Raw genomic sequence first — 63,010 nt, 5'->3', positions numbered from 1 at the left:
TGGAATGTTTCTCACTCTCTAAGACCTATACCTCACTTGTCCCATCATGGATAACAAGATCTGCATGTATAAAACATGGACTGGTCCATCATTGAATCAGTCACGGAGACTCTACCTCATCTATGGAATGTGGTGGGAATTAACATCCCCCAAATTAAATAACCCACCAAATGATATCTGAGAATAGAGGAGGCAAAATCAGTGCTTTAGAGAAGCAAATGTCTGCTCTTTCATCAGTGACCAAGGCTGTGAGTTAGTCAGAGAATGAAACATAGTCATAGGAGTAAGAGAGTTATTGAGAATATTGGGGATATATTATAACAGACTGATGTTTTTTTCTCCTCTTCACTCTCAAATGCTTCCCTCCAAATTAAAGGACAGGCTACTTTTTATTAAAACAAATGACGAATATAGTAAAAAGTGCATTATGCTAAAAATAGGTCTGTGCTTGTTTACAGAGATTTTATCAGACACTAATTCTCCTTACCGACTAGAGTCTACTGCTTCAAGCTGTGGGCACAAGATGGACTGGAAGACCTCTGTCTTAGTTTGGATAACTGGATACTAGTGAGCACACAGCTAACTTTAATTTTGATGAAACACAAGTGTTCAACTGTACAACTTCTTTTCTATTCCTCAGTCCCTAGTGATAAATGAGAAGACACTAAATGGACATGTCCCGGTGCTCTGATTAAGGTCATTGCTGAAAGAGAGAGAATCTAATTCAGAATCAGTGCTCTTACCTGTAAGTTTAGCTACTCAGGAAACCTGTATCTGAGGATCATAGTGCAATGTCAGCTCAGGCACAAACCTCTGTGAGACTCTTACCTACAATTAACCAACACAAGCCAGCAGTGGAACCATGGATTAAGTAGTTCAGTGCTACCTTTGAGCAGAAAGCTCAGGGAGAATATCCAGGTCTTAAATTCAGAGTTCAAGGCAGTATTGAAAAAGAGGGTAGGAATCCCAAAGGAGCAAGTTAGAAGCAGCCATAGAACATTATTGGTTCATGTGATGTCTGTCAATCTCATAAAGCAAAAGCTCAGTGAGATTACTGATTTTTTTTTATGTGCTCAAGACTTCATTGTTGGTATTGTCCATGACACTATTAGTGTATAACAGTAAATATTTCCTTTGTGTTTGCAGTAAGAATAAATGAACATAGCTTGATCTGCTTTTGTTTCACCTATTAACACCAGAGTGAGCTGTGTAACCTTAGATGTGTCAGCAAAAGGCATAGGAAGGACTTGACAAGGGACAGGAGAGAAAGGCTGACCTGAGGAGCAGTGATAGTGACTCCAAGTTCTGCAATGGTGCTTGTGCTGAGGGATTTATCAGAAGTCTGCTCTGATGTCAGGAGCTGATATGTACTGAATAAGAGGAACTTACACATGGTTTAAAACTTGAAAGAGAGGCTAAGACAGAGCCATAAACCCTGCACTCTGTTCTCATCCTGTCCAATGACTTAAATATATTGCAAGAGGTAATACAAGAACTAATACCTTACTTATCTTTGTAACTACTTATTCTGATAACAACCAATTTATGTTTTACCTAGTATCTTGGTTAAAAGAATTTAGTTAATATTTTAAGTCCTTTTTGTTTTTGTCAGTCATGGGGCTTAAACTCTGGGCCTGGGCCTGGGTAGGCTAGCGCTCTACCACTTGAGCCACAGTGCCACTTCTGGTTTTCTGAGTGGTTAATTAGAGATAACAGTGTCACATACTTTCCTGCAATGGCTGGCTTTGAACCACTATCCTCAGATCTCAGCCTCCTGAGTAGCTAGGATTACAGGTGTGAGCCACCAGCACCAGGCAATATTTTAAGTCTTTACTGAAAAATTTGGTGAACATTACTGAGAATCATTCACTTAAAGTTTCCATCTTGACCATTCACAGGTTCACAGATGACAATTCCTGGAAAGATTCCATTGTTGTCTCCCTTTCTAAGATGTACCACATTTGCACTTTTTTTTCACATCATCTGATGATTTGCATAGTACCCTTGGGTCCAAGTCAGGCTGCACAGAGATGTTTACAATTAGCTTGTCGCTCACATTTTCCTGGTCTTCACTTAATGACAATTGCTACAGTGTGAGAATCTCACACCAGTAATTATTTAAACATGGAAACTACCTGATTTTTACCCACTTCTCACTAATGCATTTGAGACTAGAATAATCAGTTTTGGAAAATAGGACGAAACTCAACCCATTTAAGAATAATGCTGGAGCAATTGAAATCATAGATTGATGCTGGGAGGCAGAGATTAGGCTAGTAGCCCTAGCAATCCAGGAGGCTGAGATTTGGAGGATTCTGATTGAAGGCCTTTCTAAGAAAGAAATTGTCTAACATATTTATAAGATGATTTCTTTGTTGCTTTGTATGTCCCTCCTCCACGGTATAACACCTGCTTTCATTGTATTTGATGTTGGTATAATTTGTTGTGGGGAAGGGCAAAAATAAACCATTTAAATAGGGATACAGCAGGACCTATTGCAACAATGAGAAGTACAGGACGTTATGTTGAAAAACGAACTTTACAACTTTGGCTGGGCATGGCGGGGGTGGGGGGGTGAGATGGGAAGGGATGGGAAGGGGAAAAAAAGGAGGAGGCAACAATGCTTGAAAAGAAATGTATTCATAACCTTGCCTATGTAATTGTAACCCCTCTGTAAGGTATTTTCACAATAAAAAATTAAAATAAATAAATAAATAGAAAATAATTCAGAAGAAATGTTAAATTAAAACTACATGTTATTTGGGGAAGGGAAAGGGAATGACAAAATGGTGAAACAAAGGACAAAGAGTGATCCAATGTCACAGTGATACTCACAAAACACTAAGTTGGAAATGCACTTTACAAGTTGGGGGGAGGAGTTGATTCAGGAGCAGGGGAGTATGAGGGAGGGGGTAACCATGTTCAAAAAGAAATGTACTCATGACCTTACATATGTAAATATAACCCCTCTCTGTATGTTACCTGTATAACAAAATTAAACTAAATTAACAAAATAAATAAAAGGGTAAATGTTAGAGGGCCATCATGTATGGTGAAAAGTAAAGGGAGATGGTGATAAATAATAAATCCAATAGAAGAATATTATATGTAACATGCAGTATTATATATTCTCTATGTATAGAGAGACTATTATACAGTATTACATACAGTATATAATATGCAGAAAATGTGTACACAGAATATATACATATGCTATTAAAATACATAGGCCTATATATATATATATGTTAACATCTACATATAGGCAAATATCTGTAAATATTGTTACATGACACAAATGAATAATATATGACACATGTGATGCACATGATATTTGTGGCATGTACATGATACATGACACGTGAGGTGTAAATGTGAGTATGTATGCCAGATGACACATATGTGGCATGTATGTGATACATGTGTGAAGTGTTTGTTGCATGCATGTGGCATGTGTATGACATATTATTAACACATGGTTGACATATATGTATGTTTCACATATATATCTTAATAAAGAATAAGATATTTTATATTTTTGCTCAATGTCAATGATATTCATGTTGTAAATATCCTAATGAAATCCCTTTGTGTAAATCCTCAATGCTAATACTATTTTTTAAAGGAAAATGGAAAAAAATACATGTTTTGGATCTCTAATAAAACTGTACTTAGATTTACTACTAAATTACAAATTCGAATTCTAGGAAAACAAGTAACAATATGAAGTATGTCATGTCCTCACTTACTGGAACTTAATGCTGGAAAATATAATAGATGCAATATATTCTTTAAAGACATTTCTATTGTAAACATATTACCATTTTTGCAAAAATAAATGATTAATCTTTAAAGAGACTATCATTACTTTTGGCTGCCTTTGGTCTTAATATATGAACTTCAATTCCACAGAAATTATAAAAACTTGCCAAAATTCTTCTTGGGCCCAAACAAGCCATTTCAGCCAGCTGCTAGTGGCTCACAAGTCTAATCCTAGTTACTTGCTCAGGAGGCCTTGATCTGAGCGTGACCGTTCACAGCCAAGTAAAAATGTAACAAGTGGAGCTGTTGCTCAAGTGGTAGAGTGCTAGCCTTGAGCCAAAAATGCTCAATATGGCTCCCAGGCTCTGAGTACAAGTATCAGAACCAGCACACAGAAAAAGAAAGGAGCCATTTCAATTTGTGAACACTATCTATAGAACTAAAGGAGAATATGGGCAGGCAACTGTCCTCTGGTGACTGACATAAACTGGCACTGTCCTATGTTACCACATAATGCTGAAGTCACCAGAGATAGTGACCACAAGCTGGTCAAGAAAAAGAGTAAGGTCCTAAGAGGAGTGTCTGTTGTTCCCAGGTGGGATACAGGCTTCTAAACGTCTTTCCTAAAGACCAGAGGCAATTAAAGGAGGAAGGACTTAAAGAGAACACTTTGTATTCAGCCATTCAGGCTCCTTTGCCTAATGTTCTTGGTCTGGGTCCATAGATTGGAACCATGTGTGGTATCTTGATGTCAGGCCAGAAGCTCTTCAAAGTGAATTGTTTGTGTCCATCAAATAGGAGTGAACAATTTGGGCTCAGGAGTTTTGAAATTTTGGGAGGATGGTTAGGTCTGTGGGCTGATCACATAAATCAAAAACAAACAACAAAAAAACCCATATCATTGATCAGGAACAAATGGCAGTTTTATTTTGGGGATGACTGACATTTGCCGGAGGAAGCTCCTCACATCAGGAGACTGTCAAGAGGCTGAGGTGACAGAAAGTATAGAAAGGCTAGTCTGTCTATAAGACTTCACCCAGAGACACACAGGGAGTGTCTGGGTCAGAAAGATACAGAGGGACAAGGTGATTAGGAATTTCCATGAACTGGATTTATCTTTCTTTATTTCTTGGTGCTGTGGATGGATTATGCTCAAGTGCATTCTGTATCCACTTCTTTGGTGGATAAAAATCAGTACTTCTTTATACTGTTTTTGAAATAACTGGATAAGCAAAATAGAAATTGGCACATATAAACCTACCTTTAAGGAAAATAGTAAGTTACCACACTTTTGGACATTTATCCAAATGACCACAAACCAGGACAAAGGGTATGGAGAAAAAAAGAAAGCAGCTACAGAAGGAAATAAACCAAAGAAAAGAAGAAATGAAAGTAAAAAATTGCAAACAGTTCAATAGAAAAGCTCAAAATCTATGTACATATAACCATATAAGATGATTTTAAGTGACATTAACTCCAAGATATGGACAAAAGAGGTTTTTCTTTGTTGTTGGTGTTTTCAATGTACTATGTGATTTTTGTTTGTTTCTTTTTTTATGTTCTTCCTCCTATGGCATATCCCTGTTGTCACTGGTACCTTTCATCTTGTATATACATTTAATCTAATTTGGGGAGGGGAAGGGGAGTAACAAAATGTTGAAACAAGGACACAGGATGAATCATTGCAATCTCAAGATGCTATGTTGTAAATGAACTTTACAACTTTGGGGTGGGGGTGAGTGGGGAAGCTGTGAGAGGGAATGGACAGTCGGGGAGGTAGGGGAGGGAAGGAATAGTGGGGGGAAAATAAACAAAGGAGGGGGTAACAATGCCCAACAAAAATGTATTCATATACTGATATAACCATAGCATCTATGTACAGCATCTTTATAAGAAAATAAAATTTTAAAAAGACCCATAAGCAAAACAAATCAAAGAATGTTTGGATAAATGGAATTGAATTAAACTGCAGAGCTTCTTCATGGCAAAGGACATAGCTAGCAAGATCAATAGAAAGCTCACAGACTGGGAGAAGATCTTCACTAGCCATACAACAGACTAGGACCTCATACCTAAAATACATTTAGAACACAAAAATTAAATCCCCTAAAAACAAATCTTGAAAGAAACAACATACCCATTAATGAGTGGGCTAACAAAGAGAGACTTCTCTGAAGAGGAAATAAGAATGGCCAATAGACACTTGAAGAAATGCTCAACTCCTCTGGCCATAAAAGAAATGCAAATCAAAACAAAATTGAGATTCCACCTAAACCCCATTAAGAATGACTCTATCTTTCTTATCCCAAGATGTTCTTCTTCAGAAGCCAAAGTATTTTCTCTCCTATGAGCTGAAGTTTACTCATATTACACTTCTCTGTAAACATGCATGTTCCTATGTCAGCCATCTCTTCTAGTGTCAAATAGGAGAAAAATGCAGTGAGTGAATTAAAGACTGGGTTTATGATCCAGACAAACAAACCACAGAAACCGACCTGAAAAAACAAAAACCACCACCACCAACAACAACAACAAAAAAAAAAAACAAGAAGTAAAAGTCTGGATGTGTAGCAGAAATGGAAGAGAACTTGTGAAGTCATTAGTTCAAACCTCAGTACCACACATACAACTAGCTTTATCTGATATCCCCTGTTTTCTGTGCTTGCATGATTATTCTCCTGGTTGTTGTAGATTGTATGTTGTCTCATTGACACATACTTTTCGCCTCCACTCAGAGTCACTCTCACACTGACATAGTACCTGAGACAATTTGCTCAGCTGCTCTCCAGACCACCAATGCATGTGCACAGCTGCCCCAGTCAGAAGGGAGGTTTTAGTTCAGGGCTATATCACTGTGGGAGGATAATGTGTACGTTGCAAGCAGTAATAAACTCCAATATCCTCAGCCTCCACCCTGCTGATTTTCAGTATGAAATCTGTGCCTGATCCACTGCCACTGAATCTGACTGGGACCCCAGATGCTCTGTTGGAAGCCTTATAGATCAGGAGTTGTGGAATCTGGCCTGGCTTCTGCAGGAACCAATCGAGGTAGATGTGTCCATCCTCATACATAAGGTTATGACTAGACTTGCAGGAGATGGAGGCCGACTTTCCCAGTGTGACAGACAGGGAACTTGGAGTCTGGGTCATCACAACATCTCCACTGGATCCTGAAATTAGAATAAGACAGAAATGCAAGGTTATTCACAAATATAGAGAGACATGCATGTATCACTTATATTTTGATATATATTGCATTTTATTCACATCATGCCTTGATGCAGGATGTAAAAACAGCAAAAATTAAAAGAACAGACATTTTAAACCATAAATGGAGTCTCTAGGAGTCACCAACAGTCTTCCAACCAGGAGAATATCTAAGCATAAGTTCTAGCACTTTCTGGAACGTTTCTTACTATCTAAGACCTTTACTTCATTTAAAACGTGGATTGGGCACCATGGGTGCTAAGAGCTCACCCTCGCACCCACTCTCATTCCTCATCTCCTTTGCTCTTACCAGGGATCCAGAGCATTAACAGCCCCAGCAGCTGAGACAAGAACTTCATTTTTAGGAGTGAAATGAGGAGTCTTGACAGGTCAAGGCAAGTTCAGCACTCAGTCTTAATTTCAGACTTAGAAAGGAAGGTCCTCCTTAGGGAGCAATATGCAAATAGCCAGGTGGGGGTAACAGTGTGAGGAAAGAAAAATGGAGGATAAAGCCTGCTCTTCTAAGAAAAGTGACAACAGATGTGTTCAGTGTTTGGTAATAACCAAAAAATTACATGGTTTCTGCAGCACTGGAAAGAAGGATCCCACTGTAAAAGTTCTGTTTCTCCAAGAAGTGTAGGGTGCACATGCTCTCACCCCATAGAACAGTATCAGGGACCCAATGATACACAGGCTTAGATATCATGCCTTATCTCTCATGAATCTCCTCAGCTAGTCTAGGGAAAGGCACAGTACCCTCTATCCTCAGTGATCCTCAAGGGAATTGACCACTAAGAGCAGAGAGTTGAGTAGATGAAGAGGCACCTGATATCCATAGTTACCAGATGATCTGTTCAGGGATATTAGCTACAAGTGTTAGAAACTGTTTCCATAAGAACTTCCTATTAAGACTTAGGGCAAAAAAAATTGACAGGGAGTGCAATTTTTCTCTTATAGGTAATGACCAAATTGTCTTAAAATGAAAAATATGACACAAATTTTTATACATGAAAGTGTGAATATATATTCATATATATGTATAGTCAATGTAACCATTTTGATACAACAATATCCTGTCATTGTTCTGTACTATATTTATACAGCAAATTAATCAACGTATTTCTTAAAAATCCTACCTGGAATGTAATGGAAGGTTGAATTCAGTCAAGATGTATTTATCATACTCATACATGGAGATGTTGAGTTGAAATGTGTTGATGTAACTACTTCATGATAATTATGTTAATACATATTTGTATATATTTCTCATTACCTTTAATTAACATAAAATCTTTAAATGTCTGCAGTACCAATCTAGTTAACTAGTCTTTGTTTATTTGTAGCAGAGTGCTCTGTCTCTACTTCTTGTCTCCAAAATCTCTGTGCTTGTGAAGAAGGTGCACATGGAGAAGAGACATGTACTGATGGCTCAATGGACCCCACTTGGCCTTGAGCAGTGATGCCTTATGGGAAGTGAGCAGGCCATCAGGAGGATTAAAGCTGCTCTCATGGATTGAGTCAGTTCTCATAACAGTCATTTGTTATAAAGTGAACACAATCATATGCTTGGCCATCTCATCTGCAGCTTGTTCCCTCTTTACTAACACTTGTGGCATGACAGGACAGGCCTTTCCTGAGCACAGACAGATGAGGATACTACATCTTGGACTTTTATTTCTAACACTGTGTGTTAAGCAACACACTTCTTTATTCAGAACTTAGGCCAATAACTTTGCTTTAGTAAATGATTGACACAGATCTGTGTGTGTGTGTGTGTGTGTGTGTGTGTGTGTGTGTGTGTGTGAGAGAGAGAGAGAGAGAGAGAGAGAGAGAGAGAGAGAGAGAGACTGAGAGAGAAAGGGGGAGGGAGAGAGGGAGGTGAGAGGGGAGGGTATGAGAGATGTGGTTTAAATAGAAATACTCTTAAAATAGACTGGGGTATAAAAAGTGTATCTCTACCTCTAATACTCATCTTCATACAACTTCCTAAACCTTACAGGGATCATTTGTTAACTTGCTGAAGAGCAGATTCACATTCAATATATCTGAGGTCATTTTGTAATTTTGTATTTGTAACATGCTCTAAGTGATGCTAAGACAAAAAAATAATATTGCATCCATGTTCAGTTATGTTGCTTCTTATATGTCAAGAAGTTTTGCTTGAGAAGTGTCCTTTACATATTCATGCAAATATTCATTTTCCATGGACTGAGACTGAGTGACCTCTGGCTATGGTTACAAGCTGCTGATAGGAAGAAGGGCATGCGAATATGGTCTTGGGCAATGCCTTCCTGAGAGCTGGGCCATGACCTCATTGGGTCATTAGTTGTGAGCTCCTGTCATCACAGTCTCTTCAGGAAGTGCATTTCCCAGCAGTCCTCTCCCTCTCTGCTTTACTGTGGATTTTCTGAATCTGATGAGATTCAACCATGTTCTTCCACATTTTGTCTGATAGACAGAGATGAGTGTCATGACAAATGAGAATTTCACACATTTTTGTTTTTAATTATATTTTTATATATAGGTGTTGTATAAAAGAGTGACAATTAAACATAGTTTATACATACAATGTATCTTGATTAATGTCACCTCTTTCATTTTTCTACCCCATCCCTCTCTACTCAACCCCTTTCTTCCATGCATAGTTCCATATATAAATATTAAAGATGAATTCTGGGCTCTTATTACATCTGTATGGTACATGGAAGACCTTTTACTGATTAAACTGGTAAACATTGGTGTATTATATGTTACTATATAATTTCACCTAGTAGATGGTTTCATAAATGTCTTAAATATGTTCTATTTATTCACATATTGCCATATATTTATTTAGCTATATGTGCATTTATTTCAATTGGGCCAGAAATCAAGTGTGCTTTAATAATTTGAGGTCGAACAACAGAAAAATTCTGTCAACCATTTCCAAAGCAGAATTACAAAATTTTTATTATTTTTGTCTTTATATTTCCTCAAGTTTCAAAAAAATCGTTCTATTTTACTGTCATGGGATGAGAGAATCACATAGAGAATAATGATCAATTTAATATTCAGCATCCAAGATAAATTAATATTTGGTAACTAGTTGAAAGCATTGGATGTGTTGTAAAAATGTTACTTGAAATCTGTTATTTAAAGATGTCATGTGCTGAAGAAAAGAAAATCTGCTGATTACAAAAAATTTGATAAGTGTTTTAAGTGATGACTGATTGCTAATTCTATTATTAAAACATTGTGCAATATGTACACATACCCTAACATCATGTTACTTCAAATAAAATTATTCCATGGCAATCAAACTTTTTAATGACTATTTTTCTTTACAAAATTATTTTTCAAAATATTTTTCACAAGCCATATTGTCTTCCTTTCAAAAACCTGCTTTGACATACTTAGAAGGAATTCTTCATTGAGTGACTGCAGAATTTTAGCACAATATGGACCACACATGAGTACAGATGTGTGTTCTTATAAAGTTAGAAGAGGCATTGTCAGGTGTGTGCTGCTTGGGATGAGCAGAAGGACAGAGGGTTAGGGTGTGGAGATGCCTACATAACCTTTCTCCCAATACTTTCCAGTGACCTTCGAATTTGGCTGCATCTGAAAAGCTCTATCAGCAGATGCAGGCACCAGGATAAGCAGATGGGGCCGCCCAACCTCTCACCTTTGCTTCCCTAAAGGCTTATGTTATTGCTTGTATTACTGTGGGAGGATAATTATTACTCTGTTGACAGTAATAAGTGGCAACATCTTCAGGCTGCAGGCTGCTGATGGTGAGAGTGAAATCTGTTCCTCATTGACCTCCACTGAAATTGATGGGACCCCAGATTGCAAACTAGTTGTGTAACTGATCAGGAGTTTTGGAGCTTTCCCTGTTCTCTGCTGGTACCAATGTAAATCATTGCTAATACCCTGACTGGCCCTACAAGTGATGGCAACTCTGTCTCCCTGAGATGATGACAGGGATGAGGACTGGGCCAACTGCTCTCTGTAGCACATGCTAACAGAACTGCTTCAGGAAGATTTTTACAATTTTCTTCTTCCCTCCTTTTATGGCGATTTATAATCCTACCTAAAAGCTATACCCATTCCCTCCACTCCTCTAAAATTTCACTTCTAATCTTATCATCTGTTCTCTTGAATAGCCCCTACTACCTTTTCTGGTACAGATTCACTTCTCTACCATGCACTGAAAGATGAAGCTGGTTCAAATAAAAAGGTGGCAGCTGAATACTGTGTAGGTGTGGAAAACACATGGTAAATTGTAGGGGATATATTGATAGGATGAGGAAGAGAGACACCAAAAGCTGCTACTCAAGCGTGTTGAGAGAAGCCAAGCTCTGAAGATAACATATTAAATTCTCCTGATCTATGCTTCAGGACATGGACTTGTGAATTTCAAGTCCACACAGACTTTAGACACTGGAAAACATGAAGATTTGGAACAATGGCCTCAAACCGCAACTGTGGGCACACATACACTGTCTAGGGTTGGGAGGCAAGAAGCTGACTAGCTGACAGATGAGGTTAAAAATCAGGAGGAAGTGGGGATCAGAAGTCTTTTCCACCTACACTCAGTACAGGAGGTATCCACAGGAAAGGAGAGTGTTTACAGTCTGGGACATGAGCTGGAATGAAATTGGGGACCACGTTGCAAGTCTGAGAGACCCAGACTTAGCAGGGCTGACTGTGGGAAGGATGCTCCAGAGGTATTCTCATTGCTTCTGAGGGGCTGGGATAAAGAGGAGAATCAGCAGGGTCCTCAGGACAGTCTGAAATTCACTGGAGTCTGTGTTAGCACTCAAAGTGAGCACTGTATCACTTTAGCCACAGCACCACCTCCGGTTTTCTGGTGACTAATTGGAGATAAGAGTCTCATGGATGTTCTTACCCAGGTTGGCTTTGAACCGCGATCCTCAGATCTCAGCCTTCTGAGTAGCTAGGATTACAGGTCTGAGCCACTGGCTCCTGGGTCAGTTTAAATTCTTATACTGAGAAAACATACTGCACAACAATGGGCATGTCACCAGGTAAGTAGCCCTTTTCACTCTTAGCATGAGAATCATGAAGCTCAGAATCCAGTCTGTGCCCTAGAGGACCCTGGGGACCTGCTAGGGACAGCACTGACACTGCAGCCCCCTCTCACCTCCCACTACTGGACATGATGTGTGCACATGTTCCCTTCAGGGCTGCATATCTGTGGGATCCACACTCCTTCCCTCACTTTTCTGACTTGTACTTAATGACTTCACCACAAGAATCCTGGTGTGCCACTCTTGTGAGGTGTAATTGTAGTTGACAAAGAAAATATAAAATAGTCAGGAATTTGCACATGAGGAGACATACCCTCCTCTATAAACATGGTCCCAGCTGTCACATGAGCCATCAAAACCTGACAGAGAGCCCTATAGCTTGGAGCTCCTGTTGAGAAAGGGTAGCAATACCCCTTGTTCCCCAGGGTCATAGTTTATTTTTTGCTCTTTGTAAGATCCTTTTGTCATCATGTAGCAGCTTTTTGACAGAGCAGTTGGCAGGATATCCATTTGGAGTTTTGGTTTTGTTTTGATTAGTTTTGTTAAGTTAATTGAATATCTCAAGAGTTGTGCAGAGTCCCAGTAATTTTATATGCATAATTATGCCATTTTATTTACTGTGATTTTGGATAATTTTATTAAAATATTTTATTGTAAAGATGATGTACAGGAGGGTTACAGTTACACAATTCAGGTAATGAGTACAATTCCTTTTGAAATATCACCCATTCTTCGTTCTTATCCATTTATTTGCCTCCTGTCTCTCTTCCCCCTAAGTTTTGTAGTTCATTCCATCTTAGTGTGTAGTGGATTTCAATTGTGAATTGGTTCACCATTTGTCCCACTGTTTCTGGACTTCCCCTTTCTCTCCCCAAATCAGGTAGACTTATATACAAGACAAAGTATGCAGAAATTAAATACAGTGACAAGAGGGAATAAATCAAAGGAAAAAAAGGAAAGCCAAAAAAAAAGAACCACAAACAGGACTATATAAACACTCTGTTTCCATTTCTAGGAATGAATTTCAATAGGTATCATTTTATATAATCACATGCACATATTTATTGATCTCTTGTGGTCCTCTCCTAAAAAGATCCTTTCATCTCTTTGTATGAATGTTTAAGTACTGTTTAATTAATGATGTACAAGTCATGTATTGACAATATGAGGTGATTTCATCATTCCATACCTGAATACAGTGTACTTTGAAGAAAAAAGTCACCAAGCTCTTTGTATTTCCATTCTCTTTTCTCCTCCCTCACCTACCATTTTTCATATAGTATTTATGGCCATCATCAAACACATGTACATGTGTGTATAAATATTTACTATGTATTATAATTAATATTTAAACTTAGAATCCTTTTGTTTCTTTTTGCCATATCTACCTCCCTTTTACATTTATGTCCTGTTATTATTTATATCACCATCAGTGTAGGTTTAGGTTCCACAAATGAGGAGACCATGCAATATTTGGCTTTGTCAGCCTGACTTATGTCATTTAACATAGTGCTGTGCTTACAGGTGAGAGTTTTGTCCATGGATGAGATGGAAATTAATCCCTGTGAAGGCCACTTTTTCGATGTAGCTCCAAGTCTGATGAATAGGATAATGACCTCGAGAAATTTAAAAATGAAGATAAAATGAACATAGCCACCCATAGGAAATAATGTATGGTAAATATCATTGGTAACAATACCACACAAAGAATCTGGGAATTGAAGAGCTAAAGTAACTCCATTTTGAGGTTAACCCCAACATCTTGTTCTGGGATGCCCTCAGAGTAACCCCAAGAGAGAGAAAAAAAAAACCAAAATCGTTTGCCGTCAACCTTGCCCACCCTTAAGAAACAACAATTGTCCATGTGTTCCAGGAATACAACATAACAGTTTTGCAAACATCAAACTGTCAAACGTGGACCAATAGTTCAGAAAAAGGGCAATGCCTTTAGGGTGGACTCAAACCTCGGTACATGGGCCAATAAAAAAATGACTATACAATCTTTATAGATGTTAACCAATCATGTAACTGCTTGTGTGGAAATCCCCTAAACTTGTTTGTTAAATGCTATAAAAGCTGTACTGATTTTGTGCTCGGGGCCTTTTAGCGTCACTGGTTACCGGGTGCGTGGAGGACCAAGCATGAGCTTGCAAATAAACGACTCTTGCTGTTTGCCTTGGTTGTGGTCTCTGGTGGTCTTTCCGAGGTCCCGAGTCTGTACAACAGGAATGTGTGTCTAAATGATTATTTCTCTAAAATACTTAGAATGAGGGGAGGTAAATTGGGGTACAGAAAGAGAGAGAAGGAGGGAGGAGGGATGACAAATTCAACCATGTCATTCAGTGTACACTCTATGGAAAATGGCCTATGTAATTTGTGCGCAAGAATGGGGGGGGGGAAACTGGGGGGAAGTAAAGGAAGGGGTGACATTGTCCAAAAGAAAATATAATCATTATCTGATTTATAAAATGATAACACTCTGTACAACACCTTAATAATAACAAAATCATTTAAATAGTTTAAAGCAGAAAATTCAAAATTCAATGTCATATGATTATCACTTAAACTATATAAGCTTACAGTAGCATATATGTAATTTTCAAGAGCAACAAAACTGATATCAAAAGTTGATGCCACTGTTTATCATTTTAGTCTACTAGAAGTAAAATACAAATATATTATTTTGTGATTCTCAACCTGATGATCACTTATTTTTTAATGTTTTTACTATCTTTAAGTAGTTGTACAAAGTGTTTACCATTCACCTAAACAGTTTATAAATACAGTGCATTTTGATCAGTGTCATTTTGATCAGTGTCACCCTTTCAAAATTCTCACACACCCCTTCCTTACTTAATTTTATGTTATGTATTGATTTTCTGACATTGAACAACACAGTTTATGTGTACAATGCATGGTGATATGTGTCACCAGTTCAATATCTTCACTCCATTCAACACACTCCTTCCCTTATTTTTTCTCCTTTCTCCTTTCTTCCTCCTTTCCGCTTCATTCTTCTACCCTTTTCCTCTTGGCCCAACTCTTCCCCTGTTGCAAGTACCCATTTCCTGATACTTATTTTGTTGAGCTTTGACTTAATCTTTTTAAAAATTATTGAACTCTGCATAGAGTCTATTAAATTTCAGTTAATTCATTTGTAACCACACCTGGCATACTTACAGTAGATTTATATAGGTACTTTCTACCTACAACAAATGAGGGAAAACATACAACCTATGCTTCCCTGGGTCTGACTTACATTGTTTAATTAATTAATTTATTTATTTTTTGTCAGTCATGGGGGTTGAACTCTGGGCTTGGGCGCTGTACCAGAGCTCTTCAGCTCAAGGGGAGAGCTCTACCGCTTGAGTTACAGTGCCACTTCTGCTTTTCTAGTGGTTTATTGGAGATAAGAGTCTCACAGAATTTGCTACCGGGCTGGCTTTGAACCATGATCATCAGATGTCAGCCTTCTGAGTGGCTAGGATTATAGTCTGAGCCACCGGAGCCCAGCTGTTCAATAAATTTTTTCCAAGTCTTTCCTTGTCCTTAAAAATGGTACATTATCATTTTTTCTGATTAACATGTATAATTATATTGTGTATATATACATTTTCTTGATCCATTCATTCACTGAAAGGCTATTTTCATAAGGTAAGCTAGGTAAGCTAGGACCTAAGTTATAAAGATGTGTTACTTAGATTTCCATTGCTGTGTCTAAGACCTCAGTAAAAGCAACTTCAAGGATAGAATTCATTTTTCAGCTCATAGATTAGAAATTTTAGTCTACCAGGTGGGTAGAGTGTGGTGGAGCCCATAACAAGTCAGGCCAGAAGCAGAGTGAATGTTCTACTTTGTGGCTTCCTCCTCCTTCCCCTTTCATTTCACAAGAGATTCCAGACTATTGGAAGGGGCTGTATTATACCTGTAAATTCTCATTTTAGTGCTCTTTTATATATTACTACACATTATTGTGCATTACATTTTCTATATATGTATCTCATGGGTAATGTTAGTGCTAACTGTTCCCTAGATGTTTTCATAAATGAATTAAATTTTATTGGGCTTATTCATGCATTGTGTAGATTTTTAAAAATGTCTCCTGCTTCCCATTGTTTTATAAATATACATAGTTATACATTGGTTTGTAACAAAAATAGCTTGCAATGAGCCACCCTAAAACTTAGTGGTACACACCCTAACCAGTTATATCTGTAAGCTATTCATGCTTTTAATGACTACTGATCCAGGTGGAGCTGTCATACTGCCTCCCTGGTAGCCATGATTATAGGCATAAACCCCAATAATCCCTAGATATCTTTTAAGAAAGTTTCTTAAAGCCAGGTGCCTGTGGCTCACGCCTATAATCCTAGCTACTCAGGAGGCTGAGATCTGAGCATCATAGTTCAATGCCAGATCTGGCAGGAAAGACCATGAGACTCTTATCTCCAAAAAACCACCCAAAAACTGGAAGTGGTGCTGTGGCTTAAGTGGTAGCCTTGAGCTGAAGAGCTGAGAGACAGCTCCCAGGCCCAGAGTTCAAGCCCCCAAACAAAAAAAAAAAAAAAAAGGAAAGCTTCATGATAACAATTTTGCCAATGTAGAATCAAATTTAATTCCCTTATTTCCTTTTGGGAGTTTATTGGGATCATAAGCAATTTCTTTTAGCAAGTTTCATACTTATATATCCTCAAGTTTCTAAAAATCATTATTCTTTTGAGACTGAGATCACTGGATAAATATTTGTGTACCTAAACAATTTTTGCTAAGTTAAGATCTCCTTCGTGACAATAGATTTGTCCTAAATCAGAGTTTCTGGAACCTTCTTTGGAATCCTTGTTACCTGCTTAAAGTATAGATTGCTAGTCAGTAGATATGGGTATGTTCATAAAGTTTGTTGTCTAAAACCAATTAACTGACAGGAACAACTTAAGGGAAGGAAATGTTATTTGAACTCATGGTTTCAGGGCTTTAAGTTTATTGTCCTAAGCTTTCTTGGCTTATAGTGAGGCAGAACATCATAGGATAGGACCATCTAACAGAGGTACTCAACTCAGGGCAGACAAGAAGCCAAGGAAGACAGGAAGTGATCAGGGCAAGATATAGCCCCAAGGTCATGTCTACTGGTGGTGTAGTTCCTCCACCTAAGCCCATACCATGTTTTTTACAACATCCCAGTAATAGTCCTCCATTGCTAACCTTTCAAGTGTTGAATCTATTCATTGTAGCAAAGCCCACATGATTGATCTAGAAACATACTCATGAACACCCCTTCAGAATAAGCTAATTTCTTTGATATTTCTCAGTCTAATCCAGTTGACAATAAAGATTAACTTATCCATTATATTGGTCAGTTTTCCATCACTGTGATAAAATAACTGAGATAATCACCTCAAAAAGAGAAAAGATTTAAACTCATTTTTTAGAAGGTTTCATCTAAGATTTCTTGTCCCTGTGAAGATGGGCTGGTGAAAGGAAGAATTTCCCATTTCCAATAATATTTGATTGTCAAAACCCAGGTCTTTAAAAATTCTCCACAAAGAAATGAGATCTTATGATTGTTGATATATCAATGGCACTAATTTGTTTATTATACAATATAAGCCTTATTGAAGCATAATACCATGTCTGACACTACAAAATATTGCTTAATGTAGTTTAAATTATGATAACCTTTTACTAGGAACAATAATAACTACAGCAACAATGCTGTTCCTAATACCTAGAATGGCTTTTCCTTTGCCCGGTAAATCCAAACTACTGTGATAACCTACACTACTGAGGAATAATGATCTACATCTGCTTTGAATAGGAAGAGGCTTTGTTCTAAAGGCCTTTCTAGGATGAAGACAGGAAAAGGGTGTTTGAATAAAACAGAGGTTCACAGACCTTCTTCTAGCAAAATGACTTACTGAATTTGAGCATCTGACTGTGTCTGAGAATAACAGAAACACAGGGGGCGCAGCTGGGGCAGCCCAGCCTCAGGCATCTGCTTTCCTGGAAGGTTTGATGACTTGTAACACTCTGGAAAGACTTTTACATTCTTCTTGACAGTGATAAGTAGTGTTATCTTTAGATTATAGGCTGCTGATGCTGAGAAAATAATCTGTCCCAGATCCACTGCCACTGAACTTTGATGGGACCCCATAGTACAAATTGGATGAATAAGTGATTAAGAACCTTGGAGGATTCCCTGGTTTCTTCAGATAATATGTAAGTTATAGCTAATATCCTGGCAAGTGATAGTGACTTGTCTCCTTGAGATACAGGCAGGGAGGATGGAGACTGGATGTCATATCTGGTCCCTGACATAGAAACACAGAATCCAATATTCACAAAATTATGCATGTTTCATGTTTCATGACCACATTGAGCTGATGAAATTCCCATTGCTGTCCTTTCTTACCCGGGAGCCAGATTAGTAGGATCCCTTGGAACTGAGCAGGGACCCTCAGGTCCATGATGTGTTGTGACTGAAAATGATTCTTCCACAGAGAAGCAGCTTTTTCAGAAATTCTTAAGACAAAGGACTGTGTTCTGGACCCATAAAAATCAGCAGGAGCTAGATAGGAGTGGGCAAAGAAAGGGCTATCTTATACAGCCCAGAAGAGTTCTGAGTCCTCAGATTATCTGCATTATGCCAGAATTGAACAGAGTTGCCTAAGAGAACCTGTTTTGTCCTGAGAACCACAGGGCAGAATCACTCTAGCATCCTATGGGTAGTGTCTTTTGCTCAATTCATGGGTCCTGGCATCCTTTCTTGGTAACTTTAAAAATCTAAGACATCTTATTATGGAATCATATGAGGAAAATGTTAAGAAATTTAAGTAGTTCTGCTGAATTTTGGAACTGTAACTATTGCTGAGACCAAAGAGATTCCCTTTTCTTTCTCAATGTCTGATGCTCTCTGTGTAATAAATCATTTTCACAAGCAGTAAGTGGCAAATGAGATCTAAGCAGATAGATAAACAAATAGACATGCTTCAGAAAGATGCATAGACAGTCAGATAAACAGATAATTCATAAATAGATATCCACAGACATGTCCCTATAGATAGAAGTGTAAAATAGAGAAAATTATAATTACATGAAACACAGTGTCACGATCTATATATAGGAGCTCAAACATTGTCATCTGTTCTTGTCATCTCCAGATGTGTGGATGTTGCCCTCCACTTCTGAATACTCTTTCCTATCACCTCTTTATAGAATAGACAACATCACAAACCATTTTCTTCCCACCTCTGCAGGTCCTCTAGTTCTTTTTAGCTCTGTCATATGGCATTTTAATATTATTTATCTCTTAAATGCATGGATGACTGACTTCATGAATCCTATTTATCTTTACTTAAAGATTATACATAAGTCAAGGGAATGAAATGTTCTCTACATCATAAATTTAATTGTATCATTTAATCCAATTGTTCCAAGAAAACCTGCATATACTTATATCACTTATATTTTTAAATTTTGTTCCAAACAGAAAGCAATATTTAATGATTTTGTTTAGAGCTTGGGAGGCAACCAGGTTCTGAAAATAATCCAAGGAATAAAACGAAAGGATAAGGTAGAATGTTGCTCACAGTGTTGAGGTCCAAAATATGGAAAGCATATCTAAATTATGCTAAGAGAAAGAAGATCTCAGGCTGTTGAAGTTAGAGTGCAATGTGTTGAGGTTGTCCCCACAGAATTGTACAAAAAGGGGAACAACTTCAGTGCACACACACACACACACACACACACACACACACACACACACACACACACACAGGCATACACACAAAGTTTAGGCTGACAAGGATTAGCCAGAACTAATATTGGTAAAGAACACATTAGTAGGACAAAGGCACAAAGAAAGGGACAAAGATCATTGAGGTTAGGAAAGGGGTATCAGGGCTATCATAGTTGTAGAAGCATGTGAAGTAAATTGCCTTCAAGAGAAGTATAGGTGACACATACAGTAGGAAATTAGGATTAAAAGGAATAATCAGATATTGAAATTCAGCAAATATAATTAGAAACAAAATTTTCACTGTTGCAAAAGTATTACAGAAATAAAAAAGGGAAAATAGTGGAATAAACTCTGATTTGGGGTTGTAAATAAAACCTAGAGTACAATTTCTTTGTTTTATAGAAATACGAATTAAATGTATATTTATAGAATGAAAGTGTAAAAATGCATCATAGATCAGTCGACTGTATAGATAAATACACAGAGGCTAGTGCTTCCTAACATAGAGAGAGTGAAAACTTTTAGTGCCACATCTAGTTTTCTAAATGATCTTTCGGTAGTTGTACAAAGGAGTTGCCATTTAACAAAGCCATATATGAATATTATGTATCTTGGTCAATGTCACCCCTTTCAATGTTTTCCCCTATCCCCTTACCCACTCTGACCCTTTCTTTCTTAATTTTGTGGTCTATAATTTAAATTTCTTGATTGCATTTCCACTCAGAGTCACTCTCACATTGATCTCAACATCTTCCTCCTAGGCAGATTCACACAATCTGCTGGGCTGCTCCCCAGACCAGCCAGCCATGAGGGGGGCTCACCCAGCCAGATGCGAGGTTTTTGTTCAAGGCTGTATCACTGTGGGAGGAAGATGTGTAGCTTGCATGCAGTAATAAACTCCAACATCCCCAGCTTCCACCCTGCTGATTGTCAGTGTGAAATCTGTGCCTGACCCACTGCCACTGAATCTGTCTGGAACCCCAGATGCTCGTTTGGAAACCAAATAGATCAGAGGTTGTGGAGACTGGCCTGGCTTCTGCAGGTACCATTCCAAATAGATGTTTCCATTACTATGCAGGAGACTCTGACTGGACCTGCAGGAGATGGAAGCCAGCTGCCCCAGGGTGACAGGTAGGGAACTCGGGGTCTGGGTCATCACAACATCTCCACTGGAACCTGAAATTAGAATAAGACAGAAGAGAGAGAACCATGTGTTTATTAATATTATTTAGGTAAATATTGCTTCTTATTCATAGTCATGATTTGATTTATAAACTCAAAATACTAAATATTAAAAAGATATATTTTTGAAGCACAAAAGTGTCTGTAGAAGTCAATGACTGTATTCCTTCCTAGCAGTCTTTACCTAAGCACTGGTACTCATTCTGGAATGTTTCTCACTCTCTCAGACCTACACATTATTTGTCCTATCATGAACATTAACACATGGATAAGGCACAACTGGGCCCTGAGAGCTCTCCCTTCTGCCCTCTCTCATTCCTCATCTCCCTTTGTCCTTACCAGGGATCCAGAGCATTAACAACCACAGGAGCTGAGACAAGGACTTCATTTTTGGAGTAAAATGAGGAGTCTTGACAGGCCAAGGCAAGTTCAGAGCTGAGTCTTTATCTCAGATTTAGAAAGGAAGGTCCTCTTTAGAGAGCAATATGCAAATAACCAGGTGGGTGCAGCAGTGTGAGAAAAGAAAAAGGGAAGGTAAAGCCTGCTCTTCTGAGAAAAGTGTCAAGTGTGTTCTGAGTTTGATGATAATCAATAAAAATCCATGATACCTGTGGTACTAGGAGGGACCCCACTTTGAAAGTCTGGAACTGCAGGTTCCAGAGAGTGTACATGTTCCTACCACCATACTATATGTATATTTAAGTCCAGGACAGTCTTTTGGAAAGAATGGACACTGGGCCCGGGTCTGCTGACATCCCTCAGCTAGTCTAGAGAAAGACATAGTGCACACTGTCAGCAGCTCTGATCCTCAGGGAATTGTCCAAAATATGAGCACAGAGTTGAGGGATAAGAAGGAGCAAGGATAATATCTACAATTGTTAGAAATTCTGTTTCCAAAGAACTTCCTATTAAGACTTAGAGTAAAGAAATGTCAAGGAGAACACAATTTTCTCTTATAGATAGTGAACTAATAATACAGATATTGGAATTTATAAGGGAAAAGTAAAATGGTAGAATATTTATATCAGAGAATGGGAATATATATATTAAATGTAACAATTTTTAAAATCCACTAAATATCCTTTCATTGTTCTTCACTATATTTGTACAGCAAATTAATTAAAGGGTTATTGAATGTTCCCTCTAGAAAGTAATGGAAGGGTGAAATTGTTCAAGATGCATTGCACTCAAACACTGACATGCTGAGGTAAAACCCCTTTGTGTAACTTCTGATGCATAATCATACACATATAATTTGTGATTAACTTAAATTAGTATTTAACATCTTAATGTCTCTAGTCTCAATCTAATTTAACCGATATTTGCATAATTATCTCAGAGTTTTCATTGTCTTCTTCTTGTCTCCAATGATGCTGGCCTATCTGAGGCAGCACATCAACTGGGAAGAGGGAGCATCTGAAGAAGGAGGCTTGTACTGATGTCCCACTGGTCCCCACTTGGCCATTGGAAAAGGTGTCTTGTAGGAAGTGATTACATCAGAGGAGTTCCTGAACTCTGGAGGACTAAGGTTACTCTCCTGAAGTGAGATTAGGTTCAACAGTAGTTGTTTGTGATAAAAAGAAGACAATCATATGCTTGACCACTTCAACTTGCAGCGAGTTCTCTTTTTATAGACACACCATATTTTCCCACAGACATGACAGCCATCACCTGATGAGAACACTGATGAGAATATTACATCTAGGGCTTTCTGCATCTAAAACTGTGTGTTAAACAAAACTCTTCTCTATTCAGAGCTTAGCTTTGTTATAGAAAAGGCTGGAAATGTGGCTTAGTATAGAGTGTTTGCCTAGCATGTATGTAGCCCTGGGTTCAATTTCTCAGTACCACATCCACAGGGGAAAAAAGCCACAAGTGGTGCTGCAGCTCAAGTGGTAGAGCACTATCCTTGAGCCAAGAAGTTCAGGGACAGTGCCCAGGTCCTGAATTCAGGCCCAGGACTGGCAAAAAAGGAAAGAAAAGAAAAGAAAAGAAATGAACTGATACTGGTGTGTGTGTGTGTGTGTGTGTGTGTGTGTGTGTGTGTGTGTGTGTGTGTGTGTGTGTGTGTGTGTGTGTGTGTGTAAGAGAGAGGGAGGGAAAGAGAGAGAGAGAGAGTGATGGATCAAATAGAAACAATCTAAAATGGGCTAACTGAGGAGTAAAAACAATCTCTCTACCTGTGATACTAATCTTGTGCAGAATGATACAATTGTGGAGGATAAAATTTGTTAGAAATTTCCGTAAGTTACATGAAGTATTCCATTAGTTCACACACATTGCAGATCGTATTTCTCCTATGAATGTTATGTTAGTGGCATCATAGTATCTCCAACTTCATCCTTTAGTTTCAGAGATGGCTTTGAGAGCATCACGGTAAAACAGTTTACACCACCGGAGGCAGATGCACACTGGACACTGGTGGAGGCCAGACAATCCTCGAGTCCTCGGCTGTGCAATATCATAGTCCAAGCTTCTGAAAGGCTCATTACAAGAAAATGACATTATTTAATGTGATCAAAGTAGATAAAAGACAAACTAATACATTGATGATTCCCTCATGCCATGGTTTTTCAAATAAAATCACAAAGGCTGACCAGGTAGGGCAGTGAATGCTATGTCCATTGAACAAGAGCTCAATCTCAGACTCTCTGGAACCTATGAACACTATTACAAGGTTTCTCCAGACTCTCCCTTTTAAAGTACCAGAGTACCAGGATACAAAAGGCCACGGACCACTGTACAAAGTCTAGTACTGTAGCTGTTCCAGGTTGATACAGCCAAAGGACAGTTATCAAACTCTGCTAATAGTTTGATGGTCAGGAAAGACTTGGGAAACACAGAGAGCAGCTAGAAAATGCATAACTGGGCTTCCAGATTCTGAATAGAAAGTGAAGCATATGCTATAGGTATGGACCAAGATGGTGTGCTTGATGGAATTACTATAATTTTTATTACAAAGGCAACAAACTTACATTGCAGCAGAAATTTGATTCTTTATATTGCTAGCTACCCATAATGCTACTTAAGACACAAGGAATATTTTCAATTAATACCCCATGGTTGATCTGAAGTCTCCTGATTTTGTTCTTCCATGATTATTCTCTTGGTCTGTGTAAGTTGTATGTAGCCACATACTCTTCTACTCTCGGAGTCACTCTCACCTTGACCCTTGTATGAGTCTCCTACACACACTCAATCTGTTCTGCTGTGCCCCTGGACAAGTAACCCATGAAAGAAACTCACCCAGTCAGATTGGAGGTTTTAGTTCAGGGCTGTATCACTGTGGGAAGAAAATGTGTATCTTGAAAGCAGTAATAAACTCCAACATCCCCAGGCTCCACCCTGCTGATTTTCAGTGTGAAATCTGTATCTGACCCATTGCCACTGAATCTGACTGGGATACTAGACACTCAGTTGGAAACTCCATAGATAAGGAGTTGTGGAGACTGGCCAGACTTCTGCAGATACCATGCCAGATAAGCATCATCACTCTCTAGGAGGCCCTGACTAGCCCTGTAGGAGATGGAGGCCTGCTCTCCCAGGGTGACAAGCAGGGAAAGTGGAGTCTGGGTCAGCACAATATCTCTCCTGCATCCTGAAATTAGAATAAGTTAGAAGTGCAAGGTTATGTACAAGTATAGGGGCATATACATTTATTACATCTAATTTGATATATATTTGCCTATTACTCATATTTCATGATTTAAACCAGAATCTAAAATACTAAATATTTGTAAAAATGAGACATTTTTAAAGCATAAATGTGTCTCTAGGTGGCACCAGTGGCATTCCCACCTAGCAGAGTCTTCAGCCAAATAAAGGATCAAGCTCTTTTTGGAAACTTCCTTATTTTCCCAGACCTAAATGTCACTTGCCCATCATGATAACATGATCTGCACATCTAGCACATGGATAGGGCACAAATGGGCCTGAGAGCTCACCCTTCCATCTCACTCTCATTCCTCATCTTCCTTTGCCCTTACCAGGGATCCAGAGCACTAACAGCCACAAGAGCTGAGAAACAGACTTCATTTTTAGGAGTGAAATAAGGAGTCTTGCCAAGGTAAGGCAAGTTTAGACAACCACGCAGGAAAGCAATATAGAGGTTCCTCAAAAGACTAAACATAGAGCTCCTCTATGACCCAGCAATCCCACTCCTGGACATTTATCCACTCTAAAACTACCAGCACAACTATGTTCACTGCAGCATTATTTAGTATAGCTAAGATATAGAACCAAGCCAGATGTTCCTTATTAGATAAATGGATCAAGAAAATGTGATACACACACACACACACACACACACACACACACACACTCACAGACACACACACACACACACACACACACACACACACACACACACACACACACACACACACATACGGAATTCTGTGCTTCCATGAGAAAGAATGAAATTGTCCCATTCATAAGCAAATGGAAAGACTTGGAAAAATTATATTAAGTGAAGTAAGCCAGAACCAAAGAAACATAGGCTCATGGTTTTCCTCATCCGTAATAAGTAGTATATGCCTAGGATAGTCCTAGCAGAGGTTCACAATAGCCCAATATCTCTGTATATATGACCTTATAAAATGATGATAAACAAAATGCTTATTATCTTCCCATGTTATTGTAACTCCTCTGTACAGGATTTTCACAATAAAAAAAAGAAAACAAAAAAACAAATAAAAGTTCTTCACGATTTGGCCACAAGGAGGGTTAATTTTTTTGTTGCTGTTGTTGTTTTCTTTTTCTTTCATTTTTTAAAGTGTACTGTTTGCAGTTATTTCTTTTGTTTTGCTTTTTTTCTTCTCTGATTTATTCTGTATGTTCATGATTTCTGATTTTTGTTGCCCTTTGTCGTGAATACAGTTTATCTGTTTTGGGGAAGGGTAGAGGAATCCCATGAACAGTTGGACAAAGGGTGAACCAATGCTACAGTGATATAGACACTATATTGACAATTAGCGTTACAACTTGGGGGTATGGGATAGTAGGGGAAGGGAAAGCAGGAGAAAATGAGGAAGGAGGTAAAACTGCTCAAAAAGAAATGTACTAATCTTATGACCATATCAAATGATGCTAATCGAAATGAACTCCAACATATGGAAACAAGTGTTTTTAGGTTTTGTTTAGAATTTTCTATTTTATTGTACTGTGTGAAGTTATTTTTTCTTTTCCTTCATTTATCCCTTGGTTTATTACATTTTGTCACTGTTTTTTATTTTGGTACTTTGTGTCTTGTATAAATGTATATCTGATTTGGGGAAGGGAAGGGGAAGAACGAAGTGGTGAGACAAAGGACAAATAATGAGCCAATGTAATAGTAATACTCACAAGACATTTTGGAAACAAGCTTTACAACTTGGGGTGGAGAGGGAAGTAGAGGGAAGGGAAAATGGGAGAAAATGGGGAAGGGGATAACAATGTTCAATAAGAAATGTACTCATTACCTTACATATGTAACTGTAACTCCTCTGTACATCACCCTTACAATAAAAAATAACTTTTATGTGGACTAATATTATTTCTTCAATTTCTAAAGAAAATTTTTGAAGAATCAAAATGACCTTCAAAGTTTTAGAATCAGTAACAAGTTCATCAATACCATGGGCTCTCTTGATTGTAATGTATTTAAATGTAAGTTAACTAATATATATGGATTCAATTTGATTGCCTCTTTCTTCCTTACACACATTTGATAGTTTGTATCTTTGAATCAATCATCTAAAGTTATTTATTACTGCAGTTTTTAATTTAACAACTGTGGGATTGCTGATAAAATACTCATCTTTGTTTTTTAAAAAGAAATGTACTCATTACTTATGTAACTGTAACCCCTCTGTATACCATCTTTACAATAACATACAGTTTTCAAAAAGGAAATCTTTCCCAACATTAGAATTTCAAATAGATCAACCACCAGGCACCTAAGACTAGTTCACTCCCATCAAGTGATAAAGTGATATCTACTCCTCTGCAAGGCCTTAGCACAGAGATAATGGACCAACAGCAGTGATTAGAAGCACTTACATATTATGCATAGCTCTTTCCCTAATCACAGTTCTTTGTCTATTTAAACCTAGATCTACTGTCAGTACCCTGAAGACTACTAAAGATGGGTTAAATTCTGTCTTCCTGTCTTTTGCATGCTATGTAACAAATCTCCTTCTTTTACCCTGTATATCCCTTTATTTAATGCATAGAGGAGTGGCCAGACCTTGCATGTGAAACTCTAGCAGTTTGGGCCTGGAGTATTAGAACTCTGGTTTTGAAACCATAAGGAAGAACTAATCTACCAACCATTTCCATATAGCTATTAATTGTATAGAAGCCCTTCCTAATCCTAATCTTGGGTCACCAGTCCTCTCTTGTGCCTCAGCTGTCTCTCAACAGCATCCTAATAAATCTTTCCATCTTTGATACCGTGTTTGGTTAATGCTTTTGCCAACCCATGAGTAACATCTGCCACCACAAAGACCCTTCTGCAGTTGTTCATAGCAAATGTCATGTTTCCAACCAAAAGCCACTTGGTACATTTTCATGACAAGGACAATTTATAGAAGTTTTTTCTTCAAGCTCTTTATTTCTTTTACACAAAGCTCTACAGAATGTTGTGACTGAACATGTTCTTTATTTGTCACAGTTCTTAGACATGAAACAAGAGTTGGTTTATTAAAGTAAGAACATAACAAAATTTAAAATAAACCTCAACATTTACCCTACATTTTAGAGTTCCTTTCTAAGGGAATATTCACCAAAATTGGAAGTAACTAAATATACTAAGCTTATATATACTAAATATGCTAAGCTTATTCTGCAGTAAATTTTGAGGGTGTGAGTTAGAGTGGAGACAAAGAAAAATAAGTGAGAATTAGAACCATCAGTGATGACAACTGCCCCCGGCTTACAAGGAACATTGAGGTCTAGAAAAGAGGCCATGAAATTGTATGATGAGATTGTCTTTCTATCCTTTTTTTATCTGAGGACATAGCAACATGTACTCAATTCCTTCCTTGTACTGAGGTGATATCAGGATTTGTAATAAATCTAGATTCCTCTATTACAGCCTAAATTCTATCTTGAGATCTTGGGACCTCAACTCATTTTCATACACTAACACTCACTTTCTGTTGTTAAGTCTCTACGTTTCCAAAATTAAATAGCATTGTGGATCCACCCCTACAAAAACAAGCAGAGTAATATCTATCACAGTTCTAGAAAACACCCTATGACCCCCTCCCCAATATATTTCTCACAACTTCCAATTTATGGCAATCCTAGACTTGACTCCTTGAAGTATTCCAATTTTGAGCACTTCATTTAAACAAAGTAAGACAGTGCATAGCCTTTTCACATTCTTTCACTAAGCAATCTATATTTTAAGACCCATCTATGTGCTGTGTGCATTGAAAACTCTTTCCATTCTGTCATTGACTAATATTCCATTGTATGGAAGTTTCTCATGTGGCTTATAAATTTCAAGAAGATTGGTATTGTTCACCTGGGTTTGCAAGCATGAAGAACAACACTGAAAGTTTTCACAAGCAATATTGTATGAGGACATGCTTTCTATTCAAATGAATACGTAAGTAGCAGTGAAAATACTCACACTCATCAGATTTTGTGGGTGTTTGTAGAAAGCTGCCAAAATGCCTTCTGAAGTAATATACAGTTTTATATTATGAATAACTATCAATGATCATGAGCCTCGTCAGAATCCCTTGTCCCTCAGAATCCTAGTCAGCATTTGATACTGACCAACCTTCTGGGTTTTGAAGAATCTATTACATTTATAGTTGCATTTATTTTGTTTTAATGTGCATATCTAAATAACCAATGTTGATGAACATCTTATAGATGATCATTCATCATGTGTTCCCTGTGCATTCTTCTTTAGTGTGGATTAATTGTACAAAGAGATTGTGTTGTGATATTTAACACATGTATATAATGCACTTTGATCAAATTCATTATATTGCCCTATTACTCATTGTATTTTCACAATACAAGTCTTTTAGTAAAAGTGTGTTTTTCAAATAAAAAAAAACTACCCATGGTTCATGCTGAGATGGCTGGTGGTTCATGTCTCTAATCCTGGCAGCTCAGAAGGCTGAGATCTGAGCATTTCAGTTTGAAGCCAGACCAGGAGAAAATTCTATCAGCCTCTTATCTCCAATTAATTTAATGGTTTAAAGAGGTAAAGCACTAGCTTTGAGCCATCTGGATGTCACAACTGGATCTTGACATCGGAAAATAAAAATAAATATCTACACAGTTAATTACATTAAAAGAGGACTTTGCTGAAAACCAGGTTAACACTGAACACAAGAGCTGAGTAAAGCCCCAGCATTGTCCTTCCTTACTTGGGATCCAGAGTAGCAGGAGCCCCAGGAGCTGAGCAGAGGACCTCATTTCCATGCTGTGATCTCACTGGGACTGACTCTTGCACAGCATAAGAGCAGCTTAGTATGAATCCTCAGGCAGTGGACTGTTCTTGGGGCACATGCAAATCAGCAGAGGCTGTAAAAAGCTGGAAACAACTGCAGAATGCATGTTAACTCTCCTCTGTTGTCACAGGCCAGAGGAGGGCAGCAGAGTTTGCCTGCATAGAATGTGTTTCTCCCTGGTGGCTAAAGGAAACAGTTTGTTTTGAAAGTAGAGTAAGCTCTTGCTCATTTCCTGGCTGCCTGTGAAACTTTTCTTGTGCCTCTTAATCATAGTTGTACTTGATTGAACTTGAAGGAGGGAAGAATTAAGGAAAACAGGAAGCATTCATGCTTCAGGATATATAAAGAAAATTGAACACTGGAAGATTTTGTAGACTATGTGATGTGGTGCACTTTTCTCTAGACATTACCACAGCATGCCACAATAGCAGGAAGGACATATAACTTGTTATAGCTTCCAGTCCTCCATGGTTCAGTCTCCCCCAAAGCATATATATAAACACATGGTAATATCTGTTCTACCTTGTAGAGCAAGGCACAGTTGGATCTGAAACTTATCTTACATATTTTCTTCATTAATTATATACTTCTACAATTAAGTTGGAATACTAATTCTCTGGGGAAATGTAAAGCAACCTGTACCTATGAGCTGGGAGGGTGCCTACAGTTCATAAAATAACTCACACAAATTCACTTGAGTGACTATACTAAGACTTCCTTATGGTACCCTCGATGACCAGAGGTATATACACTCTCCAACTTACCAGTCTGTTCAACTCTCAGCCTACTGAACTCTTATTTTATATGTTGTAAGTCAATGATAGGAACCTGGACCTAGTTCTCCACCTAGCATCAAAACAGGAGAAGCAACTACAGGCTTAAATATTATAAAACAGGAAAATCAGACCATGGGAAAGTTACTGATAGAGCTCTGTCCCTGCTTTTACCAGGGATTCTACTGTTGTCAGTAACACTATAATCATGGGAAGGAAGGCCTGTGTGGCTATAATCTGGTATGCAGAACTGCTCCATGACAGCTGACTGCAAGACTGAGTTACTCAGGGCAGAATTCAGGAGAGTCATCTCACTACGCGAGCAGAAGAAACCATCTGGCAGAACTGATTCACATACAGAAGTTGGAAGGCATGGATAGTAGAAGCTTGAAGCAACACTGGGATGTCAGAAAGGACTCAGGTTCCTTCTGTGTTCCTGTCTCCAGGCAGACTATTCCATCTTGGCTTCAATGCCTCTTGATCTTCAACTTGGCTGTCCCTCGCATCAAGTACTTTCAAAACCATTCCAGAAAGAAATTTCTAAGAATTTGTCTTCCCTCTTTTTAGAGGAATCAAAAATTTTATAATAGCTGTCTGCTGCCTTCACATCTAATTTCTGATATGATCCCGGTGAACCTCTAAACTCTGCTTGGTGTGCCTTGGGTCAGACTCACTTGTCCTTACCAAATACAAAGGAGAGATTTAGAGGATGGTCTAAAAATCTGAATCTCCCTTGAGGACTTTGCTCTGAGTTAATGCAGGCACTCACAGCCACACATTCTCCTCCAGCGACAGCTTTAGCTGCATCCTACAGATTTTAGTTTTTTGTATTTGTGTGTTCTTGTGTGATATAATTATTAATATCTCTCTTGATTTCTTCTTCTCAACTTAAAATTTGTTTGTAGAATTCTTCCCTTCATATTTGTGAAGTTTTCAGCTTTTCCTTATTCCATTCGTTTTTAAACTCAATTTCATTTTCATCAAAAAATGGTATAAGGGTTTTAGTTTTTCTAAATGCATTAAGATATTTTTCAAATTCATGTAATATGTCTTGAAAAAATATCCATGAGCACTTCAGAAAAGTGCATATTGTGCTGTTAATGTTGGAGTGTTACATGTTTTTTAGATTTAATTGGTCTATAGTGTTGAAGAATTAGAGACTTCATTCTTGTCTTGCTATCTGTTTATGCATTATTGAATAAAATAGAAAGGGTTCTCATTATTTTTTCCTTTAATTTTGTTAATGATTACTATATTTTACAATATGCAATTGTCCTATGTTTGTGGTAATTTGGCATCTTTTATTTGTTAGAAGTGTTTAGTTCTCACCTATAAAAGATATTTGTCAATATTATCAGATTAGCTACTCCCAATTTTCTTTCTACAATTATTTCCATAAAGCTGATAACATTGATTTTACCTTTCTCTTCATAGGTTATATTATCACAGAACAGACAATTTTCCCAAGTGAAGTTTATTTCCTTAAACAAAAGTAGAATTGTTGTGTTTTAAATGCAATCTTTTATTGCCACTATAACATAAAAATGCTCTTTGTTATTAGATGAACAATCATGTAACAGTGTAAAATTATATATTTATCAACTCAATATAGATATCATTCTCTAGTTAGTATGGTGATATAGATTTCAGTTGGCACTATTTTATTCCTCAATGCTGCACAAATGATGGGCATTGATGTCCTTCTGCACTGCTTCTCTGGTGATGCAGGTGTTGCTGGGCGATCTAGTCAACAGGTCAGTGTATGCTGCATCTCACCCAACTCACCACACAGGCTCTGTTGGACCACTCTTCTCATCAAGCACTCTCATATTTGCATTCATGTGGTGTTTAAAAGCACTTACAATGGAAATACTGGATTTTTCTGAAATAGCCAGATATGAGGCCTTGAAGTTTCATAATCTGGGTCATTCTTATGTCCTGTCTATTAATGGTACAGCAAAAAAATTGGCTTAATATGTATTATTGAAGGGTTAGTAATTCGTGTGGGGGGGGGTTCCAGACATCAAATAAATACTTGATAATCACCAGGGGCAGATTCAATGCATGCCAGAGAATAGAGACTTAGGCTCTAAAAGTGAAAGGCCTCTGAGAAGAACTTTGTGTTCTAGAACCAGCTGTTCAGGTTCAATATTGTACATTCCCATAGAATAGTTTAAATAGGAGCTTAAGACACCAGAATCCTCTGAAGTCTGTTTATAAACTAGCAGAATGTGTGTCTCTCATACTAATGTCTGTCCTTGACTATAAACAACTTCCCTTAGAGCATAGTCTTCTCTCCAGGCTCCTTACCTGTTGGGTTATACATTGTATATTTGTGCAAATAGCTCAGTCTTTCATGCACTAGAAGACAGTCTGTCAGTTCCGCCATGGACTTCATCAGGATTAAGTTAAGAAAATGAAATTTAAAGTTGAGTATGAATAATGACTTGCTATATCCTTTTAGTATAATGAACTTGCAGCACTTTGAAACTAAGAAATTTTTCAAGTAAGAAGACTCTGATCACTCATGTGACCTGCATCACTGAATGCATAGATGCTGTCAATCCTGAAGCTTCTCATTTTCATTGGGATGAGCACATATATGATGTGAAAATGAATGCTTATTTTTTAATCAATAAAAGTGGATAAGGTTATAAAATCTATTCAGTAATGGATAACTTGAAATATTGTGCAATGTATGTTATTTTCTTTTAAAAAAAAAAACATCTTGAAGAAGCCAGGTGTTGGTGGCTCACACCTGTAATCCTAGCTAGTAAGGATGCTGAGATCTGAGGATCGTGGTTCAAAGACAGCCCAGGCAGGAAGCTCCATGAGACTCTTATCTCCAATAAACCCCTCAGAAAACCAGAAGTGGCGCTATGGCTCAAGTGGTAGAGAGCTCGTCTTGAGTTGCAGAGCTGAGGGATAGTTCCCAGGCCCAGAGTTCAAGCCCCATGACTGACAAAAACAAAATCTTGAAACAATACACTTTAAGTCTAAACACATTCATTTACAAAAATACATTTATAAATCATGAGTGCAGAACTGTTCATCAGCACAAATGGTTGATAATTAATGCCAGATCTGATTAGCTCAACAAAAATCAGTGCTACTCAATACAAACACCATAACTGCCACTGTCTACTCAAAAAAAAAAAAGAAAAAAAGATGAAGATAAATACAAAGAAGAGGAAGAAGAAGAGGAAGACAGCGATGACAAGGGGGAGGAAGAAGAGGGAAGGAAAAGGAGGAGGAGGAGGGGGAGGAGGGAAGGAGGAGGAAGAGGAGGAAGAGGAGGAAGAAGAGGAGGAAGGGAGTCTCCATGTAAAATCAGTGTTAAGGAGCATGGAGAAATATCTTGATCTGGACAGAGCTAGAGAAAGATCTGAGTGAATACAAACTGTTGCCTTTCTTGTCCCTGCTCAGAGCAGTGAAACAAGAAGTGCAGTTGTGACTTGCCCTGCAGCTTTGATATCCAGATCATACCGCTGGCATGATAGCAAAAGTCCTGGGTGTTGCATCCTGAGTACTGACTTCTTTTGCTCTTCCAGGGGCATGAACTTCATGGGAACTTTTAAGCCAACAACCTGACAGGATCCAGTTCCAATGAGAAGAATACTATTCACAGTTTTAATGGCTGCTTTAGCACGTACCTTCTCTGTTTCCTTTCATTCATTTCCACCAGCCATATTTGTGACTTACTGACTTACAAATTTGCAGAGGGGTAAAGAAGGATGGATGGGTGACATTGTTCAAGACACATAATATCCCATGAATTGGCTCATTGAAGTTAAGTCCTTTTGTACTACTAAAAGATAATACAAATATTTATTACTAAAGTCTTTAAAAAAAGAATATACTCACACAGAACTAGTCTACTTACAAATTAAATGATAATTTGTTAGAATATATAAATAGAAATTTGTTACTTATAGTTAGTGAAAAATGATTAGGACATTAAAGAATTATAATGTTAATTGTTTATGTAACATCATTTTGAGTTCTCACAAATTGAGTATGAACATTAGGAACCCACAATGGGCACTTCTCCATGTGGTCTTTTCTCTCTAACACAGTCAGACTATGGTGAAGCTCAGGACTCACCCTGTGCACTTGTGGACAGAGCAGCAACCTGCTCATTGGAATTCTGGAGAGCACAATAAAATTGCCATCTCTCTCCCATCCTGCTCTCTATGATCTCTGGGATGTGCCCAGTGCATCCAATTTGCTTTACTTAAAAGTCTTCAGTGTGTTTTTCCCTTTCCTACTCTGACTCCATGAACATAATTCATCCTCATTGATCATACGGCTGTGACATCTTCAGAGTTGCCTCTCATTTTCTCTCATATTCTTTTCCACTGTTGACTTGTAGTTCAGACTTCACCCTAAGAATCCTGATGGGGCAGTCAACATGGGCAGGGATTTGGGGCTACAGATCCTAATGTAAAATAAGATACTTGGGAACTTGAACATTGAGAGATGTGGTCCATTGTGAACAGACTGCCAGTGCCTTGAAATCTGGGTGGAGAGCTGACAAGCTTCAGGCTTCTAACGGTAAGGATTTTTAGCATCAGCCTCAGGGCTTTTATCTTGTTGGGTTTGCTTACCATCTAATGGTAGATATTGGAACAGCAGCATACATGGTCTTTTGTTAGGAGTACTTAACATTTTCACTCTAAATCTTTTCATTCATATTCATGAACATGATCCTATTCTGTCCAGTACTAAATAGGCTTCCATAGAAAACTCAAATGTCTTCTGTCATCAATCAATTTTATCAATATTAACAAGATTTCAAAGGGAATTTTGTAATTGAAATGATCACAGGACAGTTAAAGTCTATATTATATAATCCATATTATGAAACAAAGGTGTGTTTTTGGCCAAGAGACACCTCTGGGAAACCTTCCAAGATTCATTGATAAGGAACTGGGGATAGCTGACTGCATGAAGCCTAGGAGCTCATGAAAACTCTGTGCTGAGCAATTGAGTGGAGGCCGCAGCTATGGTCACTAGGGCCCAAGGGGATCCTGGATGACATCTGATTCTTTCATATGGCTCCTTCAGCCCACTCTACTTCCCATTTGTTCTTGGTTCTGAGGAAGGAGGAATGCTTGCCTCGAGAACTCCAAGCGTGCTCCTGCTTTATACATTTTCCTTTACCTTTAGTGTCCTACCTAATTACCAGGCATTTTTATACTTTTGATAACACCTCTTTGGCAGTGATTGCATTGACTTAGTGTGTAGAACAGTAGGATTGTGGGTGTGGGACACAGCAGCACCAAACTGGGCAGAAGCTTGCTGCTAGATACATCAGTTATGCCCCTGTTCTTGATACCATAAATGTCAACATCTTCCAGCAAATGACCTAACTGATTGATGACATTAGAAGAGAACAAAGAAGAGATGGGCTTTAGCACTCATTAAAAGATGAGAAAATAGCACTTTGGGAAAAGACATCTGAGGTCATATTTAAGTAGCCAAAATGGGCAGATTAGGGAAAGTCATACTTCAAATGAGGAAAAACAAAGGTGGGACTAAAGCTCAGATTTATGCATGTTTGTGTATTATTATTTAACGTGCTTTAATTATTGAATTCAGGCTGTATAGTTTGGTGATATAATAAGTGACAAAACTGTATCACTTGGTGAATTTAGTGATTTATTTCTATATTTAAGATGCAATTATTCTTTTTCATTGCTAATATTTGTTTATGTGACTTTAGATATTTTAGATATTTTTCTGAACCTATCTAAAGCAGGTAATTAGCTCCTGAGTAAACAGTAAAGAGATAAATTTGGAGTGCATGCTTTTAGTATTTACCAGTCATTTTGGGAGATCACATAGAAGTTAGTAAAGACATAATATTGGCATACAGAAAATTTCTGATCTACAGCTCAGGAATAGACCGCTGAACTGATGTTCTGAGAAGTATTTAACATAGAACATAACTGGAAAGACAACAAGTACTTGACATAAATGGAAGACAACAAGTACTTGATACTTTCTCTCTTTTATTAGAATAAACCCATGACAGGAATAGTATTATTCTCCTTTCTTTCATCTTCACCCTCTTCTTTTTTATGTTTTTATTGCAAAAATAGTGTACAGAGGGGTTACATTTACATGAGTAAGGCAATGACTACATTTCCTATTGAGCATTGTTCCCTCCTCCTTTGTTTTTCCCCACCATCCCTTCTGTCCCCATTTTTGACCCTCTTGTTACTGTTACCTGATAATAATTATACAAAAATAAGAATTTAAAAAGAAATGCTTTTACATAATGATTATCTTATGTACTCTTAACTTAACCTCAGGAAGGCATGGAGTGGTAAAATACTTTTTATAATGCATTATTGTAAAGGCAAGGCTAATTCATTAGATAAATTTGGCATGGTGTATCATGAAAGAAATGTTGCTGGACCCTCGTGGCTCATACCTGTAATCCTACCTACTCAGAAGGCCAAGATCTGAGGATCATAGTTCAAAGCCAGCCTGGGCAGGAAAGACCGTGTAACTCTTATCTCCAATAATCCACCAGAAAACTGGAAGTGGTGCTATGGCTCAAGTGGTAGAGTGCTAGCCTTGAGCTGTCTAGGCCTACAGATCAAGCCCCACAACTGACAAAAAAAGAAAAAAAAGAGAAAAAAAAGAAATGTCAACTCAATATAGGAAAAATGAAGCAAAACAATTGCCTAAAGCAAGGAAGCTTCTGGGGCTAGCTTGCCTGCTGGACTAAACATTGATGAGCTTTGTGATACTTTACTGACTGCATATAATTAGACCAGTGCTGACTATATGGTCTTTCTAAATTAATAGAATGTCCTGTATTGTACTATATGGTAAGTTTCTGTGCATGTCAGTGACATTAGAAATAAAGCTAGTGTAACTAGAAAACTCAACTTACTTTTAACTTGCATTTATCTAATTATGTTTAGTATGCATTTATCTAATTATGCTTAGTATTTACCATGTGAAACAGCAGTTTTTGACAGTGATACCAGACTTACCAGTATTATAGCTATGCTTCTACATTTGGAACAAGGTAGAGCTAATATGTGGATGGATCTCTAAGGCCTTTCCTGAGTTCTGTACCCCTCACCCCCAAGTGATGGAAACTGTTAGAATGAAGACAGGAACAGCAGAGCCTAAGTCCATAATACTGCCAGTAGAATATGAAAAAATAAGCATAATACCTGTGTTATGCTTATGTGTATTGTATTAAGGATTACTCATTCAATGGTCTTCAAACAAATTCATTCTGGTTGATCAAATGGGGTTGTGAATATTGGGCCTGCTGAATGGTGACTCAAACTGAGACCTTGGAATTTGTGAATGCTCTCTCATGGACCTCTCTACACTCATTTATCTCAGCTAGAATCAGAGTACCAGGACTCAGTGTGAGAGCTCAGCTCCAGGGTTCAGTGCTAGGTGTGCTCTTACTTGATGAAACCAGAGACAGTGACACAGCTGTGCTAAATGTGTGTTAATGGGGATTTGGAAACATGCATAGCTACAGGTGGGTTTCAAGCTTTTGACATAGAGTTAATCTGTTACTGCCATGGTCCAAGACTGCACACTTGATGAAAAATATTACAATACATTTTATCATTAAGTGAATAAAACCACAGAAAGACAATGGTTCTTATATAACTGGTTGGTTTTTATGCTAGTTAATATGTAAAGCAACTTTTTCAGTGCACCCATGGATCATATGAAATCTGGAATTTGCACTTCCAATGAATGTGTACTCGGTCTTGGTGGTTTCTGTTTAATCCTGGTGTCACATGACCAATTATGACAACTCACAGCACATCTCAGGTTGATCCCCAAACTTTATTTGATAAATATACTAGTCTCATCTCCAGGTATTTCATTCAACCACAAATGAATATTCCACTACCCAAATCCGGAGTGAGGAAATCTGGATTCTGGAATGAGGAAAAAATGAAAAGCAGTAAGGGTAACATTCTAATTGCTCCTATTTAAAGTATTCTCAACTCTTTGTAAAGTATTATCCTATAAATTCTGACAAAGAGATAAATTGGTAGAAGAATGTAAATGGGAAATTCTAAATTTTTATAATTATTATAGGATAGGAAGAATACCATTTTTCAAAGACAATGTCTGGAATTAGAAATCATGATACCCTGTGGTATCACACTCAAATCTAAGAATCTCACGGTAGATCTTCTGTGGCGATGCACTCTGACTTCTGATGCCCTGAACCTTAGATTACCCCAGTACTAGTATCTAAGTCTTTGTTAGGCATTCCTCCATACCTTTGAAAACTAACCCCAAAGAAACGATAAATGTTTAAGGCTATGAATATGTTAATAACAAATTTCATCACTAGTCAATGTCCAGATTGAAAACTCATACTGTAACCCAACAATTTTTACACGAGGATTGTATTTTGTAGTCAGATAGACAATTCCAAGAAACTCTTCTCACTAATTATCAGACATCTGGAAATGGAGAATCCTCGAGCATGAGAAAAAGCAGAGCAAGAACAAGAGGCCTAGTGTTGAAGCCCCAGCGCTGGGATCAAAACAAAACAAAAGCTTTTTGAAACTTTATACTTTTTACTCACATACACACTTTAATTTTTTTTAATTTAATTTTATTTTATTTGAGAACATACTGTACAGAGGGGCTACAATTACATGGGCAGGATAATGCATACATTTCTTACCAAGCATTGCAGCCTCCTCCTTTGTTTACCCTTCACCTCCCTTCCCAGCTCCCCCTCCCCCCACCCAATTATGCCCCCCTCCCCCCCCACATAGACATTGTAAAGTTGGTTTTGACATGACATTTTGTACTTCTCATTGTTGCAACAGGTCCACCTGAATCCTTAAACGACTTGTTTGTCCCCATCTCCTCCACATCTTATACTGACATCAAATATAGTGAAAGCGGAGGTTACACTGTGGGGGAGGGACATACAAAGCAACAAAGAAATAATCTTATAAATGCGTTAGAAACACATGCATGAAAGAAACGAAAACATTAAAAAACATATTTAAGGGTTCATTTTCCTGACATCACATTATCTGACCTTTTCCGCTTGACTCATACCTATACTAGATATTGCAAATAAGGGAAACCATGGGACCTATGCTTCTTTGGGCCTGGCTTACTTCACTTAATATAATTTTTCCCAAACCTTTCCATTTCCTAACAAATGGGGAAATGTCATTCTTTCTGATGGAGGCCACACTTTAATTTTTTAATCATCCTAGGAAATCAAAGACATGTTCTTCTTTTGATGGCTGAGTCCTAGCTGATGAGATAATCCAGATTATGTACTGATACGTATTCTTTATTAAATCATGAGTGGCATTGCTATGTGCCTCCTGATGGAGTTCAGGAGGAAGAAAGAGTGTTAGGGGACTGAGAAACCTTCTATTCCCTTTCTACCAAACCGTTCCAATGACTTTCACTGCCCAGCTACAAATGAAAACTCTTATAGCTGGAGGAAGCACAGGAAGAACAGCTGGGGCAGCCCAGCCTCACACTTCTGCTTCTCTTGGAGGTTTATATTATGATGTATATCACTCTGGCAGGCTCACTCCTAAGTTGCTGACAGTAATAAGTAGTTGCATTTTTCAGGGTGCAGGCTGCTGATGGGGAGAGTGAACTCTGTCCCAGATCCACTGCAACTGAATGGCACCCCAGATTTCAAGTGAATTGCATAATAGATGAAAGATTTAATCCGTTTCCCTGGTTTCAAGTTCATACAAGAATAACTCATTATTTATGTCTTTACTGGCCTGACCATTGATGATCACTCTGTCTCCTAGAGATGCAGGCAGGGATGCAGACTGGGTCATCTGGATGCCACATTTGGCACCTGACATTAGAAATATAAAAGTAAGTATTCACATGGTTAATCATGTTAGAAGAGGATTTCCTTGAAAGGCCACACAACAATGGGCATAAAATGTTGAGTAAATATTGACTGTTGTCCTTCCTTAACTTGGGAGCCAGAGTAGTAGGAGCTGGAGGAGTGGGAGAGGGGCCCTCCTGTCCATGCTGTGTGCTGACTGAGACTGCTGGATAGGTTATGAGCAGACTATGAAGAATTCCTTAGGACACCTGGGCTGTGTAATGAGAGACACATGCAAACCAGCATAGCCTGGGCTAGGTGAGCACAGCTATGTGGCTGCCTCATCTCAGTAACCTTAACATCTATCAGGACCACAGGACTGAAATATTCTGTTGTTCAGTAGTAATGTATCCTATTTGCCTCGAGGATCATGAAATCTTCCCTTGTGATCTTCCCATTTTTTTCTTATGATGTTAACTAACTAAAATCTGTTTTTTTCAGACACAACCAAACCCTCTAATATTCTACTATTAAAAGAATCTGAAACATATTAGAAATTGGAGAGGGAAAATTAAATGTAAGAACAAAAGTAGGAAACAAGCAGAGCAACAGAAAGAGAACTATATAATGCTACTCTACTAGAGTTGACCCAGCAAAGAATTTAAAACTCTGAAAGCCTTCTCAATAAAGAATCCTTTCTGCACACTGCTAAATATGGAAATGTGATTTCTGAGAACACATATAACACTAAAATATTTTTCATTTTCTTCACTATTAAAAGACCTAAACTCAGAAGTCCTAGTAAATCAATGGAAGATTAGAGCTGAGCATTTATCTCAGAGATTGAGGAAAGGTACTACCTATAGTGAACCTGTACATGTCTTTGTTGGTGCAGCTCTATGGGAAAAGATAAGAGGAGGAAAAGACCTCTCTCTTGAGACTGGAGTGACATAAATAACTTCAGTATTTGGTGTAACATCTCTAAAGACTATGCTGCCTCTATCTGTGGGCCAAATAAATCCATTGCAAAGGTTTGGATATGTAGGATAAACATGGTCCATAAACATGGCCCTGAACCCTAATCAAGGATAAAGAACAGTACATGGAAATTAAAACTGGTTTCCGTGAGCTGAGAAATAATAGCTTTTCTTTTGAGTGAGAGTAAAAGCAGAGAGATGTCATACTTTAGGACTTAAGTATTAAAGTCCATGTAATAATTTGTGTAATTCACCAAATATTATACCATTTTCATACTATAGCAATACTACAGATCAGTCAAACTATTTAATAGGAATTTCACCTGCCAGACACGTGGTAGCTCACACCTCAAATCATAGCTAGTCAGGAAGCTGAGACTGAGGATATTGGTTAGAAGCCATACCAGGCAGAAAAGTCCCTGTGAAAATTATGTCCAATTAATCACTCCGAAAAACCAGAAGTGGCACTGTGGCTCAAAGTGGTAGAGCACTACTACCTCAGTGAAAGAGCTCAGGGGTAGAGCGCAGGCCCTGAGTTCAAACCCCATAAATTAAAAAAAAATTTCTTGCAATCCCATTTGTCCAAACTTTCTTTGATTTGTTGTGTTTCTGGGTCTCCATTAAGAATATTTGGGCCTGTACCAAGGAGACCTAGGGTTTCTCCTATTCCATCCTGTAATGTTTTCAGAGTGTCTGCTTTGACTCCAAGATGTTTGATCCATTTGGAGGTGAATCTGGTGCAGGGTGATATAGAAGGATCTAACTTTATTTTTCTATAATTAGTTAACCAATTTTGCCAGCACGATTTACTGAAGAGGCTGTGTTTCTTCCATTCTATTTTTTTTAGCTCCCTTATCAAAGATTAGATGGCTATAGATTTGGGGGTTCATTTCTGGGTTTTCAATTCTATTCCATTGGTCCTGAAGTCTGTTCTTGTGCCAATACCAAGCTGTTTTCACTTCTATGGCTTTGTAGTAGAGTTTGAAATTTGGTATTGATATTCCTCCAGAACTGTTCTTTCCGTTGATGATCATTTTTACTATTCAAAGAAAGGTTGGACAAATGGTATTTCATGAAATTGCAAGGCTTCTGCATGGCAAAGGACATAGCTAGCAAGATCAATAGAAAGCCCATGGATTGGGAGAAGATCTTCACTAGACATACAACAGACAAGGGTCTTATATCTAAAACATACCTGGAACTCAAAAAATTAAATCCCCCAACAACAAATCCTGAAAGAAACAACTGCCCAATAAATAAGTGGACTAAAGACTTAAAGAGAAACTTCTCTGAAGAGGAAAGAAGGATGGCCAATAGACACATGAAGAAATGCTAAACCTCTCTAACCATAAAAGAAATGCAAATCAAAACAACATTGAGATACTACCTCACCCCAGTTAGAATGGCTAAAATCAAGAACTCTAATAACAACAGATGCTGGAGGGGATGTGGACAGAAGGGAACCTTACTGCATTGTTGGTGGGAGTGTAAACTTGTTCAACCACTTTAGAAAGTATTATGGAGGTTCCTCAAAAGACTTCACATACAGCTTCCCTATGACCCAGCAATCCCACTTTTGGACATTTGCCTAAATGATTACAAACAAGACCATACTAAAGCTACCAGCAAGACCATGTTTATTGCAGCATTATTTACCATTGCTAAGATCTGGAACCAACCCACATGCCCCTCAGTAGATGAATGGATCAAGAAAATGTGGTATATATACACAATGGAATTCTATGCGACCATTAGAAAGAATGACATTGCCCCATTTCTTAGGAAATGGAAAGACTTGGAAAAAATTATTCTAAGTGAAGTAAGCCAGACCCAAAGAAACATAGGCCCCATGGTTTCCCTTACTTGTAATAACTAATATATGTCTGAGTCAAGCAGAAAAGTTCAGATATGTTGATGTTAGGTGGAATGAACACCAAGATAAGTATTCAAATGTATTTTACTTTCATGAGATTGTTTCTAACATATTTATAAGATGATTCCTTTGTTGCTTTGTAAGGTCCTCCCCCACAATATAACTCCTGTTTTCACTGTATTTGATGTTGGAGGGGAAGGAAAAAAAACAAATTGTTTAAATAGGGATACTGGTGGACCCATTGCAAATGAGATATACAAGTCGTTATGTAGAAAAACAAACTTTACAACTTTGGTGGGGAAAGGGGGGAGGGGGGAAGGGAGGAAGAAGGGTGGATATGGGTGGGGGGGCTGGATATGGGAAGGGATAGGTAGGGAAAACAACAGACAAAGCAACAATGCTTAATAAGAAATGTACTCATTATCTTGCCCATGTAATTGTAACTACTCTGTATGGTATTATCATAATAAAAAATTAAAAAAATTAAAAATAAAAGTAAAAAAATACAATTCCACCCAAATAGTGCGACAGAATGATTAAGAAAGAATTGTATTAATTTGTGATTATTTTAAAATTATCCTAACCTGTACACTTTTACACTTTCTTTTCATTTAAAAGCTGGGATTGTCAGAGTTTCTATTTCTTTTCTTGCCGTATTATTCCCCAATCCCTGTTTTTTTGTGGTGTGATCACAACTATGAATTTCACAGTTAAATTAGATTCCACAAGCTGGAATAGCAAGCATTGAACCCAATGTTTTCATGTCTCTGTTTCTACAGCAATGATTGAGATTTTTCCTGGCACATCATTAAAACAGCTGCTAAGACATAAACTTTTTGATTAGAGATGAATGGAGATATTAATTTCAGAATTCCATCATCCAGAGATAAGAGATTGGAAATTTCTATTGGTTCTGGTCCCCAAATTTGTTACACTTGGTTAAGGAACCCCTTAAAATGAATACTCCATTCTCCAATATGGAAATACGGAATGAGGAAAAATGAAAAGCAGTAAGAGTAATATCATAATTTCCTCTATTAAAATAATATTCTTAGCTCGGGAAAGAATTGTCCTATGATTCTGACCAAAAGATAAATTTCTAAGGGGATGTAGATGGGAATCCCTTAATATATAATACAGGATAGAAGGAACACCATTTTTCAAAGACACTGTCTGGAATTAGAAATGTTGAACTTGAATGCAAGGAAAACAACTACAAAGGGTATTAGTATATATCTGATGATGTGCTAGATACCATGGCAGACATTTTCTGCCAATAATCTCTTTTCATTCTCACAACAAGACTATATATCTATTCCCATAATATGCCCAATTTATTCAACTCCTATTAAAAAAATAATAAGTAAGAGAGTCAGGTTCTGAATGAAGATTGGGCTGGATTACAATGTCTGAACTCTTTCCAAATATACTATTAGTTCCAACACACACACACACACACACACACACACACACACAAATAGATTGCTACCTGAAAGAACTAGTCCTTTGGTATTCAAGTACAATTATTTTCTGAAATGCAAAGAGAAGTAAAGAAAGATCAATAGTCAATGTTGGCTCAAATACATTCAACTATATTCTAGGGTTATTCTCTAAATGAAAAATTTGAGAGTTGAGCCATAGTTACTATCCTAGCCTGTGGTACATTTATTAGCTGTCAGTGCTATCACTCTGGAAGCCTTCTGTTTTGTTTTGTTTTGTTCCAGAGTAATTGCCCCTCCTATGGTTTCCTGAAGAGTTGATTGATTGATATTCCTATGAGACTGAGGGGCACAGGAAAGGATTTAAATTTATTTAAATCAGCAGTCAGATACATGAACAAAGGTAAATCCAGGTTACCTGCAAAGGTGCTTAGAGCAAGTGAGGATGTAATTACCTCACCACTGGTTCTCTCTGCATGACAGAGGATCACATGATGAGACATTCTAAACTTTAACAGAGCTAAGGCCTATGAATGCACCAAATAATCTCATTTCTATTAATGTCATTGTCCACAATCAACATGGAAACTTTAGAATCTAGTTCTCTGTATTAAAACAGTTGGTGCTTATTAACTTGCCTGCCTTCAATTTAGCTGAATTAATAGTAAATGATGCCAAAACTCACAATCTTCAGAGGAAATATCTTTCTTTTCTATTAGAAGAGGCATCTGTGTTAGGAAAAACAGTGGGATAAACTAGAGTGATAGTACAGTGCTAATCCTTGCCACTGCTACAAATCAAAAACATCATTCCAATAAATTTCAGAACTTGGCTTCCTCCAAGAAATACCCTTAGCAGGAAGAAGCACCAGGAGGAGCAGCTGGGGCAGCTGAGCCTCACACTTCTGCTTCCCTAAGAGGTTTATGCTATGACTTGTATCACTGCGGGAGGGTAACTAGTACTTTGTTGACAGTAATAAGTGGCAACATCTTCAGGTTGCAGGCTGCTGATGGTGAGAGTGAACTCTGCCCCATACCCACTGCTACTGAACCTGGGTGTAATCCCAGGTTGCAAATTTGATACATAACTGATCAGGAGCTTAGGAGCTTCCCCTGGTTTCTGCTGGTACCAGTGTAAATTGTTATAATTATTCTCACTGGCTTGGCAAGTGATTGTGACTCTGTCTCCTGGAGAAACAGACAGGGAAGGTGGAGACTGGGTCATCTGGATATCACATCTGGCTCCTGGTAGACAAACACAAAACAAAATCACCATAGTATTAATCATAATACAAGAAGACTTCCATGAAGTGCTAGGCAGCACTGATCACACTGGACTGAATAGATCTCCAGGCTGACCCTCTACCTTGGAGACAGAGCAGCAGGAACCCCAGGAGCTGAGCAGGGGCTGCCATGGCTATGCTGTGTGTTGAATGAGGCTGACTCCTGCACAGGTTGAGACCAGCTATTAGAAATGCTCAGGCAGTGGGCTGTGCTCTTGGCACATGCAAATCAGCAGGGCCTTAGCACAGCTGCAGTGATGGGCACGGGCACAGAACTGGATCATCACAGTAACTCTGCACAGATTCAGTGACCCAACAAGTCCCAGTCAGACCTATCAAAAGAAAATCTGATCATAGCTAAAGCCATAAGCATAAGGCTGAGAATGAAGAACTTATTAGGATGGGGCTTCAACTTAGACACAATAGAAGAGACTCAAGCTCATTCTGTAGTCCTACTTTGAATATACATAGATGCAATTTTGTTTGTTGGTGTATGTGATATTACATTGAGATATATTGAGTTGGTATACTAAAATCAGGGCTGGTTATACAACTCCACAGAATCCTTCCTACTCCAAACCCTTTAGACTCATGAATTCCCAAACCCACCCTTGTGCTCCTGCTGCTGAAACAGAGATTTTCACCATTCTGAAGATACACAATGGCATGAATAGGTCTGGAGAAAGTGAAACAGGAGCCCAGGAGAAACACTAGATCTTACCCTCAAATATGAAGAAGCTTTGTGTCCAGTACTTACCATGGACAGCTCCTCTCCTAGTGACTTTTATCACCCAGGGCAGCATACATGTTTAGTGGCTTTGTGGACACAGGTCAAAACACTCCACAACCCACTCACAGCCTGAGCTCTGACCAGGGTTGATGGCTTTGTCTGGTAAACTCCATATGGTATAGCAGAGCAAATGCCCAGTGGTCCTAGGTCAGAGCAAAGCAGAAGAATTTTCCCTGCAGAGAAAATGTTTTTCTTACTAGTTCAGATTTTGTGCTCTATAAGGAGATGCTCTATTGATCCTTTAAGGTCTGTGGACAGACTTCCTGTGTTTCTTAATTCTAATTCTGTGTTAATTGCCCTTGAAGGAGACAATATTAAGAAAAACAAGAGGCTGTTTCACAGTTAGACTATAGGAAGAGAAGTGAAAATTGGAAAAGAGTAGTCATAAACTCTAGGAGGTTATTTTGATTTACCTGGACATTAGTATAATATGACTGAGTTGCCAGGAAGGACATAACTTACTATAGTGAGTGACCTTCATAGGAATAATTTACAGAGCACTGGATAACTACCGATGACCCTAAGCACCCAAAGACACTAAAATCCCTTAACTGTGCCTACCAAGTTCTGAGCTCCTATTTTATTTGTATGTAACCCAATAATATAAACCTGGTCCTAGACTTCCATCTAGTGGCAAAACAGCACACAGGCTCAAATGACATGATATAAGAAAAAACACCTTGCAAAAGGTATCTCTTAATGAGACTGTCTCTGCTTTTATCATGAAATCTGCTTTCTCAGCTAGCTGCTCACCTACAGGAAGGATGACTTGCTCTGTTACAGTCTGACATGCAGAGCATCTCTATGACAGCAAGATAGAATTACTTGGGACAAGTTTCAGAGGATACATCTCTATACACTAGCAGAAGAAATAGTGCAGCACCAACTCACACTTAGAAGTCTGAAGGCTGGGAAGGAGTGGGCTATTACAACATAATGATGGCAGAAAGGACTCAGGTTCCTTCTATATGTCTACTTTACCATAATCAGGTAGACTATTCAATACCAGGCTTAGTGTTTCATGGTGTCAAGAAAGCTGTGGTGCTTCTGCCAAGTTCTCTTATAAAACTTGCAAAAAGAATTTGAAGGAAATCTCTTAGATTTCCAGTTTATAGAGCAACACAATCTTTTAAAAGAACTGACCAAATTTCCCAACTCTCTCTCTCTCTCTCTCTCTCTCTCTCTCTCTCTCTCTCTCTCTCTCTCTCTCTCTCTCTCTCTCTCTCTCTCTCTCTCACACACACACACACACACACAACACATACTTGTAACATCTCATTTCTGAGCTGATATTCCCCTAATCTCTAATTTTGTCCTGGGTAGGGAGACACTGGCCTAATGTTGCCATGTACAGCAGGGAAGACCTGTGAAATACAGAGCAAGACACTCATTCTTACTTTGCTGTTATATAAGATAGGAGCTCTTTTGTTTATTTTGGAATTTGTTAGCCATCTGATAGTCTTTCTCTCACATTGAGCTCTTATACAATGCCAGATATTAGATCTCAGTAGTTGACAAACTCCACTTTTACTTGTGATGCTTTTCTTCCATCAGTGTTTATTGTTGATCCTTTTCATCCATTGCTAGAATGGAATCTGTAAGGAATATAAAACAATTCCGCATATAAGATGATGCTAAGTGAAATGAACCTCAAATAGGGACACAAGACTTTTTTTCTTTGTTGCTGTTGTTTTTAATGTACCATGTGAATTTTTGTTTCTTTTGTATGTTCTTCACCCTGGGATAGCCCCTGTTTTCACTGTATTTGATTCTGGTGCCCTACATCTTATATACACATTTTTCTAATTTGGGGAGGGAAGGGAAATAACAAAATGCTGAAATAAGACTACAGGTTAGCCCATTGTAACAATGAGATGTACAAGACTCTATGCTGAAAATAAACTTTACAACTTCGGGTATGGGGGCAGAAGGAGTTGAGGAGATAGGGAGGAAAGAAGAGTAGTAGGGGAAAACAAAGGAGGAGGTAACAATGCTCGATAGGAAATGTACTCATTACATTACCTTACTCATGTAACTGTAACCCCTCTATAAAGTATCTTTACAATAAAAAAATCCCCTTCCCAGTCATTCAGACATCTATTTCAAGATTAAATTTTAATAGGCAACCTTAAATTCAGAAAACATGTTAGTCACAAGACACTTATGAATGGGCTATTAAGATATATTCAAAGTGTTAATAGTGTAGTTTCAGACAGTGTTCCTGGAAGAACTCTAGGGTATAACGTCAGGGTGGGATGAAAGATGAGGTCTCCTGATCTAGAGCTCTCCTGTCTCACAAACCTGTGAGAGCAGATTCAGATAGGCATAGCTGCTGGGTCACTTGTCACGTGAAAGCACTTAAGGTCACCAGGCATGTGAATCAATGACCACAGATGTTGTGCCGTGAGGTGTAACACTGTGAATGATCACATTCCTCTTTTAGGTCCATATCTGCAACACTGACGTGAAATGATGACAAGATTTGCCTCCTTAATTTCTAATTGAGGCACCCTTGTTCTGTTTTCAAGTAGGGTAGAATAGAGCTCATGTGCTATCTTATCCTTCCTTTGCTTGAAAGTGTTTTAATAGGTCCCCATTCATATAGGCAAATTCCCATATGTTGAATTAGTATTTTGCTGCTGCCAAGATCCTCTCCACAAAAAATGGTTTTCATAGGACTGTTAAACTGGGAAAAAAGAACTTTTATTGTACTCATTATAGGATATATTAGTATGGAAAATTTTGAATTCATGATTAATTTCTTAAATAAAAGCATTTTGTTCAGTCTAGCTTTTTCTTATTACTTCTATGATAGCATAATTAATATATGTTTCTGAATCATCAAAATTCTACAGTGATTTTTGTGTTTTGTATATTGATATATGTTCTCACTTTGAACTCAGATTGTTTTGCATTTTATGTGTTAAGATTGAATCTCATTCTGATGCCAGGTTTGCTTCCTGGTGCTAGGTTTCACAGGTGTCCACCTCCCAGATTATGATAGCATAGTGAATGGATCTATTTAGAGTTCATTGAGTGACTCATGAATTACTTTAACATGGAAAGCATTCACTATCAGCATCCAGTATGGTAAAATGTGCTTTGACCTTCATCACAATTTTGGATTTTTTAAAATTTATTTTCAGCATGTATGGGATCATTTTATTTCCATTTATAAACTGATCTTTTCCTTAAGAATTGAAAAAAAACAATAAAACTCAAGCTCAACTGTGTAATTGCAAAATTATATTTATTTTCATATAGATCTGTGATAGACTATAAGTCTAACATGCATGACTCCCAGAATTAGATTATCAGTTCCAGAATACTCTCTCCCCCTCACCTTACACATGCACACACACAGACATCACAAACCTATACAGTCACACATTAAAGAAAGGAAGGAAGAAGGAAAGATAGGAAGAGAAGGAAATGGAAGGGAAATGATAGTGGTTTATATTAAACTGTTTTTAATGAGATTTCTCCAGGATATATATTTAGTTTTACATTGTATTTTTAATGGTGTTGAATAACATTTATTCATTTTAACTGTGGATAAACTGTAAGTAATTACAACTGAGTATTCATTTTCATGTCCTTCTTTGCTTCTCCTTTAGGATCATGCTCCCCTATGTGTGCCTTTGGACTGTGAAGGAATACATAGTAAGTAAAAGCAGAAGGCAATAGTCGAGGAAAAAAGAAGTTTCTTCATACTACCAAGTGATATACTGTAACACTAGATACCACAATGCTAAATCACTAGTGATCAGTCAAACTGCTCTAGTATTCTTGCCACAAATTCAGCCTCAATTGTTACACTTACACTGTACAAACAAAATAGAGAAACTGAGGATGAGGTTTCCAGTCAGCTCTCCAAGCATCAAGTCTCACTGCTCCCTTCCCCTAAAGGTTTAACCATAATTAAGATGCTGTGCCACCCCAGGAGACACATACAAACTGGTTGTCTCATGGTTTCTTACTAATTTGGACAGATGAATTCCTTGACATATTTCTCTGACACAGAACTAGGGAATATGCCCTGCTTGTTCCACACTGAAGGGACAAGTTTACAGCTGGGCTACCCAAGCAGGTAGTTTCATATTCAAAACTGTAGCACTGGGACAGTCGTTGAGTCCAATGAGCAGACAGTACTGTGTTCTTTCATGCTCAGAAACAATGCTGCAGATAGTTATTTTTTTAACTTGCTACCACAGGAACTGTCTGGGGCCCCAGAGAATATGCTGAAATCCAAATGTGATGAACCACAGAGAATGGTCTGGGAAGGTGGCTCAGTGGTAAAGTGCTTGCCTTGCATGACTGAGGCCCTGGGTTCAATTCCTCAGCACCACATAAGCAAAAAGAAAAAAGCTGGAAGTGGCGCTGTGGCTCAAATGGTAGAGTGCTAGCCTGGAGCTGAAGAACTGAGGGACAGTGCCCAGGCCCAGGACCAATTAAAGTAATTGTTCCATAACTGTGTAGTAGGCACTGACTGGACCTTCAGGAAGTGAAAGCCAGTTCTCCATGGATAGCGGGCAGGCGTTATGGAGTCTAGGTCCTTCCATCATCCCCATGGATTCTCCAATAATGAGAGGGGAGTGCACGGTTCTGCACAAACACTGTGAGACAGATTGATGATTTTTCACCAGTTACTTATTTACTACCAAATTATTATGGTTGGGTTATTGTTTTGTTTCATACAACAGAATATATAATTTGGGTGGGGAGAATGGGAGGAAAATGAAGGGCAGGGCAACAATGTTCAACAAGAAATGTACATACTACCATACGTGTGTAACTGTAAGCCCTCTGTAGATCACATTGACAATAAAAATAAAGTTAAAAAACAAAACACCAAACAAGAAGAGCGAAGAGTGGGGATTTTCCAAGGCAAAGGGAACCTCTAAAAATTACCGACCTTACTCTCGCTGTTTGGTTGACAAGTTTCACAGAAGTACAAGTTAATGCTGCTTTTGGAAATTTCCTCAGTCTAACAGATGGAATCCATGAATGCTCATCCTGGAGGATAAGAATTCCGTCTCCCATCATTGGCAAATTACACATGAGCAGCTGTGGGGCTACAGAGCATACCTTCACACCTTGTTTTCACTTGTGCAGAAGTCACTGGATGGCTTAAATCAGGTCTTTCAGACTGATAGTTAAGCTCTCTTGTTGATAGTACAATAATCTACATCTTAAATGAGCACGTTTGTGGACCACAGGTGAAGTCAGCCACAAACCCATGTCACTATCCTGGCATAGATCCCCCACCCCAGGATAAAATAATGATCCTATCACTAGTTTAAATGATCCTTTAAATCTCTATATTTTTATTTTGATGTTTAAATACACTTTGATCCCATAATTTGGAATCCTTAGGACTACTACATTGTTTGATTTTTTTAATCAGGAGAGCAAACATAATTTGTGTCCTGTTGGATAAGCAAAAGAAAGAAAAATATGATGTTGAAAAATCTTTTTTCTTCTACCAAAACCTTGCAGTAACTTTCTAAGCCTGGATTCCTGTGAGAAGCACTCTCAGCAGGGGAAAGCACCAAGAGAAGCAGCTGTGCGGGCAGCCCAGCCTCTCACTTCTGCTTCCCTGGGAGTTCTATGTTATGGCTTGTATCACTGTGGGAGGAGCAATGTAACCTTGTTGACAGTAATAAGTGGCAACATCTTCAGGCTGCAGGTTGCTGATGGTGAGAGTAAATTCTGTCCCATATCCATCACCACTGAACCTTGATGGAACTCCAGACAACAAAGTATCTGTAGCATAGGTCAGGAGTTTTGCAGCTTTTCCTGGTTTCTGCTGGTACCAGGCTAAACTAATCGATGCTCTCACTAGCCCTGCAAGTGAAGGTGGCGGTGTCTCCTAGAGACAACGACAGTGAGGATAGAGACTGGGCTGTCTGGATTTCACACCTGGCTCCTTTGTGGAAACATGAAAACAAATATCCACACTATTAATCAAGTTATCAGAGGGCTTCCTGAAGAGTAAAGAATCCTGGATCACACTGGGCTGTGTTAAAGCCCAGCATAGTTCTTCCTTACCTGGGATCCAGAGCAGCAGGAGCCCCAAGAACTGAGCAGGTGCCCTCATGTCCATGCTGTGTGCTGACTGAGATTGACTGCTGCACAGAGTGTGAACAGACTGTTATGAAGTCCTGAGGGCTGTGGGCTGTGCCCTGGGCACATGCAAATCACTATGGGTTAGACAGAGCTAGAAGAGCTGCAGGCTTCTGAATGTCAGTAACTCAGCAAGAGCTGTTTCCCCAGGTGTTCATGACCATGCCACAGCAGGATACATTTGTCTCTAGAAAATGTGTTTGTCCATCAGGAAAAAACAGCAAGTAAAAGTGGAGGATATAAGAGAACCCTGAAGCATCAGTCAGTCATGGATTTATTGTCATTGAAAATTGATAATCCTGGGCTGGGAAGGTGGCAGTGGTAGAGTGCTTGTCTTGCATGCTTGTCTCAGCACCACGTAAGCAGAAAAGGCTGGAAATGGCACTGTGGCTCAAGTGGTAGAGCACTAGCCTTGAGCTGAAGAGCTGAGGCACAGTGCCCAGGTCCAGAGCTCAGGTCCCACGACCGACAAAAAAAAAAGAAAGAAAGAAAAAGAATTCTGTTTTAGTTTGAATTAGTTTGAGTTGGGCTCTTAAATTTGCATTCCAAAACAGCTACCAACAGTACCAAAATCAAAGCAGTTGGTCTATCCTACTGAAGAGTTTCTCTGTGTTGTATAGTATTTATCTTGGACTTAAACAAAGGCTACATAGAACCTTGGATTAATTTTTGTGTAACATCACACTATTCAAAGTCTCCCTACATACTTAGAGAAATGCATGTGACTATTTCCTGTTTCTGGCACCGCTGCATTTGAGTTCTGGGACAATCCAGTTTTTTAGATTTACATATGGCATAATCATTTTGTGATTTACTTCCTACGTATGTAGCCTCTTATAACTGGCTTTCTGTATTGTTGGCACTGGACCAACCATCCCTATGATTTTTATATTTTGAGCCCTGGGGCTACATTAAACCATATTGTTTTGCAGCTTTTTAAAGATGATGTAAATCTTCTGCTTCCCATGTATTAAGAATTATAACACAGATAAAAGTGGACTACAACTTTGTGTTGTGGGAAAGAAGAGGCTCCAAGGAGACGAATATGAACTAAATTTCTTTTCCTTTTTCTTGGTTTTGTTTTCTGGGTGTGAGTCCAGCGGCTTGAACTCCTGAGATTTTGTGCTCAAGACTAACACTCTAGCACTTGAGCCACAGCTCTACTTCTAGCTTTTTGCTTGGAGATAAGAGTCTCATTGGCTGAGCTGGAAAGGTGGCTCAGTGGTAGAGCGCTTGCCTTGCATGCATGAGGCCCTGGGTTCGATTCCTCAGCACCGCATAAGCAAAGAAGAAAAAAGCTGGAAGTGGCACTGTGACTCAATTGGTAGAGCACTAGCCTTGAGATGAAGAGCTAAGGGACAGCACCCAGGCCCAGACTTCAGGCCCCACAACCAGACCAAAAAAAAAAGAGTCTCATGGGGTTTCCTGACTGGTCTGGCTTCAAACCATGATCCTCAGATCTCAGCCTCCTAAGTTTAGGATAACAGGCATGAGCCATCAGCACATAACTGAATATCTTTTCTTATATAAAAAAACTATTATAATCTAGTATATGTCTGAGTCAAGCAGATAAGGTCAGATAAGGTGATGTTAGGGAAATGAACCCTAAGATATGTATTCAAATGTTTTTCCTTTCATGCTATTGTTTCTAACACATTTGTAAGATTATTTCTTTGTTGCTTTGGATGTCCCTCCCCAACAGTATAACCCCTGATTTCACTGTATTTGATGTTGGTATAATTTGTGGAGGGGAAGGGGAAAAACAAATCATTTAAATAGGGATACAGGTGGACCCATTGCAACAACTTTGATGCCGAACTCTACAACTTTGATGCGGGGTGGGGGGATGGGTGGAGGATTGGGTAGGGGGGAAAGGATGGGAAGGGATGGGAAGGGGAATCAAAGGAGGAGGCTACAATGCTTGGTAAGAAATGTACTCATTATCTTGCCCATGTAATTGTAACCCATCTGTACAGTATTTTCACAATAAAAAAATCTAATATATATGGAAAAAAGACAAAGAAAATGTGTTTGTCTCTGGAGGCCAAACAGAGACCAAGTTGACTGCTCTGTTAACTGTAGATCTGTGTTTCTTTCTGTGTTAGGACATTCTTTTATTTCAAAGATTTTATATAAGATACTCTACATGTTCAGAAACCACAAGAAATTAAGGATTTTGTGACATTTGCTATATGTGGATAATATTAAAGACAAAGAGATTTCCACTTTTATCTGAGTCCCTAATTTCCTTTATGTGATATACCATCATTATTAGCAGCCAGTGATACAATGGGTTGTAAAGAAATAAATAAAGACATGCATACCATTATACATACATGGGGATGATAGATGATCAAGTGGAACACGAGGGATAACTGTGTAGGCTGTCACCTATCTACCTATGCATACAAATATACAGAAATATATAGACGTATACTAAAATGAAGAAAATAAAGCACATAAAAGATGATAATACACTTTAAATAACTTTTCAACTCTATAGGAAAACCCAGAAAAAATGGAAGGATTTCTAGGTTTATTTGAAAGAATTAACAGCTATATCCCTCACAATTCTACCAGAGGCTCACAATAGCCCCATAGGTATGTTCATATGACCATATAAATGGTGCTAATCAAAATGATCTTTATAAGGTGGAAGCTAGAATATTTGTTGTTTTTTTGTTTCTCTTTTTTTATAATGTACTGTTTGCAATTAGTTCTTTTTTGTTGGTTGTGGTACTTAAATTCAGCCTGGGCACTGTCCAGTTTTATTGGTGGTTAATTGGAGATAAGAATCTCATGGACTTTCCTGTCTGGGCTGGCTTTGAGCTGCAATCCTCAGATCTCAGATCTCAGCCTCCTGAGTAGCTGGGATTAAAGGTGTGAGCCACCAGTGCCTGGCCGCAGGTAGTCTTTTTTTTTTTTTTTTTTTTAACTGGGACAAGCTATCCCAGCAATGGATCCTGAGATAGCCACCAGGACAAAGTCAGTTCTGACAGTGGAAAACCATGGAGAGGAATAAGAGGAAATGACATCCTAAATGGGCTCACTTTATATTCACCTTTTCAAAATTAATCAGCACTGGGAGATCAAGAGAAATAGTTGTTTGCCCACCTAATGTCCATACCTGTCTACCTTCTAACTGGATAGAAAGTTAACAGTCTTACCTTTGTCACCTGCTATTTGTATTTATTGTAACCTCTGACTGGTATTCCCAATCAGTGCATAATGCTCTCCTTTACCCAGTTACACAAAAGAACCTGGACACCCCATTCCTGCCTTTCTTGCCCCGAGTCCAGTTATTCCTCCCTCCCTGTAATGGGCTGCAACCGGGCTTATACTCCAAATGGCACATTTCTGGCCCAGGGCCAATGTGTGTTCTCCTGTGCCATTCATATTAACTGACCTTGTCACCTTATCAGCTTTTTGCCTGATGTTTCCAAAAGTCTCTTTCAACAAGATAACATCTCCCACCCTAGATACCACCTGGGAACAAGTCAAGGCCATCCTGTTCCTACAGGCAACCAGAGACATCATTTACACTGCCCTGCCTTGCCCAGAGCAGCCCTAAACCCCAAAGGACCCCAACTCCAGATATTCCTTGATGGCCCCAGGGCAGCAGGAAGTAGGCAAAAGAATCCAAGATACCCGTTGGCTCTGGTACCTTTAAATAATTCGGCTACCTCTTTTTCAGGTTAAAAGATTACTCCCCCTCTTCCAGGATGCTGGGAATGCTGTGTCTCCAATCTGAGACAGAAACAGCAATTTCAGGTCTTTGATAGCTCCTTCTGGGAATAACTCCTTCCATGGCATACTCCTCTTTTGGGCTGCTAACAGCAATTTTTTCCTTAACAGCAATTTTGCCTTTTATAAATTGTCTTGCATTTTAGACAACTATTCTCATGGAAAAAGGAGGGCCTTTACCAACCACTGTCAAGCAGATGCTTCTTGGATGGTACCCAGCTGAGCAACAAAACAGGGACCCCTGACTACTTACAGCAGGAAGTAGCTCCAAAAGAAATCACCTTCACCCATACCCCTGGCCTTGTACCCCTATTTTTATTAAACAACAGAGTGGGGAATGTAAACATTATGCCCACCTCAGCTCCACCCAGACCTGCTGGGCCTTCCCTCTCTCAGCCCAGACTCACCTGAACTCCCATCTACCTTACTTCCTTCCCTCAGCCCTTGTTCCTACCTAGATAGCAGAGGTCTCCATGCACTTTCTCTCTGGGGAAAATATGGCTCCTCTAATAAACCTCCTGTGCCTGCCTGCCTCTGTGTGGTCCCCTGGGATGGATATGACAGATCCTTTCAGTTAATCCCTCCCTTGTTTTTCTCCCACTCTCCCTTCCCTCCCATCCCTCCCTCCACACCAGTTTTGAAGTTCATTTCCAACATATTGTCTTATGACTATTGCTATTGCTAAGCAGGAACTCAAAAATGGAGGGACATAGGATGAACAAAAGCAGCAGTGGTACTCATTTGAAACTATATTGAGAACTAACTATACATCCTATGGGTGTGGACAAGCAGGAAAAACTGGGAGAAAATGAGGGAAGAGGTGACATCCAAAAATAAATGTATATATTACCTGACATAACACAGTAACCTCTCTGTACATCACCTTTATAACGACAATAAAAATTTTCAAAAGAGAAAGCTAGAGAGAGAACTATTCTGTCTGTAAGCTAAAGAAAGATACTGGATGCATTATAAGATGAATCTGTGTAGAAGCAATGACATAATGAAGTTTATAGAAATTCAAACATTTAGCCAGGTGCCAGTGGCTCATTTCTGTTATCCTATCTACTCAGGAGGCTGAGATCTGAAAATCACAGTTCAAAGCCAACCTGGGCCGGAAAGTCCATGAAATTCTTAACTCCAAATAACTATTAGAAAACCAGAATTGGTGCTGTGGCTCAAGTGGTAGAGCTCTAGCCTTGAGCTGAAAACTCAGGGACAGTGCCTAAGCCCAGGTTCAAGGCCCACAACCAACCAAAAACTAAGAAAGAAAGAAAGAAAGAAAGAAAGAAAGAAAGAAAGAAAGAAAGAAAGAAAGAAAGAAAGAAAGAAAGAAAGAAAGAAAGAAAGAAAGAAAGAAGGAAGAAAGGAAGGAAGGAGAAATTCAAACATATCTACTTCCAAGACAATGTAAAGAAAATAAAAAGAGTAGCTACTGACTGGGATGTAATACTATAAATTATTTATCTGATAAATATCTATAAAATATTAAATATTGAACTATTATAACATATTTAGAAAATGTTATGAATGTGTATTTCAAATTAAGTAGTTAACGGTTGGGACACTGATAGCCATCACCTACAAACCAGGAAGAGTCACAGGTGAGACCATCACATCTGGACCTTGTAAAGGTGATGGCTATAGGAGTACAGTCTGAAAGCCGCAACCTCAAGCCTGAAGAGGGAAGACACGGGAACCATTATGTATTCTTCTTGTCCCACCAATTCAAGCAAATAGTATATACCAGATTAGAAGAGGAAGCCTTCAACTATGGGACTATCTAAATAAATTTAACTAAAATGAATGAAGTCATAAAGTAGTAGAGAGACAGAGATAGATATTTTATTGATTAATGGCCATTATAATAAAAAAATCAAGGAAAAATCCATGAAGGACAAATTTTGAGAATGCAAGAAGGACCTATCATGTGTTTTGCCCAGGGCATTGGAATATGGTCATAAGAGTATAGAAGATTGGAGCAAGATCAATAATTGCCTTTATTAATATTATTTAGAATATTAACTAGGTCCATTCTGGTCTTTGATTTCTTCTTGGAGGTGGAAATCACATATGAGGTAAAAGCCAGGGACTTTGCTACATGAATTGACCTCTGCTTTGGAGATTGATCTTTGACTCAGAGAATGTGGAAAAAGCTATTTTAACCTGCCACTCAAATTTGTCAAGAACAGCATGGGAGGAGGTGGGCAGTAGAAACTACAGAACAGGAAAGAGAAGTGAATTCTCTTGTGCATGAAGCAAACACCGCAGCAGGCCTAGTTCCCCTATGAAACATCTTCAGGAGCAACTGAGGCAGTCTCATTGAGAGCATTAGTCAGGTTTCTTGCAGCAAAGTGCATCACTGTATAAGGTAAAGTTCCATCCTGCTGAGAGAAATAATATACAGCATTTCAGACTTCATGTCATTCATTGTCAGGGTAAACTCTGTCCCATACCCACCACCACTGAACCAGCATTTGTCCCTAGAAACAACAGTAATAGTATATTTAATGATGGGGTTGGCAGCTTCTCCTGGTTTCTGTTGGTACCAATGCATGTCATAATTGATGTCTGTGCTGGCTTTGAAGTGGATGGTGGCTTTGTGTCCTCCAGCCGTAGGCAGGAAACCTGGAGACAGCATGAGTATTGTTTCTTCTGTCTGATTATGGATGGAAATAAGGATGACAAGTCAATTGCATCATATTTTCATAGGATGAAGAATATCAATCCCTTTTGAAAATGTACTATTTGGTGAAGATTCTGAGGACTTAATTCCATAAAGAAGAGAAAGTGTTTCTCTTATGAAAGAGCTAGAGGAGAAAGGCTGAGAATCTGAGCCTGTGATCACATCACCTTGGACTTGAACTTCATGTGCAAGTTAACTTCTCAATTAGCTCAGCAGCATATCTATATGTCTTCAGAGATTTAATTACATACAGGAGAATATGCAAATATCATGGTGCATGGTATAGCACAGGAAGGAAGTGTTGACATGGCATATCATGCATAAGTGTTGATATCATGCATAAGCTTAAAATGTTTCATTCCCATTCAAAGAGACCTTGGATTATTCTTATGTTTATGTTTATTTTTAATTTTACTGTCAAGGTGATGTACAGATGGGAAACAGTTACATAAGTAAGGTGGTGAGTATATTTCTTGTCTAACTTGTTACCCCTAAGTAACTTTTTTGAATATTTTTATTTTCTAGTAAATAGTTATACAAGGGATTTGCCATTCAACACAAGTTTATAAGCACAGTGCCTCTTAATCAATGATGCCCCTTTTAACATTCTTACCTACCCCTCCCACCCTAACTCTTCCCTTTTCATTCTTTAGAGTATATTGGATTGTTTTGCCATTTAACAAAGCAGTTTATGTTTACAATGCATCTCAATCTATGTCATCCCTTCAACATCTTCACCGCCTTTGACCCACTCTTTCCCCTATTTTTTCTTGATGCAGTCTTGCCTGCATTCTATTCTCTTGCCTATCATTCTTCTACACTTTTATTTTGCCCCTTCCTCTTTCAAATACCCATTTCCTGGTGCTTTTGATGTGGATAGAATTCCTATCAGTAAGAGGTGAATTGTATAGTTCAATATCTGGCAACCTGCATTGATACCTATAGAAATGTAATATGCACAGCAGATTAGAGCTTATAACAAAATGTTAAATTACAGTGCATGCATCTTCTCTTTGTCTACCAATACAAATGTATTAGAATATGGACAGGCACTACTAACATTTCAATGTACCTTTTTCACAAAGTCTGTGTAAGAAGGATATTTTCTCAGTGGACCTTTGTGTATCTATGCTAATAGCTAGAACACCTTAAATGTCAGTGACCTGGGGGAAGTGTTTAGATCACTGAAGGTGCTGCCTTTGGGAAGGTTAAAGGAGTAAGTCAGATCTCTTAAGAGTCAATTGCTATGATGTGAAGACAACCAAATATTCAGCCTCTTCATCATCTGGCTTTCTAATAACACACCATGTCCTGATACAGACATGACAGCTCTCACCTGAGAACAGACAAGTAAGGACACTGCACCTAGGACTTTCTAACTCTAAAAGTGTGGATTAAACAAAACTGTTCTTTGTACAGTGCTCAGGTACTTTGTCTTAACAACTGGGAATGAGCTAATGAAAGTATGTGTATGTGTGTGTGCACATGTATGTATATGCAGATGCACATCTATGTGTGTTTATCATCTGTGTTAAATAGACGTTCTTAAAAGAGGCTAATAGAGAAGTAAGGAGAATCACTTACCTTTGATACTCATCCTGTAAACACAGCAAATTTTTTTTTCTGCCAGTCCTCATTCTGGAATGCAGGGCCTAGGCACTTTCCTTGCACTATGCGTACTCAAGACTAGTGCTCTACCACTGGAGTCAGAGGTCTACTTCCAGGTCTTTTTGGCTAATTAGAAATAACAGTGTTCCTTTCCTATCTGGGGTGGCTTTGAACCACAATCTTCAAATATCAGTCTCCTGAGTAGCTGAGGTTACAGTTGTGAGCCCTGGCTTGGTCAAGGCTTCTTAGACCTAACAAGGAAAACTTTTGTTATCTTGCTGAACTGAATATTCACATTCAGTAGATCTGAGAGGTTTATAATTTTGCATTTGTCACATGGTCATCATGATGTTGATAATGTTGAATTCTGTACAAACTCTGAAGAGAAAGAAATAATATTGCATGCCTACTTAGTTGAGTTTGCTTTTTATATTGTTAAGAAAGAATTTGGTTTGTTTGTGAAGAGATTCTTACATATTTCATGCAAAAATTTCATTTTCCATTGACCTGTGACTTAATGAAATTTTCTTGTTTACTTGCAATATGCTGATGATACTTAGAATCAGTGTGGAAATGTTCTTGGCTAATGAAATCCTAAACAAATCCTTGAGTTTTGGGTCATATGACCACAAAGTGTGGCCAGCTCTCAACTTCTATTACACAGTTTCTACAGGAAGTGTATTTCCCAGAACCCTTTTCCGTCTCTGGTTTCCTGTGGATATACTAAATGAGGGCCTCATATAGGATTGTAAGCCCTAAGATGACTCAGTCATATCCATTCACAGATATACAGGAGGAAAGAGTTGAGAGCTGTAGGCAATTGAGGACTTCATACATTTTTACATATTTTATATGTATTAGATATGTTTTATATTTTTTATTGTACAAATACAATACAGAGGGTTACAGTTACATGAATAAGGTAATGAGTACATTTCCTATCCAGCATTGTTACCTCCTCCTTTGTTTTCCTCCTACCATCCTTTCCCTCCCCACTTCCCCAGTTCCTCCCTCCCCCCACCAAGGTGTTCACTTTCAACATATTGTCTTTCACATCTGATTATTACAATGGGTCAACCTGCATATTATATATTTTTATATATTTTGTATGTCTATGATTTTTCTGTTAACATATTAATGTGTATATCTGACTATCAGTAAGTTCATATATGTAAGCCCATTTCTAATTCCTCTGATATTTATTGATGTTCATGAGTCAGTTGCAAATTAATTTTTTTTCGAGAAGGTTCTTTGGCAGACTCAACTGCAGTACTTTTATTTATATAATCTCATATTTGTCTCTGTATTCTATCCATTTATCATTCTTTTACAAATACTTATGTAATCAGGTCTCATAAAAATTCATCTTCTTTGTGTATTCATATTTCATATAAAACCAGTCATCATTTCAACAATAATAAAGTGTAACAAACTCCTCTAAATCTAGGGGCTTGTAACACAAATCATTTATGTTAGTGCAAAGACAAATTCACAATTGCATTGATGTGCCCAATCCAGGAAAGGCTCAGCTTCTTCAGTTTGTTGCAGGTCCCTGGTCTTATTTCCATTGTGTGGATTTGTTTGATCTGGAAAAGAGACATAAAAGGAAATGACCACTTAGGAGTATATACATTCTGTTGTGGTCAAGCTATTGTCACAAATTTACGGCCAAATATCCCCATAACAAGACCATAAATTTTAAAATATTTGTCTTCAGTCTGAGAAGGTGGCTCAGTGGTAGAGCGCTTACCTTGCATGCTCAAGGTCCTGGGTTTGATTCCTCAGCACCACATAAGCAAAAAGGAAAAAGCCGGAAGTGGCACTGTGGCTCAAGTGGTAGACCACTAGCCTTGAGCTGAAGAGCTGAGGGACAGCCCCCAGGCCCAGAGTTCAGGCCCCACAACCGGACCCCCCCCCAAAAAATAAAATATTTGTCCTTATAGCTAATAAAATTACTAATAAACATTTATTCCATTACACTTACAAAGGACTGGATCATATAACTGATAAATGATCATTTATTTGCAGTTTGGTATCAAAAAACAAAAATTAGTTATTGTTAATTAGACAAAGATGTAGTTGTGTTGCTCACTGCTGAATCACAAGTGGGTCAAGGAAGAGATTAGAAAGGGAATTCAAATGTTCATGATATTCAACAAAAATGAGCACACAAATTACCAGCTCCTCTGGGACAAAGCAAAGGCAGTACTCAGAGGCAAGTTTACACCTCTGAGCTCCTACATCAACAAATTGGAGAGATCTGAAACCAACAATTTAACGAGACATCTGAACTTCTTGAAAAAGAGCAGCAAGATAAACCCCAATCCAGTAGACAGAAAGAAATATTCAAAATTAAATCAGAATTAAATGAATTAGAATCCAAAAAAACTATACAAAGAATCAACAAAACTACGAGTCGGTTCTTCGAAAAAATTAACAAAATTGACAGACCCTTAGCAAGTCTTGTCAGAAAAAGAAGAGAACACATCCAAATAAATAAACTCAGAG

The 63,010-nt window shown here is 38.3% G+C and overlaps 2 gene segments (V, D, J or C); both read right to left on the bottom strand.

Annotated features, from left to right (window-relative positions):
* Positions 1-4,667: 4,667 nt before the first annotated feature.
* Positions 4,668-7,357, bottom strand: LOC138809174 (immunoglobulin kappa variable 2-30-like). The segment is given in 2 exon segments: positions 4,668-6,932; positions 7,280-7,357. Coding segments are annotated over 2 exon segments (375 nt in total).
* A 12,721-nt stretch (positions 7,358-20,078) lies between these two features.
* Positions 20,079-21,354, bottom strand: LOC138809172 (immunoglobulin kappa variable 2-28-like). The segment is given in 2 exon segments: positions 20,079-20,910; positions 21,256-21,354. Coding segments are annotated over 2 exon segments (381 nt in total).
* Positions 21,355-63,010: the final 41,656 nt, after the last annotated feature.

Source organism: Dipodomys merriami, unplaced genomic scaffold (assembly GCF_024711535.1).
Source record: "Dipodomys merriami isolate MVZ:Mamm:240054 unplaced genomic scaffold, mDipMer1.0.p SCAF_489, whole genome shotgun sequence".
Taxonomy (NCBI): Eukaryota; Metazoa; Chordata; class Mammalia; order Rodentia; family Heteromyidae; genus Dipodomys; species Dipodomys merriami.
Note: the sequence above shows the minus strand (reverse complement) of the source record. Positions and strands in the feature narration are given on the sequence as shown.